Source organism: Dipodomys merriami, unplaced genomic scaffold, assembly GCF_024711535.1.
Source record: "Dipodomys merriami isolate MVZ:Mamm:240054 unplaced genomic scaffold, mDipMer1.0.p SCAF_883, whole genome shotgun sequence".
Lineage (NCBI taxonomy): Eukaryota > Metazoa > Chordata > Mammalia > Rodentia > Heteromyidae > Dipodomys > Dipodomys merriami.
Window position 1 is genome coordinate 28,688 of NW_027206494.1, and position 72,089 is coordinate 100,776.

Sequence of the window (72,089 nt, forward strand, 5' to 3'; positions counted from 1 at the left end):
TTTTAACTTAATCTTAAATGAATAGTTGATTAAAAAGATTTCAATGTCACAAGTCAGAGATGCATCCTAAATACATTTTATGTTGGTACAGGGCTTGAACTCAAGACCTGTGTGATCTACTTCAGCTTTCCACTCATAGCATGCACTCTACCTCTAGCCACAACTCCATTTGGAGTTTTTTATTGGAAATAAAAAGCTTTCAGATTGGCTTCCAGGGCTTGTTTCAAAATATGAATCTCAGATCTCAGACATCCGAATAGCTAGCTCTATTTTTGGCTTCTTGGTATTTAAGTGGAGATGATAGCCTCATGAACTTACTTGCCCAGGTCAGCTTCATACTAACTTTCTCAGATCTCAGAGACTTCTATAGAAGTATCTAACCTAAATTCCTAAATGATGTAGGGGACACTATTTGAAATGTGTTATTGTGACATATTTCTTTAGAATAGGCTAAAATAGGAGATCAGAGTAGAAATATGGAGCTATTTCAAAAGAAGACACTAGTGTCTCAAAGTATAATATTAGTTAATTAGGAGGCTGAGATCCCAATGATGAGCTTTTATCTAGGACAAGGAGACAATTACTAGAGATTCCACATCCAGAAAAAAATGCAGTCATAATGTTCAGTGTACCTATGAAAAAAATGGAACCAGGTAACTAAGAGATGGTGTGATTGGGAGAGATGGGGAGAAATACTAAAGGGGTTATATTGATCAGGATACATTTTACTCATACACTGACTTACATGGTTAATTGAAACTCCTTTGTACAATGAATTTCTAAGACATTTACAAATACTTTATTTAGTTTTCATTCGTTTACATCCTGGAGGACTACAACATCACACTTATCCTATGTTATGGCCTTGCTTTGGAGTTTGGCAGAAATCATGCCACTGTTTCCATGGGTGCCAATTATCTTTCGCCAGATTAGTTTTGGTGGGTTTGCAAACAGGAGTTACTGTGTTTTATTGTTTTTTGTTTTGTTTTTTACTTTGTATACGGAAGCACATCTCTTGTCAAGTAAAATTGTTATCATCTTGGGCATTAAAAACCTTCCATTTTAAGGAAAGCCAGCATATAGTTGGTGAAAATATCCTTGCACCACAGCCTCTACCCATTTGGCCTCTTTGAAGTGTTATAATCCCATCAGGTCTTCACAGGCTCCAATATGGCAGAGAATATACCGCTATTTTTTTAATTCAAAAAATAACTAGCAAATTCCAGCTGGAATTTGGCTATGAAAGCCCATCATGTGAAGTTTGAACATTTTTTTCTCAGAAAAAATAAAAGAAATGACCATAAATAAGTAAAGATATAAAGCAACAGTTTTGTGTTCTTATTGGTAAACTCTGTAACTTGGTTATGTCAATAATGATGTATATGTGAAACTGATTACCTATAAATTATATTGAAATGCATGACACTAATTGGAAAAGCCTCTAGAATGATTGTAAATCACAAGGCATGATGTCTTACAACATCATGATGTCTTACAACAACTTCAAAGCAAGGTATAAACATTTAAATGTAGTTCCCAAAGTGGCATGAGGAAAACAGAGACTTTTTGGACAAATATTTCTGAGGATAAAAATCAAGAGCACCTATGTCAAATGCATTGTGCTGTAATTGATTTTAGGGATTGATAAGCAGCCATTGAATAACTTGCTATGGATAATTTCCCTCCCAATTTCACATTCATTTATAGATTGTTTTGTGGGTTCTTTCCTAGATTTCTTTTCTGTTCAGACTCCTATGCTAGGCCCTGGAGCTACATTACCTAGTCAAACAGACAGGATATCTGACTTCTTAAAGTTGTCCTTCTGGTGGGGGAAGATATTAGGAACTTAATACATGGATAGCATACTTTGCATAAAAGGGCAGTTATATGAATTAAAAACAAGACATGAGAAATATCAATATGGAGAAGGGAAGTAGTAAGTCACGTGATTAGTTGTAGTCTTCCATAGAAAGATGTCATTTTGTTACCAGTGGGTGGTGGTGGTAGTGAGCATCTCATATCCTTGGCATTTCCAATGGGAACTGAATAAAAATGCACACATAAACAGACACTACACAAAAATAAAGTGGCAAAGCAATTATGGAGGACCGGAGAGGCTGAGAAAGAGACAGACAAGGACAGAATGAGAATACCATCAAGGGAAACAGAAATGGTAGGCCTTCCTCACCTATGCAGCTCAGTTGCAAACATAATTTAAAAAAATTCCATTTTCTCCAGTTCAGAGTATTGGAGGAGTTCATTGGAATGACAATGGGCTGATCTTAGGGAAATGAAGTAACTTTACTTAAAAGACTTTTAATTTTTTATATTTTTATCATCATTAAGTACTTGTACAAAGGCGTTAACATTTAACAAGTAAGTGTATAAATGTAATGCTTTGTTTTGTGGGGGTTTTTACTTGTTTTGCCAGTTCTGAGGCTTGAACCTTGAACTGTTATGCTCAAAACTAGCACTCTACGCCTGGTGCTGGTGGCTCATACCTGTAATCCTAGCTACTCAGGATGCTGAGATCTGAGGATCACAGTTCAAATCCAGCCAGGGCAGGAAAAGCCATGAAAGTCTTATCTCCAATAAACCACCAGAAAACCAGAAGTGGCGCTGTGGCTCAAGTGGTGGAGCACTAGCCTTGAGCTGAACAGCTGAGGGATAGCGCTTTGTCCCAGAGTTCAAGCCCCATAACAACAACAACAACAACAACAGCAACAACAACAACAAAACCAACAACAACAACAACAAAAAGACCACGAGCTCTCTACCACTTGAGCCACAGTTCAACTTCCAGCTGTTTGTGGTTAATTGGAGATTAGAATCTCAGGACTTTGCTGCCTGGGCTGGCTTCTAACTGCAATCCTCAAATCTCAGCCTCCTGAATATCTAGAATTACAGGAGTGAATCACCAGCATCTAGCAAGTACAATACTAATTGATCAGTGTCACTCTTTTCATCATTCTTCCTACACCTCTCCCAACATAATTCCTCCCAGTTTTCTTAGTTTCTTAGGATATTCACTGAACTTGACTTCATTTCAAGCCCCTTTTGAGATCATTGCATGTACATTGTTTCCATCCCACAGTTCTAGGTATCTTTATGAGATGCAGGATGCTTTTAGTAGGAGTTTCCTGTACAGATGTCAGAGTAAAGGTGCATACAGTTCCATTGCCTGAAGTTTTTCTATCCCTATGGAGAATTTCTGATGATTTACTGGCAACTAACTATGCTCAAGGAAGAGTGATCATGGGAGATAACATGAAGAGATAAAATGCTTGGGTCTCCTAGAACATGACTAGGAGAGGGATTTTGACTCAGGTTCTTTCCCCATAGCTAACACTCCTTTAATTTGAGTTAAATGTGATTACAAAGTGAGCCATAATATTTAAAGAATTATTGCTTTCTAGAAGAAATCCTACTGCATAGACAACAGACTAAATCAAAGAAAGATAGGTCATTAATGTGTTTGGAGCCACCTGAAAGGGAACAGGACTACTCAAATGAGAGAGATGGCCACCACAAGAACTCTGATACTTTATATGACTTTTAGAACTGTCCTGGAGTTTTGAAAAGAAACACAAGAAAAATCAGATTCCTCTTTCCAAAGGATACTTGCATGTTGAGATAACATCAATGTCTTTGAGAATTATGTCTAAACAGAATATGGTGGTGGTTACATCAAGGTGGATAGCATTTGAAATGAGATGAAACAATCATATTTGTGTACTGTTTAATTTAAAGCTCATCTACTTTTCTGATGGATCATACCTGGGTTTCAGAAGAGGTAAAAAAATAACTCCAGTGTTCTCAGTATATAAAATAACACAGGGGTTTGATAAATGATATGAGAGGTGTGGGTGCAACAGATTTGGGGTATGATGCCATGATTGGCTGTGGATTTTAATATCTAGGTTTCTCAGTAGACAAGTAGCCATGTTGAGAATCCAGCTGATAAAGGATTTTCAAATCTAAGTCCATGTTTGGGTTTGAGAAAATAGCATCTGTCAGGAGGTGGCAATTTAAGTTCCTGAAGTTATTAATTACTGGAGTTAACATCCATCCTTTTCTTTCTTATCTTGTATAGTCAGTGGCATGACCCCTATTGTATATCACCTTTCCTTTCTTATTTCCCTGATATCCTCACACAACAATCCTTTTTAGAACCATCTCTGTACTATTATTCCATTTCCTATTTAATTTGCAGACATTAAGATTTCTGATGAAAGACAACAGTTCTTCAATGTTAAATCCTAGTTCAACCTGGCACTTAAATTTAACTCTGGCCCTCTTAGTAGGCAGGTGTTTTATGTGAGACATGCCCTTGCAATTTTTCATCTTGAATTATTTTGGAGAGAGGGGCTCACCTTTCTTCCCAAGCCAGTCTGAATTACATTTATATTCTCTCTTTTGTAGTATGACAAGTATACAACAACTCACCTAGATTTATTGTTTGATATAGAGTCTTGCCAACTTTTTTTCCTGGAATGGGCTTAAACTACCAGATCTGCCTTCTAACTATCTGAGGTCATACTCATGAGCTACCATGCTTGGCTGTGTTGTACATTTTATGTTTAAACCATTGGAAAAACACAAATCCATCCAGAAAATGGAAGAAAACTATTGCACTTAAAATGTAGTTAGGAAAAATATGACAGTCACTGTCATGGTCCATAAATCTTACCTGAGAAATTACTGGAAACTTTGCCCCCCCCCCAAAATACTTGTCAACATATAGTCTCAGACCCTGAGTGAGGTAAGGGTTCACTCCTTTGTATTGGTGGGGTTTTCCCTCCTTAGTAGAAAAATGCTAACTGGCCTATGGTGACTCACAACTGTAATCCTAGCTACTTAGGAGGTTCAGAGCTGAGGAACATGGTTCCAAGTCAGCTCAAACAGAAAAGTCTCCATGAGACTACTACCTCCAATAAAACACTCAAAAAAGCTAGAAGTGGTACTGTGGCTCAAGTGGTAGAGCACTAGCCTTGAGTAAAAGAGTCTTAGGGACAGTGCTCAGGCCCTGAGTTCAAGACTCAGGATGGGCAAAAAATAAAATATAAATAAACATAAATTTGCTGTTCTCAAAAATCCTCATTCCTGTTGGTAGCATGGCTCAAAGGGTAGAGCTCCTGATTCTCAAACACCCCTCACCACCCAAACAAACAAACAAGAACAAACTAACAAAAAAAAAAACAAACAAAGTAAGAAAATCTCATTTGGGACACATGAAGAAGGATGTTTGCTGTTTTAGGTAGGAAATTTACCTTCTGTGAGTACAAAATGAATGTCAGAAGTACAATCCTTTCATCAATACAATTTATGTTTCTAAATATTAGGTCATTTGGAGCAGTGTCATCCACCTTGTCTTAACTGTGAAATCTATCACTTAGCGTTTTGGATTTACACTTACAAGTAGGAAATGATCTCAGGGCCATTTTAATAAGTATAGAGTACAAAGAAAAATTGGATGCAAAGGAAAAACTGTTCAGATATAGTCGATTCTCTGTTATCCATTAATTCTGTTATCTCCTTAATTCTAGGAGACTAAAGACGTTGAAAGCAAAGCTTTCAATTATAGTCTGCAATATCAAAGACATGAATGGCAATGTGAAGAAAACTCTAGAAACAAATGATATGTGTGAAGAAGAGTGTGAAGAAAAGTCTAGAAACAAATAATATTATGAGTTATTTCTACAGAGTGGCACACGAAGGCAATCTTGAATGATCTCTGTAATTTCAGATGTTCATAAAATTTAACAATGTACGTATCCATTTTATAAAGTAAAATTAATTTAACAAACTAATATGCAATCTCAATTATGACAATGTTTAATAAAATTTCAAAGGCAAATATTTTTAATTAGTTTGAAATGCATCGGTAGATTAATTTCTTCATAATAAAAAAACAAACAAAAGCAGAAATTTTCAAGCCATGACTCAAACCCAGATCTTCTGACTTCCAAGAGGTCCATTAAATTTACAGTTTAGTGATAGTTAATACTATCACTATAACTTACTTATGAAAACATTTTGATTATGTTTAAATAATTATTGATAGAGTCATTTGAAATACGTGCTAAGCTTAGTAACTATAATGTGATCTAAGGACCAAAATACAAATTTTTGAGATAGATTATCTGATGATATGAGTAAGCTGATTAAATTTTCATTTGCAGCTTTTCTGGAACTTAAAAAAATTAATTAGCAAGTTAACCTTGACATAGGAGTTCATTGAAAATACATCCATTGATATTGTATTAAATAAAGTCCAGGATACCTTAAAATATTGTCCATATTAATCATAGTATTTCTAGTACAAGTATGAAACCATAATGATTTCTTAGCAATACCTAAACACTAGAAACTGTAATCATTAATGTTGTTAGCAAAACAGAAAAAAGACTAATGTATTTTTGCCCATTTAAATGTGCTATCTATTGAATAAAAATTCTTGAAAAGGTATCCAGCTCATAGGAGGTAATATATTCATACTTCAGATAAGGTTGCATAAAATCTTAGTATTTTAAATCTTCTTGTTTTATTCAATTAACCCCTAAATTTATCCTTATAAAAACCTAGAAGCTGCGTGCATGAAAATTTCAATCTCCTTGAATTTCAACTAAGTCCTTTTTTTAACGAGAATTAATAAGACCATCTTTAAGACTTCAGCATAAAATATTCAAGTTCCTGAGAAGTGACATTTATTCAGTGTTCATTGATATAAATGCAACCTGACTCTAAGTGTGTTGACTTTCATTTTTATAACAGTTTACAACCATAATCTCTGCAGTTGTAAGTTTGAAGATCTGCCATCAAATTAAAAAGCAATATAGTCTAGAGCAATCAGAGAGGTAGCAATTAACTTGAGGGTTTATTTTCCATTGCACTTAGCAATTTGTAAAATGATCTATATGGGTTTTTTTGATAAAAATTTTATTTCCAGAATATTTTAGAAAGTATTTAGGAAAATCTCTTTCCTTGTGTTATTTTGTCATCCAATTTGAATTTTGGCATTCCATCTTCCTGCAGGCGGCCATTGCAGGACACTACCTCTACTTTCCTCCATATTGAAGGTCAGTGGTATCTCAACTACACTATTCAAAGTCAGTTTATAGGGAGCATCAGCACCTATTTGTCATCCATACTTATGGGACTTCAGTGTAGCAGATCTGGATTGATTTATCCCCACTAGGGGCAATGATATATTTGTTAGCTATATTTATAGGGCTTTTATGAAGCAATTATATTTCTTCTGATCCCAAATATCATAAAAGTTTTCAATCCACTTGGCTCGTAAATGATAAGAACAGACCCAGAATTTTGTTTATATTTAGCTATGAGTAAAAATTTATTTTACAGAACAATTCATTCATTATTCAACATATATCCTAGAATAGGGGAGAATTCTGTCTGTTTAAGTGACAATGAATGTATTTACTAATTGTGATGTCTTTAGATTACATTAAGTAGAATAGTTGGGACTATTAATAGTTCCTAATGGAATGTACAGGAAATGTACAGAAACTAAGGTTTCTGAAGAAATATATGAGTGTTCAATAGTTATGTAATGAGTAGTATTGATACCTGGACAGTTTCTCAACCTCCTGTTATATGCTGTCGGTAGAAGAGTTATATGAGATATAAGATATATATTATATGCTACAAGTAAAAGAATTGGTGAGTTCACAGACTCCTCACAAGCACAGAATAATGGTGCTAATAATGCAAATTTCATTGTATCAATGTAACGATTAAGTGAAATTACAACAATACAGCATGGTCTGGCAACAAACAAACACTGAATTATAATATCCATCATTTAAAAATTCTTATCTTTGAGAATAATATCCATCAGAGAAATAATACTTCTTTAATCAAAATATAAAAATTGACTTTTGTTTTAAAACATGTAATTTCCAAACTGTCTATGAAACAAAAAAGAAAACTTTTTTAAAAGAAAAAAATCATAGTCATTAAACTTGGAGAAAGTCTGTTTTTAAGTCAGAATTATTCAGCAGAGATATTGACATTCCCAACTGTGTTTTAAGAATAACCTAAAAAGCTATTAAAAATAAGGAAATACACAAATTGTTTACGCCTTTGTCTTAACAAGTGAAACAAATTTCACATCTTGTTATTTCTGAACCTACAATTTTATAATTATAAAGATAATTCAAACAACTTTTTAAGTATATTTCTAATATACTTTGAAATGAAGACGCAAGTAAACAAAAACCAACGGATTTTCCATCTTTAATACTGGATTTTTATATTTAAAATGAACAAGTTATTTAAATAGCAAAGGGTTTGAATTAAGTTTAACATGAAGCATTTGTGATTATTTCCTCCAAAATGATAGTATTTTTTCTTGTGCTTAAGAAATAGTGTGAGTCAGGGGTAACGTGATGCAAGGCCCTGTGTTCAGCCTCCAGGGCTTAAAAAATATTAAAAAGTAAATGTACAATGTAATAGCAATAGAAAATTATCACAAATACATTAAAATTAGATTTTCAAATGTAATTGATAAATTTTAGGGAAATTCCTTATAGCAGATTGTGAAATGGATATGTACATTTCAGTACTCTGTAATTCTCAGATTTTTCTTTCAGAAACTGGAAACAGAAGTGCTTTTGTGTAAAATCTCTCATGTTGAAATGAATGCATTCAGGAACCCAATAAGGGCCATTTGGGGACTTGAGATTTTTACACTTGAGAGCTTGGGGCTGGGAAGGTGGCTCAGTGGTAGAGTGCTTGCCTTGCATGCCTGAGGCCTGGGTTCGATTCCTCAGCACCACATAAACAAAAAGAAAAAAGCCAGAATTGGTGCTGTGGCTCAAGTGGTAGAGTGCTAGCCTTGAGTTGAAGAGCTGAGGGACAGTGCTCAGGCCCAGAGTTCAGGCCCCACGACTGGACCCTAAATAAATAAATAAATAAAAATAAAAAATAAACCAAGAGCTTCCCTAAAACAAATCACACAGCCACTAGGAAGTATAACACGGCATAAAGGTTTTTGTTTTTCCCTTGGTGAAGAGTGATACACAGCTTCTCTTACAGAAACTCATTCATCCTTCAACAATCATCTAGAGAGTATATAGCCATTGTTTCCTTATTCAAAGTATTCGCCACAGACAAGGAATCTAATATCAAACTTTTATTAAAAGGCAACTGTTTTAATATCAAAGAAAATATGACTTCATTGACAGAAAAAAAATCTTAAATGTTCATAGAAGCAGTATAAACACATTATAATCTGCAAGTTTCTCATTTCTTTTCTATATATACACTCATTTAAGCCTTTTCCCACTGGGAGATGAGAGGATAGAATATTACCATTTTGTTTGCAAACATATCAAAATCATGTATTGATATCAGCTTATCTTTCGCTTGTTAAATCTCACTGTAGTTTTTCTTTATTTCCTCTCACAAATATTGAAATTATCCACAATGCTTGAAAGATTTTTATTTATAACAACAATATCTACTTAATTATTACCCCTTGGCAATCCCACATCTATAAATGAGCTACAGCTTGAAGTAATAGAGAAAATTGGAGACCCATGCAACAAACAAACAAACAAATCCCCCAAAACATAGTATTAAAAATATACACGAAGCCAGGGCTAACCAATATAGTGAAACAGTGTTTTCCTACTGAGGAAAAATACCAAACTTTCCCTTCCTTTCTTTGAATTCTTTTTTTTTGGGGGGGGAGGGTCCGGTCGTGGGGCCGGAACTCTGGGCCTGGGTGCTGTCCCTCAGCGCTTCAGCTCAAGGCTAGCAATCTACCACTTGAGCCACAGCACTACTTCCGGCTTTTTTTCCTGCTTATGTGGTGCTGAGGAATCGAACCCAGGGCCTCACACATGCATGGCAAGCGCTCTACCACTGAGCCACCTTCCCAGCCCCATTTTTTTTTTTTGCAGGTCATTTATATAGACAAATCTTTATTGGTTTTATTCAGAAAAGGAGTGTATAGATCACAACTCAAACAGTTGTAGGAAAGAAATATAGTGCCACAGTTATGAGAGATTGGCACAGTGGGGAATTAGAGTCCCGTGAGGACGTTCTTAAGAGAGAATGCATCTCCTTAAAAAAATCTTTTAATTTAATACAAATATGACTTATTTTGAACAGTTGTTGTATTCTAAATAACTCCATAATCTTTTAAATTTCATAGGAGACTAGCTATCACCCAAAACAAAAAGCAGTCTTATCAAAATTACTTTTTTTGGGGGGGGTGGAGAGAAGTCCTGGGCTTCAACTCTGGGCCTAGGCACTGTCCCACAGCATTTCAACTCAAGGCTAGTGCTCTTCCACTTGAGCCACAGTACCAATTCTGGTTTTCTGGTTGTTTAGCTAGGATTACAGGTGTAAGCCACCAGTGTCCAGCCAACCATTACTTTTAAAAATCAAAGTTGTTTTGTTTTGTTTAGTTTTCTGGATGCTAATAGCTCTCACCTCCAATTCTAGCTCAAGAAGATCAGTGTTCAAAGTCAGTCCAGGAAAACAAATATGTAAAATGCTTATGTCTAATTAGTTAGCAATAAGCCAGAACTGGATGTATGGCTCAGATATTACAGTACCAAACTTGGTTAGAAAACAAACTGCAGTCATGAGGCCCTAGGTTGAAGCCTAAGTGTCAGCACACACACACACACACACACACACACACACACACACACACACACACACACACACACACACACACACACACACACACACACACCAAATTCAATAGTTTTTACTAGAGTAAAATTTCCAAAACATGAATCACTACAGTACGAATAAACTTTGACAATAAGAGATACCAACAAAAATAAAACAAACATCTACATGATCAATAGAAAATAATAAAATATGAATAAAATCAAATAGAAAAGCAGAAAATTTCATGGTTTCTCAGAGTAAAAACATTTCTTTATTTAAGCACACACATTCAGATAGAAATGTAGTTATGTAGAAAGGCATTTATTATAAGGAATTAGCTCAGGTATCTGAGTTGAAGACCTGTAATTAGAGAACTGGAGATATAAGGCCTGATAGCATTGTTACAATCTAGGTGTAAAGAATTGAGTACAAGGGGAGTTGAAAGTATAAGGTCTAGCTCATATTGTAGTCTAAAGTCAGAAGAATATGTTTTATTTCAAAGATATTCAAAATGAGTGATTATAAATATATATACACACATATTTGTACATAAATTTTATTTAATTTTCATTTATTTTTTGTGTGGTATTGGGTTGGAACTTGGGGTCTTATGCTTTCTTACTTCTTTTTCTGGCAATCTAATTGAACAGTGCCTCCGGCCCAGCTTTTGCTTTGGATATGCACACTTCTAAACTTCCCTGCACCATCTGGCTTCAAACTTCGATTCTAATTATCTCAATACTCTGAAATTATATTCACCTTATATACTTAATGTTAACAGGATTATGATTATGTGAGCTACAGGGTGCCTAGCACCATGAGTTCTCTCAGTCTGTCAATGCTTTTAACAAAATAAATGCCCATGTATGCTTCTTCTCTCAGTTGATCCTTATCAATGTAAATTTCCTCTAGAAACAAACTCACAGAAATACTCAAATTAATATCACACCAAATATGAAAACACTCAATGTTAAAATCAAGTTTCCACATAAAACTATTACATGATATTTAATGCAATTAAAGAAGCACAATGAGCACTGATAATGGGAAAAAATGAGGCTTTCTCCCACCTTTTTGCAAGTGTTGTGTATACAAATGAACAAAAAATGTATTCAATATAAGTACACAAAATAGATAATATATGTGATATTACACAAAACCAGTCATGTTTATGACATCTGCATGAAAGAAGATGAATGGAAATGTTTCAAAATTGTTAAGAGGCAATTTCTTGTTTTTTGTTAGGATTTCCTTTAAAATACACTTAAGGAAATCATGTTGCTAGGAGAAATGAAATATTTACAAACTTAGAGAACTGATATTAAGTTTGTATTCATAGGAACCATTGATTTCCAAACAGTAGGAAGGCAAAGCATTATAAATTAATCCAAAGGAATTAAAATCAATGTGTCTAACCGTGAGGATATCTTTTTTTGCGGGGGACGTCCGGTCGTGGGGCCTGAACTCTGGGCCTGGGCGCTGTCCCTCAGCTCTTCAGCTCAAGGCTAGTGCTCTCCCACTTGAGCCACAGCACCACTTCTGGCTTTTTTCTTTTTGCTTATGTGGTGCTGAGGAACCAAACTCAGGGCCTCAGGGATGCAAGGCAAGTGCTCTAATATTGAGCTACCTTCCCAGCACCAGTGAGAATATCTTAAGAGCAGCAAAAGGAGAAAGTGAATTACTTACAGAACAACAAACTAGCAGATTGTTTCAGAAATGCAGGAATTGAATCAAAATAAAACACAAAAGTATTTTTGGCATACTATGAGAAACAGATTTTAATGGAGAATTCTATATATCTTTCAAGTGAAGAGGTAATAGATAAAACTAAATTAAATTCCAAGGAAAAACTACTTAAAATGATTTCTAGAAAAGATTATTCTGAGTCTACAAATGGGGGAAATGCATTTCTGGGCATAATCAAATAATAGGAATCATATTATTATATTGAAATATCCAGAAATAGAACTAAAAATAAACAATAATTTTTGAGGACCAATTTAAGTCAACAACGAAGATTTATATTTGAGGGATCAGAAATGAGTAAGCTGAGTCCTATCAGGTGTACTGAGAATTTCTATACCATGACAAAACTATAAAATGGAAAACCATAAACCCCCTAAAAGTAGGTGGAAAACTAGATGACCTTGAACAAAAAAGGCGATAACTATTTATGTGCAATACTAAATGGTCCAAGAACGATTTAATAAGCTTAAAGCTCTGCTTTGTAGCTGGGGCCTTTGGCTCCATACCTGTAATCCTAGCAATGTGAAGCATCTCCCTCTTTTGTGATACTCAAAGCAGATCTGCCTCCTATTAAACTAGCCTGGGAGGAGGATTGCAAAATCCTGGGTAAAACAGAGCATTTTTCTGCCTGTTCGAACAAACTGACTTAAGAAACCAACCAAGCCACAGAACCACAAGCAGTCCAGAGACTCCAACAAGAGGCTGGTTAAAGACACAAGGGAGACACAGGATTTTTCCCACCCCACCCAAAAAAGTCACAGAATTTTTTATTCTTCTTCTTCTTCTTTTTTGTATCTTTTATAAAAAATTTTTTTTCTTTTCTAAAACATTTTTTAATCTTTAATTTTTACCTTTTCTGAAAAAAAATTGTTTTCCAGTAACTTTTTTTACTTTTATAATTTTTATTTTAGGGATACATGTGTGTGTGCGTTTTAATTTCTTTTTTGTTTTCGTTCTCCTTTTTTTTTAATTATCTTTTTGTTTTTTGTTTAGCTCTACTGAACTTCTGATCTTTTTTTCTTCCTTTCTTATCCTTTTCACCTTTTCCTCTCTTTCATTCTTCTTTAAGTAACTTAATTGCTGTCCTGCACATCCTCAGATAAACCCGTAGTTGACTATTAGACCCTATCCCCCATTGTGTACACAGATAATCCAAAAATTTATTACTCAATTCAAAACCTCTGAGTCTTAAATTCCTGAACAGCAGTATTACCTCTTTATACCTATATAATATTTTAAGCATTTTTATTTTTAAGTTTTTCACATCTCCTTTATATCCCCCCCTTCTCTCATATTCACGTTCTTCTCTAAAAAGATTGTTTTTGTAATCTGCATAATAATAATAATTTTTACTTTTCTATTTTTTCTGGTCTCTTTTCCCTTTCTCTTTCTTCTTTTTCTTTCTCTCGCAACTTTCATCCTACCCAACCTATTTCCTTCTTTGGGATTAGGACTTACTTAACTCTCCCTGTGCCTTCCCACATCACTCTATTCCTATTTTTTACCCACACCTCTCCCTAAACCTAATAATTTCTGGTTTCCCAAATTCTTCTTTGTGGTTCGTAGCCCATTAATATATAGTTGTTTGATGTTGAATAGATGTATCTGTTGAACTTGATTGTATCTGTAGACTATTGACTGTGCAAATTCAGACTTTGGTTGATTCTTGCCTTAAGATAGTGGTCTAGCACAAAACTGGTGCTATTTTCATCCCAAATGTGCAGAGTAAGCCGTAAAAACACAAGAAAAATGGCAAATCTAGGTATCTCAATTCACAAACTTGATAATCAGGGGAGAGAAGAGATAATGAATAATTCAGAGGGGAGTTTCCAAATAGCTCTACAAACACTGCTAGCAAATATGATAAATGAAAAGATTGAAAACATACAAAGGACTCTGTATGAGTGTGATAGGGAGAGAGAGGAGGCAATCCAAAGATTTATACAGGAGTATCTTGAGCGTGAGGAAGCTACTCAAAAACTGATACAGGATTTGAGTGAGCAGCTTGAGAAGACTCAAAGAGAAAGGCATGAACAGGCTGAGAACACTCAAAGAAAACTACAGGAAAGGTATGAACGGGAGTGGGAGGAAGCTAAGCAAAGAGTAATACAGGAATTGAGAGAGCAGGAAGAGAATACACAATGATCACTAAAGGCGTAAATGGGATCCATTAACAAAGAGCAGAAGGAAGTCAGGGAGACCACAAAGGGAATGCTGAATGGAACCCAACAGAAGGAATGGCAGTCCAAGGAAAACATAAACAATCAACTAAGTGATTTGAGAATAAATACTGAACACCAAATTAAGGAAGCAAAGAAGTTCATACAAGATCTGAAACAAAGCTTCAACAAAGAATTTGAAGCCATCAAAGCTGACCAATTAGAAGGAAAAAAATAAAAAACAAAATAGAAAGTCTTGACAATAGGTTAGACCATGCAGAACATTGACTCAGGGATTGAAAACAGCCTAGATAATATAGAGAAAGAACATACAACCATCCAAGACAAGTCCAAGAAATATGATAGATCTATCCAATACTTGTAAGACACCATCAGAAGGCCTAATCTAATAATGGGTGTAGAGGACCACCTAGAAACAGAAGTTAATGGTCTAGGAAATTTGTTTAACAGGATCCTAGTAGAGAACTTCCCAAACAAGCAAAAAGATAGGCCTATTCAGAAACAAGAAGCATTTAGAACCCCATACAGACCAGACCAGAATAGGACATCCCACTGTCACATTATAATCCACACAGGATCAACCCAGACCAAGGAAAAGATGCTTAAAGCTGTGAAGGAGAAAAGATTAATCACCTATAAAGGGAAACCAATTAGAATCACCTCAGTTTTCTCAGCAGAGACAATCAAAGCAATAAGAGCCTGGAATGATGTATGCCATGCCCTAAAAACAAACAACTATCAACCAAGAATACTGTACCCAGCTAAACTCTCCTTCATAACTGAAGGCCAAATAAAAACCTTCCATAGCAAAGAAAAATTGAAACAATACATCTCCACCAAACCAGCTCTACAAAAGATTCTTAAAGATGTCCTACACATAGAAAAGCAACAAGACCACAATTAAAGCCAAGAAACTGCACCCAAACTGAGAATCAAAGAACCATAGGAAAAACCCAGATTTCGCAGCCCCCAAGAAGGTGGATAACATGGCAGGAACTCCCAAGTACCTCTCAGTCTTATCTATCAACATTAACGGCATTAACTCTCGAATTAAGCAACATAGACTGTCTAGTTGGATTAAAAAACACGATCCTTATATCTGGTGCCTTCAGGAGTCACATCTTGCCCATAAAAACAAGCATATTTTCAATGTAAAAGGCTGGAGTAAAATCTACCAAGCAAATGGCCCCCATAAAAGGCGGGAGTTCTAATCCTAATATCAGATAAAATAGACTTCAAATTAAAATTTGTGAGAAGAGATAAAGAAGGTCACTACTTACTAATTAAAGATCTCTCCTTCAGGAGGATATTACAATTCTGAATATCTATTGGCCAAACAATGGAGCACCCAAATTTATCCAAGAAACATTACTTTCCCTCAAATCCCACATAAATCCAAAGACATTAATTGTTGGGGATTTTAACACACCACTCTCCCCACTAGATAGATCAACTCGGCAAAAATTCAACAGAGAAACCGTAGATCTAAACAGCTGCATAGATCAACTAGACTTAATAGACATCTACCGAACATTTCACCCAGCAGCATCAGAATACATGTTTTTCTCAGCAGCACATGGAACATTTTCTAAAATAGACCACATTTTAGGCCACAAAGCAAACTTGTCTAAATTCAGAAAAATTGAAGTGATACCTTGCATTATCTCTGACCACAAGGGAATAAAATTAGAACTCAACACCATAAGCCACCAAAGAAAATCCGGTAACACATGGAGGCTGAACAACACATTGCTGAATCACAAGTGGGTCATGGAAGAGATTAGAAAGGAAATTCAAATGTTCATGCTATTCAACAAAAATGAACACACAAATTACCAGCTTCTCTGGGACACAGCAAAGGCAGTACTCAGAGGCAAGTTTATAGCTCTGAGCTCCTACATCAACAAATTGGAGAGATCTGAAACTAACAATTTAATGACACATCTAAACCTCCTTGAAAAAGAGCAGGAAGATAAATCCCAAACCAGTAGACAGATAGAAAATATTAAAATTAAATCAGAATTAAATGAATTAGAATCCAAAAAAAATTATAGAAAGAATCAACAAAACAGTGTTGGTTCTTCGAAAAACTTAACAAATTTGACAGACCCTAAGCAAATCTTATCAGAAAAAGAAGATAACACACCCAAATAAATAAACTCAGAGTTGAGAATGGAAACATCACCACAGAAACAATCAAGATTCAGAACATAATGAGGGAATACATCTCAAAACTTTAGGTTAATAAGTTTGAGAACTTGACAGAAATGGACCTATTCCTAGCCAATATTGACATGCCAAAACTAAACCAAGATGAGTTAAACCAGCTTAAAGGCCCATATCAAGCATTGAAATAGAAACAGCAATAAGAGACCTTCCAGCTAAAAAAAATCCAGCACCAGATGATTTTACAGAGAAATTCTAAAAGGCCTTCAAAGCAGAGCTCACACCAATACTCCTCGAACTCTTGAATGAAATTGAAACAGAAAGTTCACTACCGAAGATATTGTATGAAGCCATCAAAACCCTCATCCCCAAACCAGGCAAGGACTCATCAAGGAAAGAGAAGTTTAGACCCATTTCTTTGAGGAACATTGATTCAAAACTTCCAACAAAATTTTGGCCAATCGACTTCAATAATTCATCCAAATAATCATACACAACGATCAAACAGGATTCATTTCAGGGATGCAAAGCTGGTTCAATATATGCAAGTCAAATAATATTATTCATCACATCAACAGGAGCAAGCATAAGAACCACATGGTTATTTCAATAGATGCAGAAAAAGCATTCGACAAGATCCAACACCCCTTCATGGTGAAGGTTTTGGAAAATTTAGGAACCCATGTAACATTCCTAAATACAATACAGGCTGTATAAGACAAACCTACAGCCAGCATTATACTTCATGGTGAAAATCTAACGCCATTTCCTCATAACTCAGGAAAAAGACAAGGATGTCCACTCTCTCCACTTCTCTTCAATCTAGTATTAGAATGCCTAGCTACAGCAATAAGACAAGATGCAAACATAAAGGATATCCAAATAGGGAAAGAAGAAATAAAACTCTCCCTCTTTGCAAACGGCATGATCTTGTATTTAAGGAATCCCATAGACTCCACTCCCAAATTACTCAAGCTGATTCAAAACTTTGGAAAAGTAGCAGGGTATAAAATTAACCCTCCAAAATCAATGGCTTTTCTGTATGCCAACAATGAGAAAAGTGTGGCTAAAATTAGGAAAGCAACTCCATTTGTAATAGCCCCACAAAAAATAAAATACCTAGGCAATTGAAGGACCTCTATGATGAAAACTTTAAAAACTTGAAAAAGGAAATGAAAACAGAACTTAGAAAATGGCAAAACCTCCCATGCTCCTGGATTGGAAAGATTAATATCGTGAAAATGGCAATACTGCCCAAGCCTATCCACAAATTCAACGCAATACCTATCAAAATTCCAACCTCATTCTTCAAGGAAATAGAAGAGGCAATCCAAAAATTCATATGGAACAATAAAAGACCCCGAATACCAAAAACTCTCCTCAATGGAAAGAACACTGCTGGAGGAATATCAATACCAAATTTCAAACTCTACTACAAATCCAATAATCAAAACAGCTTGGTACTGGCATAAGAACAGAGCTCAGGAACAATGGAATACAACTGAAAACCCAAAATGAACCTACAGACCTATAGCCATCTAATCTTCGATAAGGGAGCTAAAACAATAGCATGGAAGAAAGACAGCCTCTTCAGTAATTGGTGCTGGCAAAATTGGTTAACTACTTTAGAAAACTAAAGCTAGATCCTTATATATCACCCTGTACTAGAATCAACTCCAAATGTATCAAAGTCCTCGGAGTCAAAGCAGACACTCTGAAAACATTACAGGATGAAATAAGAGAAACCCTAGGTCTCCTTGGAGCAGGCCGAAATTTTCTTAATAGAGACCCAGAAACACAACAAATCAAAGAAAGTTTGGGATTGCATGAAGTTGCAGAGCTTCTACATGACAAAGGACATAGCTAGCAAGATCAATAGAAAGCCCATGGATTAGGAGAAGGTCTTCACTAGCCATACAACAGACAAGGGTCTCATATCTAAAATATACATGGAACTCAAAAAATTAAATCACCCAACAACAAATCCTCAAAGAAAGAACTGCCCAATAAATAAGTGGGCTAAAAACTTAAAGAGAAACTTCTCTGAAGAAGAAAGAAGGATGGCCAATAGACACATGAAGAAATGCTCAACCTCCCAAGCCATAAAAGAAATGCAAATGAAAACAACATTGAGATACCACCTCACTCCAGTTAGAATGGTAAAAATCAAGAACTCTAACAACAACAGATGCAGGAGAGGATATGGACAGAAGGGAACCTTACTTCATTGTTGGTGGGAATGTAAACTTGTTCAACCACTTTGGATAGTAGTATGGAGGTTCCCCAAAAGACTCCACATAGAGCTCCCTGATGACCCAGCAGTCCCACTTTGGGGCATTTACTCAAATGTTTACAAACAAGACCACACTAAAACTACCAGCACAACTATGTTTATTGCAGCATTATTTACCATAGCTAAGATATGGAACCAACCCAGATGCCCCTCAGCAGAGGAATGGATCAAGAAAATGTGGTATATATACACAATGGAATTCCATGCCTACATCAGAAAGAATGACATTGCCCCATCTGTTAGGAAATGAAAAGACTTGGAAAAAATTATATTAAGTGAAGTAATAAAAGCCCAAAGAAACATAGGTCCCATGGTTTCCCTTATTTGCAATATCTAGTATATGTATGAGTCAAGCCGAAAAGGTCAGATAATGTGATGTTAGGAAAATGAACCCTTAGATATGTATTTTAATGTTTTTTTTCTTTCATGCATTTGTTTCTAACGCATTTATAAGATTATGTCTTTGTTGTTTTGTATGTCCCTCCGACATGGTATAACCCCTGCTTTCACTATATTTGATGTCGGTATAATTTGTGGAGGAGATGGGGAAAAACAAGACGTTTAAGGATACAGGTGAACCTGTTCCAACAATGAGAAGTACTAGTTGTTATATCGAAAACGAACTTTACAACTTTGGTGCGGGGGCGGTGGAAGGATTCGCTGGGGGACCGGGAAGGGGGGGGAGGCTTGGAAGGGATGTGAAGGGTCAACAAAGGAGGAGGCTGCAATGTTTGATAAGAAACGTACTCATTATCTTGCCCATGTAATTGTAAACCCTCTGTGCAATATGTTCACAAAAAATTAAAATTTAAATTAAAAAAAAGGAAATGTACTCATTATTTTGCCCATGTAATTGTAACCCCTCTGTACAGTATTTTCACAATAAAAAATAAAAAAAAAATTTAAAAAATCACCATGCCCAGTTCAAACTTTTTTTTATCGTTCAAGTACAAATATTTACAAAAATTAACCTGGTAATGATTCATTTCTTAATAAAGTATGTGATTCTTGAAAATACAGTAATTATTTGTTACCTGAAAAAATATGTTTAGAACTTTAAGAAAATAAATTTATTTAAATTCACCATCCATATAAAAATTAAGAAAATAATTTTAAATATTCATATGTTAAATATTTTAAAAGCAAAATATATGTGTCTGAATAATTTACATGTGTAGAAACCATGCAAAATTAAATTAACTACTCCTACAACTCTGAAAAAACAATTACCCTAATGAAAGAAAAAAAAATAAGTAATTAAGTTCAAATTTTGAAATTTAGAATATAAAATGAAGTTTACTCTGTAGTTGACTTAAGTAACAGTAAACCCTCTGTATATCAATTTTATAATAAAAAATGCATGAACAAAGAAAGCAAAAGGACCCATTGATCAATAACAACAGCAAAAGCTGTTTTTGAGTTAAAAAAATCGATGTCGCGGATAACCATGTTCCTTCCATAAGAAATATACACATTATATTATTTATGTAACTGTATCCCTTCTGTACATTACAATTACAATAAAATTAAATTGATATTAAAATAAACCAAACAGTATACCAATTAAGTATTCTTAGAAGCCATTGTTTAAAATCTTTATAAAAATCTGCCCCAAGTACGGAAGGAATATACTTTGATGAAACTATTTATATACTTAAACTTCAGAGAAACAAAAAGTTTAAAAACTGTTACATAGTAACGTAATGAGAATATATTACTATAATAATCATTAGATGAATTTTTAGTGGTAGTCAAATATGTAAGAAATGAGGCAATTTGCCATTTGTTTGAACATAATAAGTGAGAAAGAATGTTCTAGGTCTTTTTAAATATATCACAAGTTTAATGAAGAAACTATTTTGTCACATCATATGATAATCAGATAAAGATGATATTACAGCAAACAACATATTGTACAATGTTTTTGGATGTTAATGCATATACTTATTCTGGTTGTGGGAAATTGTGGGGATTTCAACTTGGGGTATTGTTCTTGCTAGGCTGTCATCATATCAGTGGTTAATTTTAGGATAGGTGTTCCCTTTCCACAAGAACATGCACCTGATCTGTCCTTTTAGCCTTCCCATCATCAATGGCATCAGAGTTGCACAACAAATTGTCTAGTTTCCTACCTTGGCTGGCCTGAATCCTCAGTATTTCCAATCTTAGTCTCTAGATAGTGCAGGATGGTGGAAATGATCCAACGCACCCAGCTATAGATTGAGAAAGAAGCCTGGGTTCTGTTCTTAAATCTCCTAAGTAGTTAAGAGTACAGGAGCCCCTGGTGCCAAGCAGTAAGAGTATTTTTAAAGAACTTAGACATATATATGACTTAGGCTTGTGATTACCTCATGGAAAGAATAAAAGAGCAGTGAAGCATAGAAAACAGGCAGAATTTTAACTAGCTACTCAAAGGCTGAATCAGCTTAGCTAGCTACTCAGGAGGCTGAGATCTGAAGACCACTGTTCAAAGCCAGTCCAGTCATGAAAATACATGCAATTTTTCCAAAAAACCAATAGTGCAGCAGTGGCTCAAGTGGTAGACCACTATCCTTGGGTACAGAAGCTTAGGGATAGTGCCTAGGCACTATCAAACCTCGGGAATGATGAATGCATGCATAAGCACATGCACATGTGCGTGTGAGTACAGGCACGAGTGCGCGCGCGCACACACACACACACACACACACACACACACACACACACACACAAATGAGTATTTCAATGGAGAGTTCTTTATTTTTTCTCTTTGCTGTACTTTATTTCTCTGTATTAGTTCACCAATTAACAAAATCAGATAAGCACCTATTTACATACAACTCATCATGTTTCTCTAAAGTCTGTTCTCTTTTTGGAAGCCTGCTTTTATTTCATCTAAAAGTAAATTATTCAGGAGGTCAATTCATCTCCCTAAACTCTGTAGTGTTAGATAATTGTTTAAGGTTCTTCCTAGCAATATGACTGTGTGAAATCCTGCATCAAGCAATGTATTTCTTTCACTAGAAGGGAAGCCTCTGTGAAACAATTAGTAATAGATTTTTCTCCTCCTGGCAAGCATCTGTAGTTTTATTATCTTCATATAATATATGATCAGCAGGAAATGCAAAGATTTTTTTAAAAAAAATCAGCTATGATAAGCTTATGAAAATCCTGACTATGTGGGAGTGTACTTGTTGTGAGGATAGTGGTTAAAGCCCCGACTGGACAGAAAGATCTGTACACAATGCCAAGACCTGCTATTCTAAATTCCAGGAAGAAAAACATAAAGTGAGCTGAGCTCAAGATCATACACAAGTAGGAAGCCAGATTCTATCTGAAAATTAATCATGATAATTTAGGGCTGGGGGCATGACAAAGTGGTAAGAACACCCATTTAGGAGACACAAGGCACTCAATTCAAACTCTAATATTATGGGTATTAAAGAAAAAAGCTATGACTTTAAATAATTGGAATAATTGTAAGATTTGAGTTTTTGACTGGAGAAAAATCCATATGAGAGATAGAGTGAACCCACCTTGCAATGCTTTCTACTTAACTGATGTTATGAGGTACTCCAGACATAACAGAGTTACCTTGCAAATGAGCATGGATGTGCATTTGAGTGATGGAAATACTCTACTTACACAGTTGTAAATTAAATAGATTTTCTTTATTAGATTGTAGTTCTTAAACTAAGAGCCTGGGTGATGTCCCTGAGCTTTTTCCGTCAAGGCTACTACTCTACAACTTTGAGCCACAGTTCCAATTCTGATTTCCTGGTGTTTGCTTGGAGATAAGAGGCTCATGGACTTTCCTGCCTAGGATAGCTTCAAACCATGATTGTCAGGTCTCAGCCTCCCAAGTAACCAGGATTTCCGGCATGAGCCGTCGATGTTTTTAATAATTTAGTAAATTGTATAGTTACAGAATGTATAAATTTCATTATAAACTGTACAGTATTTGTGTGTATGTATATATCAATGCATACAGATAGAAATATTTTACATATTTCTGTATCTACAATAGATTTATGAAATCATCCTTGATTATAAAATAAAATGGAAACAAAACATAATGAGGAGCAAAACAAAGGGAAGTGTCACATGTTTCTTGTTGTTGACTTGAATATGAGTTGTGAGAATCAGTTTGGGAAAACCATCTTTACTTTAACAAAATTGATATTGGCTATTAATTCTAATCCATGTATTTGTCCATATTGTGCATCCTCACATATGAGTGTCAAAATCAAACCACATTTTTGCCTTTGTATTTAAATCACCTGTTATAATTTAGGGGATAGATTAAGTAATCAAATAAAGATTAAAATAATAGTAAGTGAGGTTACGAGTTAGATCTGAAAATGATTGTAAATATTCTAATAGCTAATTAAATTGCATTTTTCTTACTTTTACTCTATTGTCATGTCCCTCATTCCCACATTAGGAAAGTACATAGAAGGCTTTCACTAAATTATGTGTAAAATTATGAAAAAATTTATTGGAAGAATATGGGCACAGTGTTGTTTTAGCTTATTGAGACCTGTAGGTGGTAGTTGTGTTTTTGAGGAGTTGCAAAAAGTTGTGATGGAGATGAAGGGAGCGATGTGCTTATTCTGGAAAATTGGTTAGAGTATTGCTCCCAGAAAGATAGTCATGAATTCTTCCAAAAAGTTAGAGTAAAATCACTATCATAACCATGTTCACTGTTGCACTATTCACCTTAGTGAAGTTATGGAAACAGACAAGATGCCCTTTGGCAGAGGGATGGTTGGAGAAGTGTGGCACATATACACAATTGGATTGCACCCATCCATTATGAAGATTGTTACATCATTTGCATAGAAATGGATAGATCTAAAAATATGTTAAGTAAACTAAATCTGAATCAGACACACAAAGGAACCATGTTCTGTCGCGTATTTGGAAGCTAGAACTTTAGGCCACTATTACACAACTTTACACAACAGTATTAACCAAAGAATGCTATTTGCAGAGGAGTATTTAAAAGGTGTAATTTCTTATAAAATAAAATTGAACTTTTAATCTAACAAAATGAATACCAGGAAACTATCACTTGGAAGATATGAGGGGAAGTCAAAGGGAAGGAATAAAGAGAGTTATAGAGGAAGAGAGTGAAGGCATAATATTCAATGCAGATAGTATGAATCTAGAAAAAATTAAAATGGGGTGAGCTTTGGAAGGATGTGGAACGTTATGTATACATCTATTGTACTTATAAACTGATTTGTTGAATGGAAATTCCTTCATACCACTATTTAATTAAAATACAATTAAAAACAATGGAGACATCTGACCTTAAACTGCGTTCTCTTAAACCATGAGACAATATAATAGTTTCCTCCTCAAAAAATATCTTTGCAGGTATTTTCCTCATAATGACAGGAAAGTGAACAATGCAATGAATATCAATACATCACATTGCATATCCTAAATAGACACAATATAAATATCACATTAAAAATGTTAGAATTCATCACATGATAAAATAACAGGTATAAAGTATCAAATGCTGATTGTTTTTCCAAGTACTTTACGTTATCTAATTTAATCCTCACAATAATCCCATAAATTGGAACTACTTCTATTTTTAATTATCAGATGATGATATTGAAGTCTTCAGAATTGGAATTACTAGTCTAACATTGCATACATGGTAAGCTTTAGCCTACGGCCCATTCCCACCCTATCAAATTACCTTATTCTATTTTATGACTAAAATACCAGCACTTAGTCTACTAATTCTAGGAAAATTTCCCAATATTATTGTGGACACTCATAATATTTCACTTTATCTTTGTTAGAAAATAGGTTACTAAGCCAGATGCCAGTGGCTCACGCCTGTAATCCTAGCTACTAAGCAGGCTGAGATCTGAGGATCCCAGTTCAAAGCCAGCCCGGGCAGTAAAGTCTGTGAGACTTATCTATAATAAACCTTTAGTAAACCGGAAGTTGCACTGTGGCTCAAGCGGTAGAATGCTCGTCTTGATTGGAAGAGCGCAGGGACAGTGCCCAAGCCCAGAGTTCAAGCCCCATGACTAACTAAAAAAAACAAAAAAAAAAAAAGGAAAATAAAAAGAAAATAGGGTACTGTAATATGAAAACTCCAAGTTCATAATCAATTTATACCTCCCTGGTGAAAGGAACTGCCAAACTATAACATTCTTGATTTCTAGCTCAAAATAGTAGAAATCATATTCTATCCCATGATTCAACACTGCACTGCCTGGGGACCCATCTATGTTTAAAGTCATATTGAAAGAATGACCTACCCAATTTCTGATGAAAACATACTGCAGGTCTTATGGACCAATCATTTCCACATTGTAGCTCACCTATATTGTTTACCATTAGAAGTATTTTGATTGTTTTTTATACCAAACATTTTGAGAGAAAGGTACTACTTTAAAATGTTATTAAACCAACACTGATATAAAAATTACCTTTGACCACAGATAAATATTTTTATCTTTCATATACCCCAAAATGCAGTATGACCTGTCATTAAAGTTAGGAATGAGAGGTTAAGAATCATAGACAACAACACCTAAGCATGAATTAAAGACTCTCCAACTTGTGAATACAATTGGTTTAAAAAGACATCAATACTACTGCATTTTAAAGATTCCTTATGACAATGATAATAATAATGATAAACTATTAACACTTGAAAATAACTTATTTTCTTGGGAGCAGGACACAAAACACAAGATTAATCTTAATTATTTTAAAAGATCTTTATTTATACTACAAATTCACTCTTATAACTATAAAGGTTCTAAGACTAACTGAAGTACAGAGACACAAAGGAAATAATTTAAATGCATCCTCTACATGAAAAGGACTGTGTTAATAGAAAAGAAAGTCCTAATAATAATTAGCTTGCCAAATTCACTTACATTCTTTTATTCTATTTCATTTACTTTCATAAAAACTGGGTTTTCATAAAATGATTCATAAAAAGCCTATATACCCACTTACATTTTCAGACCTTAACGATATTTATTTCAGAAATGTCTTGAGCTCTATAGTCAATGAACTGAAATAATACTTAAATATTCAAAGGGTTTTCAGAAATTGCAAGACTCGCTCTGGGATGTTCTTTATATTGTAAAAGATATCCAAAAAGCCTTATCTGTTAAAGTTGTGATAGTTGCTCCCACAAAAGAGCCATTAGTGAATGTCCCTTTGCATGTACAAAATAACTTTAAATACATCCACAATCTGGAGATGACACATAATTTTTGTTTGTTTGTTTTTGAAAGGAATATCTAACAAGCATATCCACAATACTTATTTTCAGTCAATAAGATGTGATATTCAAACATAATATGGGGTTGATTATCTCTTAGTGAGAATAGATATGATCTTACAAAGGAAGTTATTTTCAACAGTAATCTGGAGTTTATCCATCTTGTGTTTCACAGGAATAACCAGAGAGTAATACTTATTTGGTCAAGTCTGTCAAACTCACTCCATGAGTATATCTGAACTGTATAACCAAGTTAAGTGATCAAATACCTATTTTGTACTAACAATCATCTTACAGCAATAACTTACTACTTAATTAGGTCAGTGTCTTCTTACCTAACATTTAATAAGAGCTGAAAGCGGTCTCTTTTACCTAACTTAATGTTGTAAATGCTTGGATTATGATGACGTTATTATTTGAAAAATAAAATGTACAAAAGGGTAGTTCCACTGAAATGACATGACAAAACACTGATAAATAAAAACACTGCAAAACAGATAGCTCTTTTCAGCCTCACCCTTTCCACATTGGCAAGCAACATTGCAATAGCACATGCACACATACACACACATGTGCGCACATGTACACACACATATACATACATGCTAAATTGAGGGTTTATCGTACAAAAAGTTCAAATGAAATATTAGTGATTAGGACAAATGATGATTTGCCTTATTACAAAATAATACATAATCCAGTCACCACTGGTGTTACATATTTCCTGCCTCTCTACATGTGACTTCTTAATGTATTTTTAATTAATTAATTGACAAATTAAGTAAGTCATTTGTTTGGTTCAGGGCCTGGCTCTTTCCCAGAATTTTTTTTGTTTTATTTTCTCAAGGCTAGCATTTTACTGTTTGTAATAGCTCCATTTCTAGGTTTTGCTGGTTACTTTAAAATCAGAATCTAATGGACTTTTTTTTTTTTTGCTTGGTCTGGTTTTGAACGACAATCCTCAGATTTCATCTTTCTGATTAGCTTGGATTAAATACATGAGCCATCAGTGGGGCTTCTACTTTTTCCTCTATACTTATCTAATGCACATACTTAGTAATTTAAAACTGAGAGAATAGAAGCAAGACATACAGTGATGATATTTTCTTGTCAGAACATCAAGTTAGTAATGGAAATTTCTTCCATACACAAAAAATACCATGATATAGTGTAAGAGAATTCATTATTGAACATATGAGCTTTAAGAGCTTTCTAAAAGATCCATTATTTATTGTTACCCAACATTAGGAAAAAATGTATAATTCAGTAGTAAAATAGAAGTCCTTTTCATGACTACTTAAATTTCTTGTTTTTTTTTTTAAAGACACTTGTTTTCATCTAAAAAAGTAGGCCTGTCTATTTTCTTCATGTGATTTTTATCATTGAAGGTGCTTAATGAGAAGTCAAAATCTGTTAGTAGTCCTTTGCAATCAATTTTCACTTTTTCCTCTTGGAGAATATAATGATCAAAGCAATAGTTCAGAATCAGCAAGCAATATTTCAGAATCATGCTTCCAGTGCAAGTGGCACCAGAAAGTAATCCTCAATACCAGTTTCCACAAAGTTTTCTCACAGATACAATTGGCCTGCCTTCTCTAGCTGCTTTCCTAGCCTGGACCTATTCTTTCATTGTACAGGAAAAGTGTGATTCAAATTATTTCAGTCAGATCTGTTACTAGAATTATCAGGATTTAGATTCTTGTCTGTAATTTGGTCAAAGCTATGCCTCTTTATGTAGGCTACTAAAATGTATTTACGAATTTCAAGTAAATACATAAATTTGATTTCCATCTCTTTAAAAAAATAAAATTTTGTTTGCCCTATAAATTGATCCGAAGCATGGATTTTATGGCTAGCTAGGTCATTGCACACCTGTCTTTCTTCCTCTCTCTCTTTCATAGTTCTCATAGATAATATGATTGCTGCATAATTATCCTCATTTATTTTGCTTTTATATTTTTGGTTGCATCATTTCACTTTCTGCTCTGCCATTTCCCAAATCATTTATATAGAAAGCATTATTTCATATTTTCTCATTCCTAGAATAAGCTGAACCTGAAGACACCACTGGCCCTCATTTTCAGTCTGTACTTTGAATACGGAGGAAAATCTTTCCTCTGCTCTCCATCAATTCCCTACTCTCCAGTTAGAATAGTTTAGAATAGTAAAAAGGGAAAAAGAGAAAATAAATCATGGTGAAAAACTCATGGGGTATTTCTGACCAGTTCATCCAACGTGACCTTTTAGGGAACTACATAGACACCTCATTCCGACTGGCTCTCAAAGTCTCTGGTTAGGCAATTCTGATGAAGATGAGGAACAAGATGAAAAAGTGAGGAATGGTATCAATTGCAAGAAAAAAATGGAGAAGGATCCAAGCAAATTTCTTCTTTGGGATGCTTAAAATAATCAGCTTACTACAGTGTGGAGACTACTTTCCAAAAAGGCCACTCATATGCATATGAGGGATGATGATGAGTATACACCTCTTCATCGGGAAGCCTACAGTGGACAATTACCCATTGTTCGTGAGTTGGTGGCTCAAGTGACACATGCAATAACTGTAGATGGCTGGATACCCCTGCACAGTGGATATACGTGGAATAATACGAGTGGCTTCTTTCTTACTTCATCATGAGGCAGATACCAATGCCAAAATTAAAGACCTCTTTTTTTTTTAATTTTTTAATTTTTTAATTTTATTTTATTTGAGAACATACTGTACAGAGGGGTTACAATTACATGGGCAGGATAATGCATACATTTCTTACCAAGCATTGCAGCCTCCTCCTTTGTTTACCCTTCACCTCCCTTCCCAGCCTCCCCCCTCCCCCCACCCAATCATACCCCCTCCCCCCCCCACACCGACATTGTAAAGCTTGCTATGACATGACATTTTGTAATTCCCCTTGTTACAACAGGTCTACCTGAATCCTTAAACGACTTGTTTGTCCCCATCTCCTCCACATGTTATACTGACATCAAATAAAGTGAAAGCGGGGGTTACACTGTGGGGGAAAGACATACAAAGCAACAAAGAAATAATCTTATAAATGCGTTAGAAACACATGCATGAAAGAAACGAAAACATTAAAATACATATTTAAGGGTTCGTTTTCCTAACATCACATTATCTGATCTTTCCCGCTTGACTCATACCTATACTAGATATTGCAAATAAGGGAAACCATGGGACCTATGTTTCTTTGGGCCTGGCTTACTTCACTTAATATAATTTTTTCCAAGCCTTTCCATTTCCTAACAAATGGGGAAATGTCATTCTTTCTGATGGAGGCATAGAATTCCATTGTGTATATATACCACATTTTCTTGATCCATTCATCTACTGAGGGGCTTCTGGGTTGGTTCCATATCTTAGCTATGGTAAATAATGCTGCAATAAACATAGTTGTGCTGGTAGCTTTAGTGTGGTCTTGTTTGTATACATTTGGGTAAATGCCCAAAAGTGCGATTGCTGGATCATAGGGGAGATCTATGTGAAGTCTTTTGAGGAACCTCCATACTGCTTTCCAAAGTGGTTGAACAAGTTTACATTCCCACCAACAATGAAGTAAGGTTCCTTTCTGTCCACATCCCCTCCAGCGTCTGTTGTTGTTAGAGTTCTTGATTTTTGCTGTTCTAACTGGAGTGAGGTGATATCTCAATGTTGTTTTGATTTGCATTTCTTTTATGGCTAGGGATGTTGAACATTTCTTCATGTGTCTAATGGCCATCCTTCTTTCTTCTTCAGAGAAGCTTCTCTTTAAGTCTTTCGCCCACTTATTTATTGGGCAGTTGTTTCTTTGAGGATTTGTTGTTGGGTGGTTTAATTTTTTGAGTTCCAAGTATATTTTAGATATGAGACCCTTGTCCGTTGTATGGCTAGTAAAGATCTTCTCCCAATCCGTGGGCTTTCTATTGATCTTGCTAGCTATGTCATTTGCCCTGCAGAAGCTCTGCAACCTTATGCAATCCCATTTGTCCAACCTTTCTTTGATTTGTTGTGTTTCCGGGTCTCTATTCAGAAAATTTCGGCCTGAGCCAAGGAGACCTAGGGTTTCTCCTATTCCATCCTGTAATGTTTTCAGAGTGTCTGCTTTGAGTTCAAGGTCTTTGATCCATTTGGAGTTGATTCTGGTGCAGGGTGATATATAAGGATCTAGCTTTAGTTTTCTACATGTAGTTAACCAATTTTGCCAGCACCATTTACTGAAGAGGCTGTCTTTCTTCCATTCTATTGTTTTAGCTTCCTTATCGAAGATTAGATGGCTATAGGTCTGTAGGTTCATTTCTGGGTTTTCAATTCTATTCCATTGGTCCTGAGGTCTGTTCTTATGCCAATACCAAGCTCTTTTGATTACTATGGCTTTATAGTAGAGTTTGAAATTTGGTATTGATATTCCTCCAGCAGTGTTCTTTCCGTTGAGAAGTGTTTTTGCTATTCGGGGTCTTTTATTGTTCCATATGAATTTTTGGATTGCCTCTTCTATTTCCTTGAAGAATGAGGGTGGAATTTTGATAGGTATCGCGTTGAATTTGTAGATAGCCTTGGGAAGTATTGCCATTTTCACGATGTTAATCTTGCCAATCCAGGAGCATGGGAGGTTTTGCCATTTTTTAAGTTCTGTGTTGATTTCCTTTCTCAAGATTTTAAAGTTTTCATCATAGAGGTCCTTCACTTCTTTAGTTAAGTTAATTCCTAGGTATTTTATTTTTTGTGGGGCTATTACAAATGGAGTTGCATTCCTAATTTTAGCCACACTTTTCTCATTGTTGGCATACAGAAAAGCCATTGATTTTGGGGGGTTAATTTTATAACCTGCTACTTTGTCAAAGTTTTGAATCAGCTTGAGTAATTTGGGAGTGGAGTCTATGGGATTCTTTAAATACAAGATCATGTCATCTGCAAAGAGGGAGAGTTTTATTTCTTCTTTCCCTATTTGGATCCCCTTTATGTCTACATCTTGTCATATTGCTGTAGCTAGGCATTCTAATACTAGATTGAAGAGAAGTGGAGAGAGTGGACATCCTTGTCTTGTTCCTGAGTTAAGAGGAAATGGCTTTAGTTTTTCACCATTGAGTATAATGCTGGCTGTAGGTTTGTCATATACAGCCTTTATTGTATTGAGGAATGTTCCATGGATTCCTAATTTTTCCAAAACCTTCATCATAAAGTGGTGTTGGATCTTGTTGAATGCTTTTTCTGCGTCTATTGAGATAACCATGTGGTTCTTGTTCTTGCTCCTGTTGATGTGATGAATAATATTAATTGATTTGCGTATATTGAACCAGCTTTGCATCCCTGAAATGAATCCTGTTTGATCGTGTTGTATGATTTTTTGGATGAATTGTTGAAGTCGATTTGCCAAAATTTTGTTGAGAAGTTTTGCATCGATGTTCATCAAAGAAATGGGTCTATAGTATTCTTTCTTTGATGAGTCCCTGCCTGGTTTTGGGATGAGGGTTATGATGGCTTCATAGAATGTGTTCGGTAGTGAGCTTTCTTTTTCAATTTCATTGAAGAGTTGGAGGAGAATTGGTGTGAGTTCTGCTTTGAAGGCCTTGTTAAATTCCGCTGTAAAACCATCTGGTCCTGGACTTTTCTTAGCTGGGAGGTCTCTTATTGCTGTTTCTATTTCAATGCTTGATATGGGCCTGTTAAGATAGTTTAACTCATCTTGGTTTATTTTTGGCATGTCAATATTTGCTAGGAAGAGGTCCATTTCTGTCAAGTTCTCGAACTTATTAGCATAAAGTTTTGAGAAGTATTCCCTTATAATGTTCTGAATCTTGGTTGTTTCTGTGGTGATGTTTCCATTCTCATCTCTGAGTTTATTAATTTGGGTGTGTTCTCTTCTTTTTCTGATAAGATTTGCTAAGGGTCTGTCAATTTTGTTAAGTTTTTCAAAGAAACAACTCTTTGTTTTGTTGATTCTTTCTATAGTTTTTTTGGATTCTAATTCATTTAATTCTGATTTAATTTTGATTATTTCTTTCCGTCTACTGGATTGGGGTTTACCTTGCTGCTCTTTTTCAAGGAGGTTTAGATGTGTCATTCAATTGCTAGTTTTAGATCTCTCCAATTTGTTGATGTAGGAGCTCAGAGCTATAAACTTGCCTCTGAGTACTGCCTTTGCTGTGTCCCAGAGGAGCTGGTAATTTGTGTGTTCATTTTTGTTGAATAGCATGAACATTTGAATTTCCTTTCTAATCTCTTCCATGACCCACTCTTGATTCAGCAGTGTGTTGTTCAGCCTCCATGTGATACCGGACTTTCTTTGGTGGCTTTTGGTGTTGAGTTCTAATTTTATTCCCTTGTGATCAGAGAGAATGCAGGGTATAACTTCAATGTTTCTGAATTTAGACAAGTTTGCTTTGTGGCCTAGAATGTGGTCTATTTTAGAAAACGTTCCATGTGCTGCTGAGAAGAACGTGTATTCTGATGCTGCTGGGTGAAATGTTCGGTAAATGTCTGTTAAGTCTAGTTGATCTATGCAGCTGTTTAGATCTGCGGTTTCTCTGTTGAGTTTTTGCCGAGTTGATCTGTCTAGTGGGGAGAGTGGTTTGTTAAAATCCCCAACAATTAATGTCTTTGGATCTATATGGGATTTGAGGGAAAGTAGTGTTTCTTTGATAAATTTGGGTGCTCCATTGTTTGGCGAATAGATATTTAGAATTGTAATATCCTCCTGAAAGAGAGATCCTTTAATTAGTATGTAGCAACCTTCTTTATCTCTTCTCACGATTTTTAATTTGAAGTCTATTTTATCTGATATTAGGATTGCAACTCCCGCCTGTTTATGAGGGCCGTTTGCTTGGTAGATTTTGTTCCAGCCTTTAACATTGAAAATGTGTTTGTTTTTACGGGCAAGATGTGACTCCTGCAGGCAGCAGATAGAAGGGTCTTGTTTTTTAATCCAACTAGACAGTCTATGTCGCTTAATTGGAGAGTTCAGTCCGTTAACGTTAAGAGATAGGACTGAGAGGTATTTGGGAGTTCCTGCCATGTTATCTACCTTCTTGGGGGCTGTGAAATCTGGGTTCTTCCTATGGTTCTTTGATTCTCAGTTTGGGTGCAGTTGTTGGCTTTTATTGTGGTCTTGTTTGTTTTCTATGTGTAGGACATCTTTAAGAATCTTTTGTAGGGCTGGTTTGGTGGAGATGTATTGTTTCAAGTTTTCTTTGCTGTGGAAGGTTTTCATTTGGCCTTCAGTTATAAAGGAGATTTTAGCTGGGTACAGTATTCTTGGTTGATAGTTGTTTGTTTTTAGGGCATGGCATACATCATTCCAGGCTCTTCTTGCTTTGATTGTCTCTGCTGAGAAATCTGAGGTGATTCTAATTGGTTTCCCTTTATAGGTGATTACCCTTTTCTCCTTGACAGCTTTAAGGATCTTTTCCTTGTTCTGAGTTGATCCTGTGTGTATTATAATGTGACGGTGGGATGTCCTATTCTGGTCTGGTCTATTTGGGGTTCTAAAGGCTTCTTGTATCTGAATAGGCCTATCTTTTTGCATGTTTGGGAAGTTCTCTGCTAGGATCCTGTTAAACAAATTTCCTAGACCATTAACTTCTGTTTGTAGGTGCTCCTCTACACCCATTATCCTTAAGTTAGGCCTTCTGATGGTGTCTTCCAGGTGTTGGATAGATCTATCACATTTCTTGGACTTGTCTTGGATGGTTGTATGTTCTTTCTCTATAATATCTAGGCTGTCTTCAATCCCTGAGATTCGATCTTCTGCATGGTCTAACCTGCTGTCAAGACTCTCTACTTTGTTTTTAATCTCTTTTCCTTCTAATTGGTCAGCTTTGATAGCTTCAAGTTCTTTGTTGAAGCTCTGTTTTAGGTCTTGTATGAATTTCTTTACTTCCTTAATTTGGTGTTCAGTGTTTGTCCTCAAATCACTTAGTTGATTGGATATGGTTTCTTTGGACTCCCATTCCTTGTGTTGGGTTCCATTCAGCATTCCCTTTGTGGTCTCCCTGACTTCCTTCAGCTCTTTGTTAATGGATTCTATGGATGCCTTTAGTGATCTTTGTGTGTTCTCTACCTGGTCTCTCAATTCCTGTATTACTCTTTGTTTAGCTTCCTCACGTTCGTGGGATTCCTGCAGTTCTCTTTGCGTGTTTCAGCCTGCTCACGCCATTCCTCCCTTTCTCTTTGAGTATTCTCAAGTTGTTCACGCAAATCCTGTATCAGTTTTTGAGTAGCTTCCTCACGCTTATGATATTCCTGTATAAACTTCTGGGATGCCTCCTCTCTCTCCCTCTCACGCTCATACAGAGTCCTTTGTAAGTTGTCAAGCTTCTCATTTATCATGTTTGCCACCAGTGTTTGTAGAGCTATTTGGGAACTCTCCTCTGGATTGTTCATTATCTGATCTGTCCCCTGATTATCAAGATTGGGAATTGAGATACCCGGATTTGCCATTTTTCTTGTGTTTTTCTGGCTTACTCTGCCCATTTGAGATGAAGATAGTACCAGTTTTGTGCTAGAACACTATCTTAAGGCAACCATCAACCAAAGTTTGCATTTGTACAGTCAATAGTCTACAGATACAATCTAGTTCCACAGATACATCTATTCAACATCAAACAACTATATTTTAAAGGACTTTGAACCGCAGAAAAGAATTTGGAAAACCAGAAATTATTAGGATTAGGGAGAGATGTGGGTGAAAAATAGGAATAGATTGGTGTGGGGAGGCACAGGGAGAGTTAACTATGTCCTAATCACAATTCAGGAAATGGATTGGGTAGGATGCAAGTAGAGAGAGAGAGAAAAAGAAGAGAGGGATAGGGGAATGAAAAGAGACCAGAAAAAAAATAGAAACATAAAAATTAATGTTATTGTAGAGATTAAAAGACCATCTATTTAGAGAGGAATGTGAATATGTTGTGAGAAAGGGAGGGACATAGAGGAGGTGTGAAAAACTTTAAGGATGGGAAAGGGAGAAGAAAAGATCAGAAGTTCAGTAGAGCTAGACAAAAAACAAAAAGATAATTAAGAAAGAAAGAAAAAGAGAAAGAAGATAAGAAAAGAAAGGAAAACGCTCATTTACATATTCCTAAAATAAAAATTATAAGAGGAGAAAAAACAAAAAAAAAGTTACTGGAAATCAATTATTTTTTCAGAAGAGGCAAAAATTAAAGATTAATAAAAGTTTTAAAAGAGAAAAAAAATTATATATATATATTTAAGGTAGCAAAAAACAAAAAACAAACAATAAAAAAGAAAAGAAGAAGAAAAAAAGAAAGAAAAAAAAGGAAAAAACGAAAAAAGAAAAAAAAAAGTCCTTTGATTTTTTTTTGGGGGGGGGAGGGGTGGGAAGAATCCTGTATCTCCCTTTTGTCTGTAACCAGCCTTTTGTTGGAGTCTCTGGTCAGCTTGAGGTCCTGTGGCTTGATTGGTTTCTTAAGTCGGTTTGTTGGAAGAGGCAGAAAAATGCTCTGCTTTACCCAAGATTTTGAGATCCCCCTCCCAGGTTAGTTTTCTAGGAGGGTGATCTGCTTTGAGAATCACAAAAGAGGGGGATGCAGTGGTGAGGCTAAATTCTGGGTAGAGTTGAGGCCTTTCAACAATCAGTAGCTTTTTCCTGGGACTGTTTTGTGCAAAAAAAAAAAAAAAATCTCCCAGAGCCCAGCCTGGAGCAGTTCTCAGGGATTCTGTTTTTCAATTGATTGTTGAGGCTGCTAGAGGGAGGGGCAGCCTCTGGCTCTGGTTACCCAGTGAGGGAAGCCACTCCAATGGCTGGCGCCTGAGCTGGGTGACTTTTCCCTGGATGGAGCCGAGTCTGGCAGGTCACTTTGCCGTTAAGTTCTTGTGACCTGCTAAATGACTCGTTTTATTCCAAGGCCTGGGTTGGAGCTGGCAGCTCCTCCGAGCTTTGTTGGTATCCAAGATGGAGATCACTGGTGCTGGGGGGGGAGGGGTGGCTTTCCCTCCTCTGATCCCTAAGAAGGAGTGAGGAAGTCGGGCTTCTACTCACGCCGAGTCTTGGATCCTGGGTCGTCTCTGGTCTGCAAGCTGCAGGATGAAGATGTCCGCTCTTTGTTGGTTCTTGCTGGTGTTGAGTAGAATCTGCTCGCCCGTTGCGTCTGGCTCCTTCGTCCCGGACTCTGTGTGAGCGCTCAGGTATGGCCCCCGGCTGTGGTCTCCGCTGCTTTTGACCCTGCCGCTGCCGTCGCTGCGGCGGCTGCTGGTGAGCACTCAGGTGCTTCTTTTTGCCTTGGCTTCCCCTCTCTTGTCTAACTCTCTGTCCTGTGATGGCACACTTGGTGTGATTCTCTGGCTTAGGACTGTTCACTGGAACTCTAAAATTGCTTTCTATGCGAGAGCTTGTTCAGATTCCAGCTTCTCCTCCGCCATCTTCCCCCTTCATTATTTCAAATTAAAGACCTCTTGACCCCCTTGCATCTTGCTGCTCAGAACTGAGACAGAGAAGATATGCTGGAACTCTTTCTGTTGAACCATTCTGTCAAACCAGGCATGAAGAACAACTTGGAAGAAACTGCATTTGATATTGCCAAAAGGATAAGTATATATCACTAACTCTTTTAAGTTGTGGAAGATCGTACAAATTGTTCTCCTAAGTCCTAATGGTTCGGCTAAGTTTCTTAAATTTCAAAAATGCCAGTCCATCCATTGTGTCCATACAAAATATTTTCACAATCCAAATAACAGCAATGTCTTTTTTTTTGGTCCGTCGTGGGGCTTGAACTCTGGGCCTGGGCACTCTCCCTGTGCTCTTCAGCTCAAGGCGAACTCTCTACCTCTTGAGCCACAGCTCCACTTCCAGTTTTCTTGTGCTTTATTGGAGATAAGTGTCTCACGCACTTTCCTGCCCAGGCTAGATTTGAATTCGAATCCTCAGATCTCAGCCTCCTGAGTAGCTAGGATTACAGGCGTGAACCTCCAATGCCCAGCAACAGCAATAACTTACTGTAAAAATTCACAGATTCCATTTAATTCTTCCAAGTGAATTGCCTGCCTTTGATGTTAAAATGTATTCAAGAGTTTTTGTATACATCTATAATGAGTTCTACAGAATTTGTTATTTTTTAAATCAGAAATAATTTTAACTTATCTGTTGAAATGAGTAGTAGAAAAACTAAAGTATTTCTGGTGCTTGTCTGAAAAAGTATATTTTTAAAATATTCTATATTCTATGTTTGTATAATGTCAATAATCTATTTCATTCTCTCCTAGATATACTCTGAATTTGACATTGTTTTATAATATATAGGTTCATTATTGTGTCCTCTCAGATTGCATTCCATATAGAAACAGTTTAAGATTCCTTTTTTCCTAGGTCCTTATAGTATTATATTTCTTTGGGATAAAATGACAATGATGCCTAATTTCAAAAGTTTTGTAAAGGTTTTGCTATGTAAAGGCCTTTCTAAGTTGAAGACTTAATACACTGATGTCAAACTAACTTTTAATTATATGAATTATGTGGATTATTGCACTTGTAATTTTGTAATTAACTTTTCACTTTTTCATTTTTTGCATCTGAAGAAGGAAAAATATGGAATACTTCACAAGTTTTCATATCTTCCTTGTGCAAGTGCCATGTTAATCTCTGTATTGTTATAATTTGGGTATATGTGCTGCTGAAACATGTAGTATCCTCTAAATTTAAGTAGTTAATGATGCAATCTTTATACAGGCTTATGTCCTTGGGTGCCTATTTGTAACAAGGAAAACTTATTATTCCCAACAATGCTATTGATCTTATTTCCCTAAAATTCTGAGAATAGTGGGGAAAATGATATTGTTCAGTCGATTGCTCACATTTGCAAAATTTGTTTTGTTTTTTTAATTTTTTAATTTTTTTAATTTTTATTGTGAAAATATTGTACAGAAGGGTTACAATTACATGGGAAATATAATGAGTACATTTCTTATCAAGCATTGTAGCCTCCTCCTTTGTTTTCCCTTTCCATCCCTTCCCATCCTCCCCCATCCAATCCTCCCCGCTACACCCCCCTGCACCAAAGTTGTAAAGTTCATTTTTCGACATAACGACTTGTTTATCTAATTGTTGCAATATGTCCACCTCTATCCCTATTTAAACGATTTGTTTTTCCCTTTCCCCTCCACAAATTTTACCGACATCAAATACAGTGAAAGCAGGGGTGATACTGTGGGGGAGGGACATACAAAACAACAAAGAAATAATCTTATAAATGCGTTAGAAGCAATCGCATGAAAGAAAAAAAAACATTTAAATACATATCTTAGGGTTCATTTCCCTTACATCACCTTATCTGACCTTTTCTGCTTGACTCAGACATATACTAGATATTGCAAATAAGGGAAACCATGGGACCTATGGTTCTTTGGGCCTGGCTTACTTCACTTAATATAATTTTTTCCAAGCCTTTCTCTTTCCTAACAAATGGGGCAATATCATTCTTTCTGATAGAGGCATAGAATTCCATTTTGTATATATACCACATTTTCTTGAGCAAATTTTTTTGTCAATGACTTTTTAAGTCTTTTTCATTTGGGATTTGACAGTACTTTCAAGTATTTATAGCTAGGTCCAAAGATGATGGTTTTTCAAGTACTTATTTATCAACTGAGTTAGATTTGTGGAGCTAATGGATTCAAAGTAAGCCTGGCATAAGAGCTACTTCTAAACTTCTGCAACTGAAATATTCCAAAATGAGGTGTTACTGGCACAAATGTCTACCTGACCTTTTATCCTTCTTCCATGTAGGAACGGACCAACTAGAATATCTTACCCTGACAGCATATATTGTCTTACTGGAACAAACGTAATCTTAGTTACTAGGGATCATAGAGAGATGAACAGTTCAGACAGAACTGTTCAGACTAGAAGGTATTTTGTCAAATTTTAATTCTTAGTTATACCTACCATTTCAAAAGTAGCTAATGCCAAGAAAAGGTGAAAAATTGTTCATATGCATGATTACCTAATGTCTTGGCATGTATACCATCCAACCATGGAGGAACTTACAATACTGCCTTTCTAACACCGAGTATTTTCATAGTTGCAGGAGAAGTCCATATGTTTTCCTCGTTATCAGGTCTTAAATTGGTAATGTTTTAATCACAATGTTTCCTCTTGCCTTCAGGCTATAAATCTACAAATGGTAAAGCTTTAGGTATAACTCTGTCAAACACTAAAGTAGAGATAATGGAATAATACTTTAAAACACCGTTGCCCTTGATACCCTAACCACAACAGAACAATGCAAAACATGTGCCTTTTTATTATATTATATATAGTTATATATTTTACATTTATATGTACTGATTATATATTTCACACAGTGAAACATACTAGAATTAGTTGATAATTTATTTATTCCAATAAATAGAATTGGAATATAAATAATTAGGTTTAGAATATATATTAGAATATAAAAAGTATCAGTGCAATGTCTTCGGTATAAACTTGTGATACCTTCTAAGTGTTCTTGGTCTTCTGAATTCACATGGCAAAAAGCAATGTTGTTTTCCTCTAATCTATAAGGGATTTTACTCTACTGCTCTGTTTATTGTTTTAACTTGCTGGTCCCAAACTGTTTTTCTCCATATTTCTGAAGCATTCCTACTGATTATGCCCAAATATGATGTCTAAAAAATATTATTTTTCTGCAAGACTCATGGGTCCTAGGATCCCAGGTCCCAGTTATCTGCATCATGAGATAACAGAGGCAAGACTTCTCACCTAGGCCCATGCAACATGCCAACAGAAACTAATTGAAGACCCATCTCAATTTCTCATTTCCTATATTTCAGGGCCCCAATTCCTTGAGATGCAGGAATTTGCAGTAAGCAATTGTGAAATGCAAGGCAACTTAAAATGAAGGATGAGATCACCAAATCTGAGAGAAAGTACTGTAATTCAAACTTTCAATTTACAGATGACTAGCACATATCAGTGAACAAGATCACAAAGTGTCATAAACTATTTTTAATACCCCTCCCCTAATAATTAATGAAAGATTTCAGTCCAGCATAAGTGGGCCAAAAAAATAGTTCCTGGAAGGAAAGATCCTAAATTGGTCTACCAAGTCCTGGAAAACTTGACATAGAGATCAAATTTAATTCAGAAAAACATTAATTGAGAAGATTCTTAGTGCTTCAAAACACTGGTAATTCAGTACAACTTGGTTCTGTGGTATAAAAATGTTGTCACTTTCAAACCAATGATAACCTATATTTAAGGAAAGTGTATTCCTTTTCAAATAAACTTTTTAAAATCCCATTTGCCAAAATAACTTTTGACAAATAGATGAAACTTAGTGACATTACAAGTTTTTCAAGTGTAGGGAACAGGTTACAATAGAGTTGATTTATTTTCCCAGCACTAATGTCAAACAGGTTCACCCATTCATTAAAGCATAGAAATAGTACCACCCACCATTTGTGTTGCTCAGTAGGTGCCTTCCAGAAATGTGTTAAAGAGATCAGCTTTCCATATTTCAAACCCAAACATTAGCTAATAAAGTTAATTTCATCACTTAATAAGGTAGTTTTTAAAAAGTCACAAATAGTTGCCTTATCATATGTTGTTTTATGTTTTCCCTATCTGTATAACATAGTAAGAAATATGACTTAAATCTTGAATATTGGTACTCCTCAGACATATGTCATAAAATCCATCTTCTATTTCTATCACATTCCTCTATAGTAGTAAATTTTAATTTTCTTCTTTTTCCAAAACTTATAATTAGTAGAAAATATTATCCCATGTAAAATAAAATAATCACAAACCATTGTACAAAGCCATTTATAAAAATTGGTAGTTAGGAATACATTCTAAGCCATTATTAAACTTTCTTATTGACTAAAGATTAATCTTCCAAATGGATGAGAATAAAATCATGTCTAGGTGTTTCATGTCTCCAGTCTTCCAAATTGTTACTGCAGATGTATAAATTATGGAAATATAAGCTGACATCAATTCAAGTATATGCAGGTTTGAAACTCCATGGAATGTATATAAACCTTTCAAAGTATTAACAGTTTAACAGAATGACTATCAGGAAGTTTAAACCAGAGAGGAATAATAGTCAAGACATAGAATGAATGAAAAATGGAACAAGAGGCAAGTACAGCTAGACTATTAAATGTACACAAATGACAAAGGAAGTGGTAAATCTGAAATAATTCTTGCAAAAGGGGTTGGTTGACAATGATAGAAGGAGTCACTCTGATCCAGGAGTATTGGACAATTAGATGGGTATATTTAATTGTAACACACTTGCACAACCTTTTGAAATTCAGTTAAAAAACACAACAAAAACAAAAACACACAAAAATCACAACTAAACAGCAATCTCTAGAAAGTATGAATATGGCCTCTCAAAATTTTAAGCAGTTAATGAAGAACAGTTTTGGGAAAAGCAAACAAAACTGTTCAAAGAGGGAAGTTTGGGGTAGAGGAGAATTTTGAACAGGTTTAAATAGATTGTCTAAGGTTATAAATCACCTACACCTGCTGAAAATATTATCTTTCTTCTGTGAGTTCTCTTTGTCTGAACTGGATACTCCAGTCCTGAGACACACTTGATAGCTTGTGAAGATAGCATGGAAGAAACAAGATCAAGAACCCATTACTCCACTGGAGAGAAAACAATCCTCTGTTTTCTCCCATCTCACTTCACTACTCTTTCTTCATACTTTTAAGTCAATTAATTTTGAATTATGTATTTCCTTCTTTGTTCTGGCAAAGTAATTGGTCAAAGTAATTCACTACATATTATTTACCATTTTTTTCTATCATGCTGTTTACATGTCCAAGCGAGTCCATTAAACTTCCCTCTTGCATATGGTTGCCATGAAACAACATCTATGTTAATGAGGACAAATCTAATATAAAATTTTGTCTCCAGGAAACAAGCCCAAGAAAGTGTGATCACAAATATTTGGCTATACTTTTTTTCTGTTTGCTTTTACCTTGAAAGTCTTCTGTCTAAAGTGCCCAGAAAAGTAAGTGCTCCATTCCTTTTTGGTTCAATCAATTCTAATCTCAAAGATATATTTTGCTAACAAGATGCTTAGAGGAAACCGAGAAATACTGCACTTTTATCTTCTCTCTTAAGACTTTCTTTAGATACCATATCAGGAACAGGGAAGTTATTCTTTGCAAAATTACTTCAATAGATTATATTTCTCTTGGTTTTGCATTTGCTCAACAAGATGTATGGAGGAGAATAGAATTAAATCACCCATACCTTGGAAGAAAGTGTCTGTTACAAAAGGACAATGCTTCTATGTCCTACTTCTATGTCCTTCTCTTAGCTCTTGCCTGATTTCCAATTAATCACAGCTTATGGCTTCAAGTGTAGCGAAGCTGAAGGACTATACAGTCTCCGCCACTGCTGTATCTTCATGATTTCTCTTTTTAAACTCTTTTATGTTGCCTCATTTCGATGTGGAATTTTTTTCATGTCTTCATTCAATCTATTCTGCATAGTAGTGAGCCAAATAGGCTCCGTAAAATCACTTTAGGTAGCAAAAATATTAACAAAATGTATACTGAAAAGTTTTGGCCTCCCTCCACTGCTGAAGCCAATACGCTTATCTAGGGCTTCTAGTTAAGCTTCCATTTACTCATTTCTTTTCTGAACCCAAAATTTTTGGCGTACATAATAAGAGAAATCTTCACTATATTACGTTTTTAAGGATATTATGTTTTGTGAGCCACTTAGAAATTAGGAAATAGAAAGGTTTGGAAAAAATTATATTAAGTGAAGTAAGCCAGGCCCAAAGAAACATAGGTCCCATGGTTTCCCTTATTTGCAATATCTAGTATAGGTATGAGTCAAGCGGAAAAGGTCAGATAATGTGATGTTAGGAAAATGAACCCTTAAATATGTATTTTAATGTTTTCGTTTCTTTCATGCATGTGTTTCTAACGCATTTATAAGATTATTTCTTTGTTGCTGTGTATGTCCCTCCCCCACAGTGTAACCCCCGCTTTCACTATATTTGATGTCAGTATAACATGTGGAGGAGATGGGGACAAACAAGTCGTTTAAGGATTCAGGTGGACCTGTTGCAACAATGAGAAGTACAAAATGTCATGTCAAAACCAGCTTTACAATGTCGGTGTGGGGGGGGTAGGGGGGTATGATTGGGTGGGGGGGAGGGGGGAGGGGAGGGGGGAGGCTGGGAAGGGAGGTGAAGGGTAAACAAAGGAGGAGGCTGCAATGCTTGGTAAGAAATGTATGCATTATCCTGCCCATGTAATTGTAACCCCTCTGTACAGTATGTTCTCAAATAAAATTAAAAAAATAAAAGAAATGTGAAATCATTGGTTTGAAGTATCCAGTTAGATTGTTTTTCTCAGTTTCACTGCTTCACAGGCAAAGACATTGTGGAAAGTGTTACAAACACAAAAGTGTAAATCCAATACCTTCTTTCATTGTGGAGATCACTTTCTCCCTAAATATTTTGACCCAAATTATCTTTTTCAGAGAATGACTGGTAATTAAAGGTTAATTCACAAATTTTGAAGTCTTTTTTTAAAGAAATTTGAATTTAAATTCCACTACAACCTTGTTTCACACAGTGAGAGTATATTTCGTGGATAAGGACAATTCTCAAGGGAACCTACAGGATTTACAGCAAGGTTTCTGAGGTTTGTTTGTTTCGTGTTGTTTAATGTGAAAAAGAGCTATCTTTAGCCACATTGCTCCCACTCTACTAAGTTACCATGGATTTCTTTGCATGAAAGCCTACATAGGGAAACCGATTTTTTTCATTTGTGGTTGTTGTTTTTGATGTACTATGTGATTTCTGTTTTCTTTGGGTTTTCCCCTATGGTTTATCCCTGCTGTATTTGACTTTGTATTGTGTATACATTTACCATAATTAGGAAAGGGAAGAGGAACAACAAAATGGTGAGACAAAGGACAAAGTAAAAACCAATGCAATAGCAATACTCACAAGACAATATGTTGGAAATGTGCATTAAAACTTGGGAGGTATGAAGGGGTGAAGGAAAACTGTGAGAAAAATGAGGAATGGTAAAAAGTTTGAAAAGTTATGTATTCACTACCTTACAATTACTGTAACCCCACTGTACATCACTTTTACAATAAGATTAAATAATGAGCTGCATAAAAAATATAATTTCACTGTATTGATATAGTAAATATTATTCTTTATGTAGAAACTTTTTATAAAGCAATACTTTTTGGCATCTAATTTGAATTAATTACCCCTTCTTTATCAGAGGGTCATCAACTTGAATTTTATCCTCTAGACAATATTTTCACAATGAATTTGCCAATATTTTGAAAAAAGAATAAATTTAGTACTTTTTTATACTAAAACCGAAAACAGTTTAATTCTATGGAAACACATAACTTTTAAAAGTAAATAAGTTGTTAAGAGGACCGAGTATATGTTCATATGACTAATAACTACTCATTTTTAAATTCTCAACATTCCATACCTGAGAGATTCAAAACAGTACCTGTTTTCATGTTATGAAATTCTGCAATAGATGCACTTTCCAATGGGCTGTTATAGATTGAGAAGTCAACAGAAAAATAGCCATATTCTGGTACAGGATAAAACTATGAAACATCTGTAATAATTAATTCTTCAAGAGTAACAATTTTTATCAGAGTAAGCTATTATTTCTATGACCATCAATCCCAAGATTTATGCCATAAAGTCATCCTATCCCAACAGTTTCCAATTTGTAAGGTGCACCTTAAAGTTACTTAATTCACATCATGAATAGCTTATCTCTATTGTGAAAAAATACTCTACCTCTGCTAATGTGATGCCCTCCTTGTTCTGGAAAGAAGACCACAACAAACTGAGTTGCATCATTTTTCCCCCAGTGGTATTCTTGAGAATAGAACTTGCAAATATTATGTATATTTATACTTTTAAAACTATCATAAATATTCAGGATGCTAAGATCAGAAAATTATGGAACAAAGCCCACCCAGGCAGGAATGTTTCTTAGAATCTTATCTTCAATACTTCTCAGAAAAAAACAGGCACAAGTGCCACTGAGGTTGAAGTGGTGGGGAACAAGCCTTGAGCATAACCAGGCTCAGAGAGTGTCCAGGCCCAGAGTTCAAGCTCTAGGACAAACCAATAAAACAAAAACAAAAATGAAAACAAACCCCAAACCTAGCATTTTTCTCAATGTATAGAGAGGCACATAATTAAGGAAATTGCTTACTGTGTTTCATATAGGTAGAAGAAAGAAGATGTCACACAATTACTCTCTTCATACCATATTATACCAAACCCTCAAAACATTGCTCTTTTTCTAAATTTGTAAATTAATGTCATCCATTTGTTGGCAACTCTGTCTAGATTATTCACATTATCATGTTGTACATGAAATGTTGGGAATTATCTATTAACTAAGTTCTAATTATAACTCTCTTGAATGTATATTCTAGGAAAATAGAATACCAGAATCATTTAAATTAAACCCTCTACTTAAAAATAATTTTGTAGAATCTTATAGACTATTAAATTACAAACAAAACCAAAATATTTATTTAAAATCTAAATTCTAATTTAGCAAGGTCTACAAAGTCCTACATTAGACAATCTTTGCTTTTTCTCCAGGCTTAAGCTTTTGTAATCCTTCATCATTCTGTTGGAATCCAACAGAATGATGCTGGATTACTTACTTTTGCAAATTTTTAGATAGAAATCATGAGCCATTTTGCATCTGGGAATGTTCTATAATGAAGAGAGCATTTAAAACACAAGTCAGGATTACGTATGAGTTGCATTTCAATAGGAAACTTGACTTCTTAAAACCTAGTGACAAAATTAGCCCAATCTTCCAACTGTGTATTCCTTTCTAATTGTTTGGATTGTTTTATTGAGATGAAATTATACTACCTGATCCAGGGAAGGTATCACTATGTAATTCTACTCTCTAATCTCCTGTCTTAGTCAGAGTGCTAGAATTCCAGGCTTGTATCACATTGCCTTGCCATAGTTTGTTGGTTTATTTAATCTAGAAACAGACTAGCAATTTTGAACTCCTCTTATGATCTTATCCACTAGACTGACTGCTCAGACTGTTTATGTACTATTTTCAAAGATGTTCTAGCATTTGACAAGGATATGAACATTTTCAGATGCACCTGCAGGGGTCTCTGATTCCTTCCTCCATGGACTCGATCCTGTTAATAATGATTACTTGACTCTCTTACTATCTCCGGTCCCTACCTATGTAGTATTCTCAACTTTTTTGAAGAAATTTCACTTGTGGGCTTTCTAATATTACAAATTGTCACTTGATTCTAGTCTTACTCAGAACATATTTTCTATTGTTTTCTAACTTTTCTACATATTCTGAGAGTTGTTTCATTTGTGTATTTGTGAGTGCACATATAAGTGCCTCTGTGTGTATGTGTATGTTTGTATGTATGTATGTATGCAAAATCCTCAAGCTCTTATTCTTCAGCAATTTGCTCATGATTGGTATTCCATCTTTTGGCTGTTTAATTATACATAGTGTCACAAAGCCTGTTCTTCCCAGGCTGGATGCAAACTGAACTTCCCAGACTCATTTACATTTTTAGATTTTATTTTTCCAGGAGTATCAACTTTTACACTACAAACATTTTTGTGAGTGTAAAGTCTAACCTGTAGCCCAGATTTTTAACTCAAGAATTCATATAAAGATAGATGAACATACACATTACATATCCTGGGTGTATACTGTTAGAAATGTGATCGTAAGCTGAGTAGTGGTGAGATCTGAGGATTGGGGTTTAAAGCCAGCCTGGGTAGGAAAGTCCTGGAGACTCTTTTCTCCAATAACTACCAGAAAACTGGAAGAGGCACTGTGGTTCAAGTAGTAGAGCTCTAGTCTTCAGCTGAATAGCAGAAGGACAGCGCCCAGTCCCAGAGTTCAAGTGCCAGGACCAACAACAACAAAAAAGAATATAAGAAAAGGAAAGAAAAAGAAATGTGATCTTAGCCACCAGGTTCATTGCTAGTATAATGCATGTTCTCTCAAGATGGACTCTTTTTTCCAGTTAAGTCCATGCTCTTATATCTGACGTGCATTGGAAACATAATCATTCTTCCATTTTACTTTTTTCAAATTTTCCTGATTAGCAAGCATGATATAGAAAGGGAGTGGCCTCATGCTTCATGTTCCACTTAGTAGCAAGCATGACTTAGAAAGGGAGTGGCCTCATGCTTCATGTTCCACTTAGTAGTAGTGCTTTCTCTATATCACTCCCATAAATCTACATACTGGACTTGGCTTTATTGTTTCAATGTTGTCTTATTTCTAAAGTCTTCTATATTGCATTGAACCCTTATACTAAAACACAGAACTTCTCTGTTTCCTATTATTGCTATTGTTTCTCTTACTTTTGTTAACTCCTGTACACTTGGGAAATTAATGTACAGCTCATACACTCACAACCAAAATGATCTGAGAATCTTCTTCCTATTTCAAATTCACCTTAATTTACAGAGCACTTAAGACGTTTGAACTCACTACAATGCTTGATAAGAAATGTACTCACTATCTTGCTCATGTAATTGTAACCCCTCTGTACAGTATTTTCACAATAAAAAAAGAAGTTTGAACTCAATGTACTCATGGATAATTTATAAGCCATTTAACTTTCATATTTTCTCTTTACTGACTTGTCTCTGAAACATGTGTTAGCTCATATCCAAAGGTGTCCTTGTGCTATTTCAATGAAGCCAAAAAAGATTCGTTTTATCTGGAGCAGCACCATAGAATGTTACTGGAAGTAAATGGAAGTAAAGGATGTGGAAACTGATCCAAGGAGAGGAATTGAACATAGAGGAATGACAAAGTTCAAGAGTTCTTTATTCAATCATCTGTTGTTTCATTTGTTCATTATTGTAGATAGTACTACAAGAAAGTTGAGAGGGAAGTATTTCTGACACACCAGTTTTCTTTCCACTCAGCTTTGAATGAAATTGTTTAAACACTGTTAGGTCCTTTTGGTCAAGGATATGATTTAACTAACATTTTTGTTGATTTTCTGTCTGCACATCATCTGTACATGTTTGAAAGTGAGATGTTAAGGCCCCTATATACCATGGTGCTAGGAATTTTCACTCCATTTAGTCCTATTAATGCTTGTTTTAGGTTTTTAATGCTCAAACAATGGTGCATATATACTCAGAATTACTTCCTCTTGCTGAATTGACCTGTTTGTCATTTTATATAATGACCTTACTTGTTTCTTTTTACTGTTTTTATTTTGCTTCTATTTGATTTGATATTAGGATGTTGACCCCTAGTTTCATTTGGTTCCTGTTTGCATGGAATGTTTTATTCCATGAGATTCTTGTGAGCAACATATGATTGTGTCTTTTCTTAAAAATCTTTTGAACCACTCAATGCTTTGAACTTTGAATCAGAGAATTTAATCCATTTACATTCAAGGTATTTCTTGATAGATAAAATCTTACTGTTGTCATTATGTAATTTCTTTCCCAGCTTTGTGGTTCCTTTCTCCCTCTTCCACAGTTTCCATTGCAGGTTACATGAAGTACTCTAAAATGTGTTTGAGTCTTTACTTAGTTTTAGATAGTGTGCTAGATTTTTACATTGTGGTTACCAGAACGCTTATAAATCATTTTTAAAATTATAATACAGTATTTTGAGAGGATGGGAACTTAGCACAATTATGTTGAGATAAGAATAGAAACAAGTGAACAAAAGAACAAGAGAAGCTCGACGCTGGTGGCTCATACCTGTAATCCTAGTTACTTAGGAAGCTGAGATCTGAGGATCATGGTTCAAAGCAAAGCCCAGGAAGGAAAGTCCTTGATGCTCTTATCTCCAATTAACCATCAGAAAATTGGAAGTGGAGTTGTGGCTCCAAGTGGTAGAGCACTAGGCACAGAATTCAAGTCCAACTACAACAAAACAAAGCAAAACATAGTTTAAAAAGAACAAGAGAAAATATATTAATAAGAAAATATGCTACTAGTGGTTGGTTGATAGTATATCCCGCATTGACTTCTGATCATGCTGGTGTTTGAACTTCCAAGACAAGTGTGCTACCAGTTGAGTTACATTTTTAGCCCACATTTTGAATTTTTGAAATCTTATTCTACATTTTTCTATATTTTCTATTACCTGATACACAAATATAGTTATTTTTGTTGTCTGTATACTAAAGATATGAGCAATTTATATATTAATTTTATAATACTAAAAATATTAGAGTGCTCTGAATTTGTATAATTACTTTTACAAGTGAGATTTCTTTATTTGTTGTTGTTTATTGAACTCAGAGCCTTGAACTCTCCTTTGGCTTTTTTTGCTTATGGGGGGCACTCTACCACTTGAGCCACTCCTCCATTTCTGAAGTTAATTGTAGATAAAAGTCTTGTGAATTTTCTGCCTGGGTTGGCTCTGAACTCAGATCACAGCTCTTGAATAGCTAGGATCATAAATGTGAGTTTTATATTTCCTGTGCATTTTTATTATTCATTGGTCTTTCTTTCTGTTTGTATAATTTCTTTTACCATTTCTTAGGGGCCAGGACTGATGAAGTTACATTTTCTAAGCTTTTTGATAGAGTCACAGATATTTTTGGGTATAATATGCTTGAATAAAAGGGTTTTTTTTCCCCTTCAGTGCTATGAAAATCTTATGCACTGTCCTGAGCTGCATGGCTTCAATTGAAAGTCTGCTATCAGAAGAACTGAATCATTCCCATGTGTTATTTGTGTATTTTGTATTCCTTTTTGCTTTTACAATACTAGTCTTGGGGTTTAAACTCAGGGTGTGGGCGCAATTACTAACCTTTTTTGCTCAAGGCTAGTGCTCTATCACTTGAGCCACGGCTCCACTTCTGGCTTTTTGGTGGTTAATCATAGACAAAGTCTCTTGGACTTTCTTGCCTGGGATGCCCTACACTCTGATTTGTGCCTATAATCCTATCTACTCAGGAAGCTGAGATATGAGGATAAGTTGTTTTCCTGTTGTGTTCTTCAGCCTTGAGAATTTTCTCTGTATATTTTACCTATGAGAGCTTGGGATAGACTTTGATATTTGTATTTGTATTTGTGCATGTCTCATGTCCATAGGTATAGTGTCCAGGAAATTAGAGACTATAAAAACTACTCTATTCTTTAGAGACTACCCTCAGACAGAGAGTAATCGGCCCTACAAGCCTCTCTCAGGGAACAGGGAAGACCCAGAACTTTGATGCACATTTATCAGCCTGTGGTCAGACACTGAACGTTTCTGTCCAGCTCTGGGCATAATCATCATGGTTGGGCCAGACTTAGCATATACCTGTGGTCCCCAAAGTCCCCGTGCAATGTCATACTCTGAGCCCACAGCCCACCAAGAATAGCACACTAGCATACTAGAACAAGGGTCACACTTGTATGGTTTGCTTATACTTGAGGTAGACTTGTGGCTCAAGACCACTGCAACCAGCCTTTGGTGGTCCTAGCTGGAGCAGAAGTTGGATAGACTTGGACCATGGCTTCCCCTTGTTTGGGAGCTGCTTCAGAGGCTCTGTCCACAGGCAGGCTTGTGGATGGGGATATTAAGACTTCTCCAGTGTGAAGTTTTACCAGCCCAGTACTAGATTCCAAGGCAAGGTCTTGGTTTACCACCTTGTCCTACCTCCAGTGAAAGGGGTCTTTAACTATGCTGCTCAGGGTGAGGTAGTATTGGTAAAGGAAGACCATCCCTCCCAACCCCACCCTGATGATAATGTGAGTCATGACTAAATCTCATAGTTCAAAACCCGGACTGCCTAAGTAGATACAGAACCCCACTTTCAGGCCAGTAGTGATATAGGCTGAAAGGTGAATTTATCCTTTTCAAACACAGGTCTCTACCAAATGTTATGGAATTCTACAGCACTATTGTTAGGCTGATGAGAGCTGAGCTGGCCAAGATTTAGTACAAATGATGGCAGTATTCTATTAGACCCCAGGGCTTGTGCTAAACTGGGTCACACTTTTGTCTCACACTCTTGAGTAGTATGTACAGATATTCCATAGGCCACTCCAAAGCTAGGATTCTTATATTTGAAATTTGGGTCTGTCTTGCTGCACAAGTCTCTCTGCCCCATACCAGAGCTGGTCAGATCTTGTCTGGGCTCTAACTTGTGTACAGCTCTTCAGTTGCTACTATTTCCCCCACTTTCCCTCCCCCTCCTCACTGTGGGGGCCAAACACAGGGCTTCTAGATTTCAAGTCTAAGTCCTGGACTTAATTCTCATTCTTTCCTTCAAACATGCTGAGCAACTTGGTAGTGGGAAAGAAATGAAATAAGCAACTCTTTTCGTGCCTGAGTGTGTTTATTGTGTCATCTTAAAAACTGGGACTTAAATTCCTTAGTTCATGCACTGTAACTTGGCATGTGAAAAGCCACTATGCCTAAGGATTATCTGAGAATCTTACTCAGGCTTTCTTGCTCCACCTCTGTGTCAAACACTTTGGATTCCAGTATCAGTGACTTACTTGATTTAATTAAGGCTGAGGTCTGAAAGATGAAGATTCATAGCCAGCCCAGGCAGAAAGTGTGTGAGAAACTGTCTCCAAAGTAACAAGCAAAAACCAGGGTTGGAATTCTGGTAGAATTCTGTCAGCTTGAGCTGGGCACCGGTGGCTCACACCTGTAATCCTAGCTACTGAGGAGGCTGAGATCTGAGGATCATGGCTCAAAGCCAGCCTGGGCAGAAAAATCTGTGAGACTTTTATCCCCAATAAACCACTAGAGAACTGGGAGTGGTGCTGTGGCTTAAGCGGTAGAGTGCTCGCCTTGAGCTGAAGAGCGCAGGGATAGTGCCCAAGGCCAGAGTTCAAGCCCCACAACTGACACAAAAAATAGTGACAGTTTAGCAAACAAGTCAAGTGAGCATGAGCACCTGTGTTTGAGTATCGGACTAGTAGACAAAGCAAAACAAACAAACAAACAAATAACAGGGAAATCCCCAAACTTGGGTTAAGGATTTTTAGCAAAACTCGAATTTTATTGTCTGTAGTCTTCCTCTCTCTTGCCTGTACCCATCCTCTCTCCTTCCATTGTCCCCTATCTCTCACCCTCCATCTCCTTTCCTTCTTTCCTCCCTCTTTTCCTCTCTTCTTCTTCCTCCCTCTCCTTCCTTCTTTTTTTCCCTCTTTTCCTTTCTCTGTTCCTCCTTTCACTATCATTTGTTTCTTTAGATAAACATGTTCCATAGTGAAAAGGAAAAGTTTTCTATAGCTCTGAGAATTCTGAGTAGTGACATGTCAAATGTCATAAACACATGTCTGAAGGTAGTAAACCCATGTGTCACTTTTCTCTTTTCATTTCTTCATCTTAGTGAACATGATACAGTTATTTGTCTCTTACCCTGTCTCTTGAAGAGAAAAGGAAACACTCTTAACTATGAAAAAAAGCCAATGATTCTCTTATAGCTGTTTAAAGTCAAGATATTCATTGACTTATTGAGTATATAAGTATTGACATTTTAAAAATACTTTCTTTTCCAGTTGGAATTCAGTATACTTTATGGCCTCTGTTTGTTTAAAACTTGTATAATATCCTGAATTGATCGAATTTTATAAATAAAAGATCATCTGGCTCCCCAGAATTTTTTCCATCGTGTTTGAATGGAGCTTTATTTTCAGTAACAAGCTACACCTAAAAAATGGATTTGTGATGAATAAAGAAATGATGCCAATTTTCAGTTCTGTTTTTTAGAAAAGCCTGTTTAAGTCTCTTGTTTCCATCACTTTATCTTTCCTCTGTTCATAGGAAATTGGTCCAGGCTTCTATTACCTGACTTCTTGGGTTGTTTGGAGAGGAGTCTAGGATGAAATAATTTTGAGTCAAGGCGCTGGTATTGATGAATATGGAGACCTCTGTGTAAGTAAAAGAAGACAGTGTACCACCCTCCCTCTCCATGGGAACAGCCCAGTCACCAGCAAAAAAGCAGTAACAAAAACACAATGATACACCTTCATCAGTTCTGGAAATATAGAATGACTTAATCCACACTCTAAAGATATCAGCAGTTTTATATTAGTAGCATGCAGGATTGGTAAAGTTGACAGCTTTTTTTTTTAATGAAACACAATTGTGCTGGGGAATTAAGGGGGAGGTATTAGTCATGCTATTTTAAACTCCATAGCCTACCATGTCCAAATCTATGATTTTCAAAACATAGAATTATTTTAAGATGTTAATTTTCACATACAACCCTAGATGACATAGTGAAATGGATATTCTATGTTTATATGGAATAACTGAGTGCTAAAGCTGTGAAAATAGACTGACAGATGAATGATACCTTGACATTCAGATGCACTGGTAATTACAAAAGTTATTTTCAAAATATGCACATTGATAAATTCTGAACAAAAATTAAATAATTGCAGTCTGTAAAATTCAACATTTATTAAAAATTTTTGAACTATTTTTATATGAATAAATACGTGTTATAAGACAACTATAGTCTTTACTTGCTTCCCTTTTCTTTAAATGTTGGATGCTTCCATGATATGTAATTACAATATTTCATTTATTAATGCTGCTACTGATATGAATGCAAAAATTTCTCTTTAAAATATTCCTTTCAATTTGTCTGCATATGCATCCAGAATTGAGATTGCTAAAACTATGGTCATTCTATTTTTAACTTTTTAAAGAAACTGTCATACTGTTTTCCACATTGGTTTGAAATACTGTTTTTGAGTATACAAAAAAGTTAATGGTAAATAATAGTTTCTGTAATGAGAAAGACAGCTTTACATAATGAAATCTTTATCACATACACACAACTTTAAATATCCCACTTTATTAAATATGTAAGGTCTTATATACATGGATTCAATTACAGAAATGAATATTTTGTAAATGAATATTTTGTAAAATGAATATTTTGTAAATTAAAAAAAGTCTCAGACTTTCCTGCCCAGGCTGGCTTTGAACTGGATACACAGATCTCAGCCTCCTGAGTAGCAAGGATTACAGATGTGCTCCACCAGTGCTGGGCTTAGGAGTGAAAAATTTTAGATCACTATTTTGGGGAGTGCCACCCTTCTTTTGGAAACCAGTGCACTAAAAGAATAAGACCTATTATGTAAATACATGTAAGTACATGTGAATACATGTCTATTAAACTGTTAAACAAGAAAAGGAAAACAATGCAAATATAAGAAAGACGAGATAAATGTAAGAAAACACTAAATCAGAATGAATCACAAAGAATAGTTTCTTAAAAGCCCAATTTCTGCTAAATATGCAGAAAACTAGAAAGTGTTGCTCTCATTCTAACAAGAAGAAAATTTGATTTTACCAGAAAAGAGGTTTCAGGTCAATCCAACAGTCTGAAGTCTAAAGAAAACAGATCCCTACAAGGGTTGGGGCATGAATCCTGCTTACCTTTGGTAGAACATGGGAGAAAGAGATGCCTGTCACCATTCAAAAGGGCAAGAAGAATTCAGCAAAAACTCTATATCAATTTTTAAAAGCCAAATATGGTCTAGAATGGATATATAGAGCTTTTGAGGACCACAGACAAAAGAGGATTTTGTTCCAATGAGGACAGTCTCTTCAGACATGCCTTCAGTGGTTACTTATGAGAAAGTTTGGGTAGACATCAGAGTTCTCAAAACCCCAGGTAGTGCAGTTCTGGAAAATGAATTCTGTCTGGGATTTTGGATACCCATATGACAGAAAGTTTTTCAGGAAGAAAAACAAGCTGTCATCTCTAGGACAAAAGTAAAACATATTGTAGTTTAGGAAAGGGCTAAGAAAAAAAACAAAAATATTGTTTTGATTATGGGATGCAGAAAAATTTTAAGTAAACTTTATTATTATTAAGGTGTTGTTCAGTGATACTACATTTTGATAAGTCAGGTAAAGAGTACCTTTCTTTTGTGGAGACAATGTTCCCTCTTCCTTTGTTTACCCCATTTTTCTCTCTTGTCCCTGCCCACAAGGTACATACTTCATTTTCCACATAATGTATACTGCATAGCATGCTTGTGTTTGTTCACCTTTCTTCTCTCTCCTTGAATTCTCATTTGACTCCCCTAAGATACCCTAAAGCAAAAAAACACTACCATCAATATCAACAAAAACAGTAATAACAAAACCTCCTTCATTTCCTGGAATTCATTTTGATACATAATATTTTAAAGGTTCAGAGAATTTATACCTTTGACTCCCCCCCTGTAAGCATACCCTCCTTTACTCTGACTTTGTGAATTCCTAGATTCTTGTACAAATTATCATATCATATTATATTTTAGATCTAGCTTCCATGTATGAAAGAAAACATGAGCCATTTGTCTCTCACAGCTTGGCTTATTTCACTTAGCATGATTTGTTTTAGGTCCATCCATTTCCCTGCAAATGACATAATCATATTCTTTTTAATGGCTGAGAAAAATTCCATTGTGTATAGATCCATTTTATTGATCCATTTATCTGTTATAGGGCTTTTGGACTGATTCCATAACTTGGATATTGTAAATAGTGCAGCAATAAACACGGATGTGCAAGTGTTTTTTTTTTTGTGTCCTGATTTATAATGATTTGTGTAGATGCTTAAGAGTGGTATAGCTAGGTATAGGAAATTTATATATTTCATTTTTTGAGGAACCTTCAAGCCATCTTTCAGAGTGGCTGTAGTAGTTTACATTTCTACCAACAACAGGTAGCAGAATTTTTTTCTGGGACAAACCAATATAACTATACTACTGTTGGGGAAGGAAAATGACCCCTTACAAGACTTCTTGATAAGATTAGTAATTTGGCTATAAGTGAGGAAGATATATAAGATCACTGGGGGATAACACATATCTCAAATATCAGAGTAAAGGGCTCCTTATGATAAACTAAGCCACAAAAATGGCAATATATTAATAATAACACTACAGGTAAACAAAAAATGAATAATAAACAGAGAGACCTTACCTCCACTAAAGCATGTTAAATCTAAGAATGAAGAATTATTGAGGAAAAAACAACCCCTACCAGCATACTAACCTCCAAACTAAGGAATAAGTGATACTGGAGGAATTTTAAGTTGATGCTTCATTTGGGGGTAACTATAGCAATAAAATTTCAATAAGCTCAATGCTTATTTTACCCAACTGCTCATATTAATTATCTAGTAAAAGAGCCATAAAAGGCATTTACCTTTCCAGGCATATAATATTTATTTCAGTATCTAGTATACAAAAAAAATCATACATGCTGGCAGCATGTAGATTTGGGTATCTGTTTACTCTTTCTTTGATGGTCACTATGTAGGATGGAACAGAACCCCCAGGCCTGTGACAACTAGGAGATCAAAACAGTCATCACCAGCAACAAGAAAGCACAGACTTTCTCAGCTCTTTGGATATCCTTGTTATTCAAGATATGCAGTACCAAAGGAGAAATTGATGGCCCTTGTATGAAGAATAGAGCACATTGCAACATAGATGATAAAATGTGATGTGTTCAACTGGAACACATAGTGCTGGCTGGAAAGTTGCTTTATAGATTGCAGGCTACATAGGAAAAGCCCCAGCAGCCTTCATTTCCTTCTCTACTTAAAGAGAAAAGTGGCCTTCCCTTCTCTAAAAACTCTTTGGGCTCTGTCATATATATCTGTGAGTATGATATGAAATGTGGAGATAAGTCTAGGAATGTCTTAGAAACAAATGTGTCCAGGTATTTGAGCTAAAAGTCTGGGACTCTTTGCTAAGCTCCCTCCCCTAATTAATTTCTCTACCAGACATTTCTTACAATTTGTATTGCTTTGGCCTTAATTATATAAACAGGCTTGGTCTTTTCCTGCCTTTGGGAAGGATATGGGGGGAAATTCTGGCTTGAGATATTCATGCTCTAGTTATGCAGCCACCTGATAACTTTCATCAGCTTTTTATTGTTTAGGTGGTCAAAGTGTGGCTGTAACTTGACTTTAATGTATATTTCAGAGAGTTCTTAAGTGTAAAAGGTAAACATATATGAACAGATAGAGAGTTTTAGAAGAAAGATAGGAAGTGTGAGTAAAATGGGCATGATAGAAATAGTGAATTCCTTTAACAAGCCTGTTAACAGACTAGACTAAGAAAACGAAAATTGGTATATTTGAAGAAAAAAGGAACCAAAGTGGAAAAGTTTATAAAACAGCATCAAAAGTCTCCCGTGTGTGTAATTTTAACTTCAGAAGAAGATAAACAGGAAGAAGGGTGAGAAGAAATATTCACAAGAACTAACAGTGCAAAGGATGATTCACAGATTCAACAAATCAGGAAACTCCAGACAAGATAAATATTAAACAAACAAAATGCACACACCTATAGATTGGAATAACTTCCCAGCTTCCCAACTCCCCAAATAACAGACAAAGAGAAGCTCATCATTGGTGGTTTATGCCTGCAATCATAGCTACTCAGGAGACTGAGATCTGAGAATCATGGTTCAAACCCAGCCCGGGCAGGAAAGTCCGTGAGACTCTTATCTTCAATAAACCACAGAAAACCAGAAGTGGCGCTGAAACGGTAGATCACTGGCCTAGAGCCAAAGACTGCAGGGACATAGCCCAAGTCCACGGTAAAAGCCCTACAACCGACAAAAAATGACAGCGAGGGTCTTCTTGAAGCCTACCAAAGAAGAAAAAATGGTTAGGTATAAGAACAAAAATTAGAATTTTAGGGGCTGGGAAGGTGGCTCATTGGTAGAGCACTTGTCTAGCATGCATGAGGCCCTGGGTTCGATTCCTCAGTACCACATAAGCAGAAAAAGCTGGAAGTGGGGCTGTGGCTCAAGTGGTAGAAAGCTAGCCTTGATCTGAAGAGCTGAGGGACAGTGCTGAGGCCCAGAGTTCAGGCCCCATGACCAGCCCCCCCACACAAAAAAAATAAAAAAAATTAGAATTTTACTAGATTCATTAGAAATGCTGCAGGTCAAGACACAGAGGAATGGCAGAATTGCAGTATTGAAAAGCCAGAATTATTTAGGCAGTGAAAATATCATAGAGGAGAACTAAAGAAATGTATAACTATCAAAATATATCACTAATAAACCAGCTTTTTCAATCAAATACTTTCAAAACATTTTTTATAATCTTTAAGTAGTTGTACAAAGGGGTTTCAATTTATCCTGTCCGTTTATGAGTAAAATGCATCTTGATCAATGTCTCCTCTTCCATTGTTCTCTTCCATCTGCTAAGCTCATAAAATTTGTAAAGTTGCCTTCTTCCATTTTTACATATATTCATTGAACATTTTGACTGACTTTTATCAAGCCTTCCTCTCTCCATTCATCTGTCCCTCTCCCCTCGACTTATCTTCTCCCCTTCCACCTGCTGACAACACAAGTTATAGCTCTTTGGTATTCATTTTGTTGAACTGTAATAAGTGGATCAAGAAAATTCCATTACATGATGGAATTTTATTAATTTATCAGGAAAAATAATAACATGCCATTTGCAGGGAAATGGCTAGACCTGGAAAACATATTGAATGAAATAAGTCAGGCTCAGAGAGACAAAGGACACTATTCCTCTCATATATGGAAGTTTGATCTAAATTATAAACATATAAGAAAATATATACAATGTCATATACAGATATACACAAATTAACTAAAGTATGGTATAAATAGGGGATTGTTCTTAGTATAAGCTGGGAAGAGTCCCAAGGTGTAAATTCTATTTTTATTAGTTCTTTCATTGAACTTAGTCTGTGAGTTCTAGGCTGATGTTCTATGCTCAAATAATAGCCATACTCCAATATCCCATTCTAGCTAGCAATTCTACTTCCTAGTCCTAGGTATTACCTTCTCCAAACTTTCCCTCCTGTACAACATGAACAATGTTCACTTTTTTTGTAACTCAACAAGTACATAATACAAAACAAAAAAGATGTCTACATACTTATTTTTCCCAGTTTAAATACTCTGGTCTCCTAAGATAGATTTTTGTTTCTTTATTTTGGTCATCTTCTAAAAAAATTAAATGGCGAAATAAAAGCATTTGAAAAAAAGAATTGAAATCTATTTCTCATTATTTATTTTATTGTCTTTAAGCGCATGCACAAGAGTTCCATTATTTATTTTTATATGTGGTATATATTTGCTTTAAAAAAATATCTCTGGTGTTTCTGAAGCCTCTTAAAATGCTTTTGAATCTTTCATGAATATAACTTAAATGTATTTTAATGATGTACTTCAGAAGTAAAAATTTATGTTTTTAGATTTTTTGTGCAAATATTTATTTCATTCCATACTATACAATTAAACATCGTGTATTTTTATAATATACTGAACTTGAATTATGTTTACTTTGTTTTATATCCATAGTTATTGGTGTTTTAACCAATGAATTTCTGCCAAATTTTTACTGTGACTTCTCCATTTATGAATTAATCTGTTCATTTTTTGGTTAAAATTGCTGGTTAAAATTCATATTAAAGTGGATTTTTGAGAAAAGTGTTATGAGGTCCCAAAAATTGGCAATTACCTTTTATTACCCTTCACTTATCAATGACAGTCTAATAAAGAAAATAAATCTTACTTCATATTCTTTACTTTTTTTTGTTTTCTTTGTATGCTCTTCCTCCAAAGGGGAAACAAACAAAAAAGATCACATAGTAAATTAAAAAACCACCACAACAAAAAGAAATCTCTTGTGTCCAGATCTTGGGGTTCATTTCACTTAGCATTATCTTTTCTTAATTTTTAAAATGTATTTATTTTTTTTCTCCAGTCCTGTTTACTTTGTCGTATCTCCTTACATATTGTATTTAACATCCACATATCACGGAGACTTTACTTCTTATTAAAGAGAAATATTTGGCATCGGATTCCTAGGAGGATAAAGTTTGCTCAGAGCAGCCCCTCTCTCCATAATGAACTCCATCCTAGTTTGATGGCAAACCAGTTGTGACCTAACCTATGAGAACTCCTTTGTGTTATGGTATGGATCCAGTCTCATGATGGCTAGTCCTCAAATGCAACAGCAATGTTCATAGTTGGAGCTTTAGGTCATAAGGCCTGTGGCTTCATCAATGGGTTAATCTGTTGATGAGTTAATAATTTGATGGGCTATTGGGAGAGGATGATCACTTAGGCAGTGGAACCTAGATGAAGCAGTGAGTCCTTGGTGGGGTGCCCTGGGAAATGTGTCTTGTCTCTGTCCCACCCCATTACTTCCCATCCTACTTGAATTGAGCATCTTCCTTCACTGTGATGTTCTGCATTTCCTCAGGCCTAGAAACAATACAGAGACAACAACTGTGAATTAAGACCTCTGAAAACAAATCCTTCTTTACTAAAGCTGATTTTCTTAGGGAATTGTCAGTGATGGGAAACAAAGCTTTCATCCACACAATTGAGTCTTAACTAACCACCTGATAAGACTAGAGGCAACTTTCTTAAATGTAATTGTCTGTTTTTCTGTTAACACCTTCAAGTCTGTAGACATACTTTTTCTTTTAAAATATGTTAGGTGCACAAAGGTGCAAAACCTATGAGCATCTGAATATATAAAATAATATTAATCAAAATGAACTCCAGGAAATAGAAAGAGGAAGTTTTCTACTTTGTTGCTGTTTGTGTTTTCTTTTCCTTTTGTTTGTTCCTTTAGGAAGGGTACAGAAATGGAGGAACTAAGAGTGAACAAAGGTAGCAATGGTACTCAGGAGATATTATGTTGAAAATGAACTATACAACTTGTGGATGAGGACAAGAAGGAAAAAGTGGGAGAGAGTGAGGGAAGAAATGACATTGTTAAAAAAGAAATGTACTTTTTATCTGACATGTACCTGTAGCCTTTCTGTACATCACCTTTATAAAAATAAAAATGTATGAAAGAAAAAATACACAAAATGTAGATAGATAGTCTAAGTTAAAGATGTCTTTAGTTCTGCAATAATTAGCTAAAGTATTTGGAACCATCTAATTCTAGGAAGCTTGGACTCTAACTGTGTTCCTTTTCTTTAATATTTCTGAGTGAACATTTTTATAGCCTTAATATAAATTGTCCCTAGCAGTATCTTGTTGTACTTTAGGATATCACTGTGATCTTCCTTAGGAATGCTTCTTGTTATTATGTCCTTAGTCATCTCTCTTGTTTTATCCATGCTTATGTACTAGTATAGTTTCTTCCCTCAAATGTGTACCCATACCAGTCTTTTAACTCCTCAGGTAATAACTAACACCAGCCTGTATGACTTAATAAAAATTTGTTTTATATGGGGATTTACTGGGTCCAAAATTAACAAAGAGAATAGAGCAATGTTTAAAAGTATGGCCTCTATACCCAGATCATGTAAATTAAAATTGTCTCTTTCGTTTACTAGATTTTGACATTGGGCAGATTACTTAATATGATTTTGCTTGTTTCCTCATTTCTGAAGTGGAAAAAATAATAGTACCCTAGTCAGGATTGCATTAATTATTATAAAGTACTTACACATTTTAAATTTATGTTTCTCAGGAAAGTCGGAAAAAGGAAATTCAAGATTTTTAGCAACTGTTAGAGTTGTTGAAGTTTATCCACTGGAGCAGAACAGACAAGATTAGAAAACACATTTTTAAAACCAATAAATAAAAGCCCAACCATTTCTCAGTATTTGTTTCATAAAATGTTATTTAAATGTTCCAGTATGTACTTTCAGGTTTGGGAAATGTCACAAATGTCTATTCAAAAGCTGAAAATTATGATAAAGTAATGAAAATTAGGACTTACTATTTAAAAAATATTAGATGCAGCTAATGTTTCATCGTAATTCGATGTATTTTCCATAGTAAACAATAATGAAAAGTGATTAAAAGGCCAAACAAATAAAAAGAGATAAGCTATGAATTTTATTTATTTTTTATTTTTTGGGCAAAGTCGTGGGGCCTGAATTATGGGCCTGGGCTCTGTCCCTCAGCTCTTCAGCTCAAGGCTGGTGCTCTACCACTTGAGCCACAGCACCACTTCTGGCTTTTTTTCCTTTTGCTTATGTGGTGCTAAGGAATTGAACCCAGGGCCTCAGGCATGGAAGGCAATCGCCCTCCTTCCCAGCCCAAGCTATGAATTTTAAAACAGATTGTTATAATTAATACAAATATTTTCAAGTAGAAATTGTTAAAATGACAAATTTTATAAGCCAGATTTGGGGAAAGCAAACTCAAGAGAAATAAAAATTTCTATTTCAAATCAAAAGTAAGACATATAAAGAAAAATATATGTGGAAAGTATACATACAATAGTTAAGAAGGTAATTAGAATAATACAGATAATTTTATATAACTTCATGCTAATTAGAATAAAGATTTTAACAAGGTTATTTAGAGTAAAGAAACTTTATAAATAATGAAAGTAAGGTATATTAAATAGGTAGGTTTCATTAAGTAGCCTGTGAAGAGAACATGCAGTATCCAGGCAGGAAAAGATGTGTATTTACCTAACTGCTGCTCCCACCATGCATGGTGGAAAGGCATGGCTGAATGGGGAGACCCACTTCCTGGGCCAGGTCTTATTGTTAGGGCAATGAATACTTTCCTATAGCTTAGTGCACTCCTTCCCTTCTCCGCAGCTTAGCATGCCACTTTCCTATGCAACACCAGGCCCAGGTAGTAAAGGCAGTAAATAATTAACTTCCAACCCGCCTTACCTTGGGATGGCACTTCGCTGGGGGAGCTGCCACCATATAAGGCAGCAAGAGCCCATTAGAGTGACCTTCAGGTCTGGGCAGCTACAGGACCCTTATCTACCATTTGCACAGCAGCTATAAATCCTAGTCTTACATGATTTTGAAGCCTCTGGCCCACATGTCCACACCACTCTTACCCTTTCTAGACCTTCCTAAACCCCTAGGTTATATAGGCACCCAGACAATAGCCAGTGCTTCTTCTCATTCTCCCTTGGAAGAAGGAGTCTTGCAGGCCCCCTTTCCTGTCAATAAACCTTTGTTTGTTCTCTGTACCTGGATGTCTGTGTGGTTCTCTGAAAAAGTCTATTAATCTTAATTTACTATGATTTATCTAGGCCAGGGACTGCAGGAGATGTAGCCAGGTAGGGGAAAGGTGTGGCTACACTGGATCTGGATGTGACCTCAGTGCCTGGGATCTTCCTATGGTCAGATGGGAGGCATATGACTAGAGGTGGCCAGGATGTGACCTAGCAGAAAGGGGAGGTGACTGTTTCCAGGTATGCTAGTTAACTAGGTAACAGATACTGGGTGGAAAATTGGCAAAGGGGTAGGAAGGTGTCTGCACAGGGGCTGCATGGTCCCTGGCAGAACTTACAATTAAAAATCATTCTAAGATGATGAAAAATAGCAGTAAATCAAAAATGAAATGGTAAATATATATTCTTAATACTACATGCCCAGGATATATGTTCAGAATAATTAAAAATCTAAATCTGGGAAGCAAATGAGTAACATTAATAGAATATAATAGGAGAGAATATTATCTTAATATGAAGGTATGAAGGGAGTTTTTCAACAGGACAATCATTTTTTTTTAATTAACAGTAATTACTTGGTTACATCAAAATTAATTTTTACGTAGCAGAATGTAGATTTTTCAGGAGCAATAGCAGATGTCTGAAGGTAATGGAATGACATCTTCAAGTAGTAGAATCAGATATAATACATCTATCAGATAAAGGATTGAGCAAAATTGATTTTAACTAAAAAAAGTAAAAGAACCAGGTGCTGGTAGCTGTAACCCTACCTACTCTGGAGGCTGAGATCTGAGGATAATGGTTTGAAGCCAGACTTGGCAGGAAAGCTTATGAGACTCTTACCACCAGTTAAGAACCAGAAAAGCAGAAGTGGAGCTATGGCTCAAGTGGTAGCCTTGAGCATGAAAGGTCAGGGACAGAACAAAAACCCTGAATTCAAGCCTCAGGCACATACACACTCTAAAATATGCCAGATATTGGTGTCTCACTCCTGTAATCCTAGCCAGCCTGGTGAAGGGAAAGTCCATGAAAACCTTAGTTCCACTTAACCAGCAGAAATCGGGAAATGGCACTGTGGCTCAAAGTGGTAGAGTGCTAACCTTGAGCAAAAGACCCCAGGGACAGTTCCCAGGCCTTGAGTTCAAGCTCCACGACTGACAAAAAATATCTAAGAGAAATTTTATGACTTCCAGTTTTGTTTTGTTTAATTTTTATCAGTACTGAGATTTTAACTCAGGACCTTGTTATGTAAGTGCTTTACTTGAACCGCACCACAAGGACTTTTTTGCTTGAATTTAGAGATAGAGTCTTGCAAACATTTTACCCAGGCTTACCTTAAACTATAATGTTTTTCTGTCTCCCCAACAGCTGGAATTTGAAACCTGAGCTTGCATGCATCACTCATTATTTCTTGAAGGAATTTTTCAGACTAATATCAAAAATAACTATTGATTCAGCAAATATAGCAAAAGAAACTTATAGTAAATTGCAAAGAAACTACTGTATTAGACACAAGAACAAACATACATGTAATAAAAAATTCACATGGAATACAACTACCAATTGAAAGACTATTAGGTCTGATTAAAAATCGCCTTTGAGAGAGGGCCTATTGTTTTATTTGTTTATTTGTTTTTGTTGGTCCTGGGGCTTGAACTCGGCTTGAACTATGTCCCTAGGCTGTTCAGCTCAAGGCCAGTGCTCAACCACTAGTGCTACAGTGCCACTTCCTGTTTTCTGGTGGTTTATTGGAGATAAGATTCTCAGGGATTTTCCTGCCCTGGCTGGCTTTGAACCACGATCCTCAGATCTCACCCTCCTGAGTAGCTAGGATTACAGTCATAAGCCACCAGAGCCTGGCACGAGAGGGTCTATTGTTGAGACAGATATTCTGGGGCCTTAAAATAAGGAATACTTATAGTATTAGAATACCTGCCTACCAAAGCTGGTGGAAGAGAGCCATTATATTCATCAAGGATAGAAAGAGATTCATTGCCTGAGGCAAAGCTGGAGACAGAGCACCTCACTGGCTTACTCTTTGGCCTCCAGAGTTTGCCTTCTGGCTTTGTTTGTTGTTTGTTAGGTAAGTCTGTGCAAGGAGCTTCTCCATCATGTGTTACCACAGCTTTCTCCTCTGTGAAGGGAATGAAATGATGGACAAGGCCAGAGCTCCCCTATGACCCAGAAATCCCACTTATGGGCATTTACCGGAATGATCACAAACAAGACCATACCAAAGCTACCAGCACAACTATGTCTATTGCAGCATTATTTACCATAGCTAAGAAATGGAACCAACCCAGATGCCCCTCAGTAGATGAATGGATCAAGAAAATGTGATATATATACACAATGGAATTCTATGCCTCCATCAGAAAGAATGACATTGCCCCATTTGTTAGGAAATGGAAAGACTTGGAAAAAATTATATTAAGTGAAGCAAGCCAGGTCCAAAGAAACATAGGTCTCATAGTTTCCCTTATTTGTAATAACTAGTATATTTCTGAGACAAGCAGAAACAGTCAGATAAGTTCAGGTTAGGCAAAATGAACCCCAAGATAAGTACTCAAATGCTATTGTTTCTATCATATTTATAAGATGATTTTTTTCTGTTGCTTTGTATTTCTCTCCCCCCTGTTTTCATTGTATATGATGTTGGTATAATTTGGGGAGAGGAAGGGAAAACGCAAATTGTTTAAATAAGGATACAGGTGGACCCATTGCAACAATGAGAATTTCAAGATGTTATGTCGAAAAATGAACGTTACTAATTTGGCAGAAAGGAGGGGTGAGGGGGACGGGGTTAGAGTTGGGAGGGCAGGGATGGTAAAGGGAAACTAAGCAGGAGGCAACAATGCTTGATAAGAAATGTACTCATTACCTTGCTCATGTAATTGTAACCCCTCTGTATGGTATTTTCACAATAAAAAAAAACTTATCAAAAAAATGAATGGAGACTAGCAGGAGTCTCTCATTTCCTGCATACAGATCATGAAATGTTTTCCTTTCTTTTGCCTATTTTAACCTTGTTATACTAAAATGAAGTCTTGCAATAATGCAAAAATAAAAAATAATTAAGAGCAGCAGTCTGGGCAACTAATTTCCTCAATTCCCCCTCTGTCAGTGTGCCATTTGCTCCCCACAGCATTCTGATGCAGAAGGATCAACCAAGGCTAGCACAGACAGAAATAGTGGTGGGTGGAGCAAGTGGGAAACTGCTTAGCCCATAAGCTGTTAAGTTTTCATTTGTGTGGGTATGTGTGTTTTGTAGAGTTGATATACAGAAGGCTTATAGTTACAAAAATCAGGTAACGGAGTAATGAGTACAATTCTTTTTGAACCAAGTTTTCCTTTACAATCAAAACTGGCTTCCAGGGCTGGGCACCAGTGAGTGGCTCATGCCTATAATCCAAGGGACCAAGATCTGAGAAATGTAGTTTAAAGCAACCTGGGAAAGAAAAGTTCAAACAACTGCATCTCCAATTAGCTAGCAAAATGCTGGACTGCAGACATTACTCAAGTAGTAGAATGTCAGGAGTGAGAATGCCAAGTAAGAGTTTGAGGCCCTAAATTCAAACCCCAGTACTAACTCTGCCCTCCAGCCCTGCCAAGATGACCGTAAACAAAGAAAGCTTGCTTCTGTAGTTAAAAAAAAATAAAGCAGGCAACCAACCCTTTTACAAAAGGATCTGGGGGTGTCAAGCAGAAAAGGTCAGATAATGTGATGTCAGGAAAATGAACCCGTAGATATGTATTTTAATGTTTTTTTTCTTTCATGCATGTGTTTCTAATGCATCTATAAGATTATCTCTTTGTTGCTTTGTATGTCCCTCCCCCACAGTATAACCCCTGCTTTCACTATATTTGATGTCAGTATAACTTGTGGAGGAGATGGGGAAAAACCAGTTGTTTAAGGATACAGGTGGACCTGTTGCAACAATGAGAAGTACAAGTTGTCATGTCCAAAATGAGCTTTACAACGTCGGTGCGGGGGGGGGGGGGGGGGGAAGTGGGGAAGGAGAAGAATGGGGATGGGGGGGGAGGGGGGAGGCTGGGAAGTGATGTGAAGGGTAAACAAAGGAGGACGCTGCAGTGCTTGGTAAGAAATGTACGCAAAAGGATCTGGGAGTTTGCCTTGATCAGAGAGTCAGGGGATCAGGACTGGGATCTGGTGGATATTTATCTAGTGAACCACCCCTCCAGTCCAGTGGTGATAAATAGCACTTCAAACCAGTTGCTACCCTGCCCTTCCTGGTGAAATGATTTTATCTGGAAGGTTATAGATGAACTTCTGAGCAATGACTTTGTCTCAAGTATATATATATATATATATATATATATATATATATATATATATATATATATATAAGCCCATGGGCAGAAACAATGTAAAAAAGGCAAATATAAGTTATTCCAAATACCAATAATTCCACAATAAATGACTTAAATGATCATAAAATTGGTAAATTTTTGAATAAGAATCCCCCCCCAAATAATGGTAACAATGATTAAGGAAATGAAAGGAGATATGCATAAAAGCACATGAATGACTTTAAAGAAAACAACAATATATTGTTAAATGGATTTAAAGAGAATTCAAATAAACAACTGAGTCAAATAAAGAAATACAATGCAGTGTATGAGAAGGAATGAAATAAATATATAAAAATTGCTGAAAGTAAAATTGAAATCCTAGAACCTTAAAGATCAATAACCCATGTAAAATGCAATTGAAAACCTTGTCATTAGGATAGAAGAAATGAAAATAGAGTATAAGGGACTGAAGAAAGAGTAATTGAATCAATCAGAAAAAAAATCTAATGTTGAATTAAAACCCATTTATACAACTACTCTAAAATGATTTAAAATATTACAGTTAAAAATGAAAATTGAAAAAAGTATACTAAGAAATGCAAATGGCACCTGAACTTGTCTGAACTGAACCTATGAATCAGGAGGAGAGATGCAAGTTAGAGGGCTAGTAAACATATTACCTCCATCCTATGAAAGGTCCATCCAGCTACAGGAAACTTTTGGAACACTAAAGTGACAAGAAAAGAAACTATATACATGTACAATAGTTAAAACTGTAAATATATGATAAAAATTATTAAAAGCTTTAAGAGAGAAGCAATAATTTACATTAAAAGGAAAGCCCATTAGAATAACAGCAGAAGTAGTCAGATATTGATGGCCCATATCTATAATCCTAGCTACTCAGGAGCATGAGATCTGAGGATCTCAGTTTGAAGCAAACCCAGCCAAGAAAGTCTGTGAGACTCTTATCCCCAATAAACTATTCAGAATAGGCCAGAAGTGAAGCTAGGGCTCAAGTGTTAGAGTGCTAGCCTAGAACACAAAAAGGTTCAGGGGCAGTCCTTAGAGCCCTAAGTTCAAGCCTGAGGACTGACTAAAAAAAAAGAACAACAATAGGACTTTCACCAGGAATGATACATTCCAAAACTTGAAAAAAATAACTGTTAAATTAATATTTCCAGCATAATTTTTTCATGGTTTTTGTTCTTCTTTATTAATTATGGAAGTTTTTTTTTCTTTTTCAATTATGAAAGTTATTAGTTCTTTATTAGAAGACTAGCTGGTAAATAGTTTATCCACTTCTTTAGGTTGATGTTCAGAAGCTCTTAAATTTGATACGAACTAATTTATCAATGCTTGCTCATATTTTCTGAATAACTGGAATTGTATTATAAAAGGCGTTACTTATACTTGTATCTTCAAGAGTTTTCCTTTACTTTCCTTTAGAAGTTTCAAAACTTCCATTCTGAATTAATTTTTGCATAGAATAAGAGGTAAGCTGTGTGTTTTCATTTTTCTATATGTAGTTATCCAGCTTTCTCAGCACCATTGGTTAAAGACATTGTCTTTTCTTTCAAGTATGTTTTTGGTGCCTTTGTCAAAAATCAAATGACTGTACCTGCATAGGCTTATCCACCCCTCTTCCCCACCCCATCACCCACTGGTCTTCATGAATTTTGTGTCAGTAGTACATACTAATTTTATTACTATTGACATGTAATATAATTTGAAGTCAGGCATTGTGATACTTCCAGTATTGGTCTTCTTGCTTGGAATTGCTTTGGGTACATAGGATCACTTGTTTCCATTTGAATTTTACCATTTTTTCTACTTTTTGTGAAGAACAACAGTGAGATTTTGATTGGGATTTCATTGAATCTGTACATTGCTTTTGGTATATTCATTTTCACAATAGTAATTCATAACGAAATAGGTCTTCACCCGTTTGTTGGGTTTATTCTTATGCATTCAATTTTTAAGGTTATTGTGAATGGGATTGTTTTAGAAAAGGACATTTTGAAGTAAGATAATGAGTTTTGAACATTGTCCATCATCATTGCAGAGGGGTCAGGGCTCAGGAATTAAGTGTTAAGAAATTGGAATAATCACAATTAAAGTTGCTAATCGCATAGAAAAAAGTATATGTAAGATTTGGAGGGCTCAGAATAAAACAATTCATGGGGGACTGCATGCAATTCCATCATAGATTTATGGTATAACTTTTATTCACATTACCGGCTGTCCGATCTTAAGGATTTTTTTATCTCCATGTTGAACTCTTAAACATCAACTTAACAGGAATATCATTGAATGTAGTCTTTATCTAAAGTTCAAGTTATTCTCTGAAATTATTGAGATATTTTTCTCACTTTGGAGTAGTAACGTGATATGAAAACTAGATGACTTTTTAAAGATTCTTTAGGGTATTACATGCTTTGAGAACTTGTTCATTTCTTTCAAGGTGGAATGTTATTATGGTGAAGCTTTATCGGTCCACAGAATATGAGGAAAAGCCAAATCTCTTTAGAGTGTCTCAGATGTTAGAAGTCATTAGAGGAGCATGTAAGATCATTGGACAGAAAGAAAACTCAAAACCACAGTCATGAAAAACTTCTGAAGTGCAAGCAGTTTTCTACCCAACATTTCCAAGAAGGAAAGGAAGGTTAAGAATTTTGAGAAAAAGAATGTGGAAATATCTGTGTATTTTTTCCTTGGCAACAGTCATCATTTCCTTTCTTCTCCCTTGCTTCCATGTTAGTCATTTGGCTAAAACATCTTTGCTATTTCTTTGTCACTGTGACCCTTCAAGGTAACATGGAAAGATGCATGAGCATCAGTCCCCAAGACCTGAGGATATGACTAAGTTCTTCCACTTATTTGACAGTGTTTCAATTATTTACTGCCGAAAAACAAGTCACCTTATGAAATTGCCATTTTGGCAGTTTTTATTTCCAACACAGTGAATAGACAATTTTTAAAGGTATTTTTCATCAGCCAATTATTTCTGATATCAAAGGATTTCAGATAAAGGTGTCATTACATAGTGCTCTATACTACTATCAAGAAAACCTAATTCCTACCAGTCACTGAGGCACTTGCCTGTCATCCCAGCTATTAGGGAAGAAGACATTAGTGCATAGAAGAGTTCCAGGTGGGAATCAGGCAAAAAGTTAGTGAGACCCTTATCTCAACAACAGGCTGAGCATAATGGCGTAAGTCTGTGATCCCAATTACTGCAATGCCAAGGTACTAGGCTCATGGAGGAAGTTCAAAGTTCTAGGCAGGCCCAAACAAAACAAAATCAGAAGACCTATTAATGCCTACCAGAAAAAATAAAGCCAAAAGTGCTGAGAATGGCAGAATGCCTGCCAAGTATGAAATTCTGTGTTCCAATCCCACTACTGTCAGAACAAAAACAATGAGCCTACTTCCTAGGACTTCTTATGTAGTGTCTAACCTCAACTGTTTCCTAATTAGAAATCTGAGAATAAACTAATGGAAAAAAATTTAAGAATTCTTATATTATTTTAAAGCAGGGGAAAATAAAATTTAGGTGAATATGTATCTCTTGAAGTGCATCAATATATCACAATTAAGCTCACAGAGTTCAAGACATCTTATCGAAGAAAAAAAGCATAGCTTTTCTGGGGCTATTCAAACTTTATCATATTTTTCTTCCCCCAAAGGCAGTTCTGGCTAAGCAAATTCATTGCCTTAGGGGGGAAAATGTACTATAACATTGTCCTTATCTGGAGAACGCTTTCTAGAATAGTAAGTAGGTATGGACACTGTTTAGAAACACTGTTTATCATGTTTACAAAACTATAAAGTGGATAGCTATCAAAATAAAACAACGTCCTGACTATTTAGAGAGACTACTTGACAATAGGAGACCTTAATAAGAGGAGTGAAAAGCAAAAGGATTTGTTTCAACAGTATTCTTCAGTTTATTAGGATTCTTAACCTCCCCAAAACTAATTTCATCCCAATGTTCTAACCTGTAAATTCATTCAGAATAAAGAAAATGAAAACCTGTATTGTCAAAATAGATGCATGCTCAACATAATCAATAAAAAAGTGTCAACAATGTGAAAGTCGAATATTGGGGTATTGGGGGATGAAGTGGCACATTACTGCAATGAGATGTGCTGCATTATTACTACAGTACTGGTTATTCAAAGCAGGAAAGTAATTGGGCAAAATACTTATTGGCTCTGGAGGATCTAAAATGATATGCATTTCGGGGCTGGGAAGGTGGCTCAGTGGTAGAGTGCTTGCTTGCATGTATGCATGAGGCACTAGGTTTGATTCCTCAGCATCTCATAAGCAGAAAAACCCAGAAGTGTTGTGGCTCAAATGGTAGAGTGCTAGCCTTGAGCTGAAGAGCTGAGGGACAGCACCCAGACCCAGAGTTCAGGCTCCACAACTAACAACAACAAGAAAAAAAATATGTAGGTCAATTCTATGTTTCAGTATTTTATTATTAACATTACTGTACAATCACATTACAAAACCACAACTACATTTACACGTCATGTTTAAAATGTTTTCTCAAAAAGTTAACCTGTCCTGTTTTTTTGACTTTCTGTCT

General features: G+C 35.7%; 1 pseudogene; it reads right to left on the bottom strand.

The window, feature by feature from the left end:
• Positions 1-37,812: 37,812 nt before the first annotated feature.
• Positions 37,813-37,912, bottom strand: LOC138820434 (U6 spliceosomal RNA; annotated as a pseudogene).
• Positions 37,913-72,089: the final 34,177 nt, after the last annotated feature.